General features: G+C 38.6%; 1 protein-coding gene, 1 non-coding gene and 1 pseudogene across 2 annotated transcripts; 2 read left to right on the top strand and 1 right to left on the bottom strand.

Moving 5' to 3' along the window:
• Positions 1-18,640: 18,640 nt before the first annotated feature.
• On the top strand, positions 18,641-20,896 carry LOC101440018 (heterogeneous nuclear ribonucleoprotein L pseudogene; annotated as a pseudogene).
• A 5,259-nt stretch (positions 20,897-26,155) lies between these two features.
• On the bottom strand, positions 26,156-69,180 carry COLEC10 (collectin subfamily member 10). Its single transcript, XM_004480727.5, has 6 exons — positions 68,913-69,180; positions 46,718-46,789; positions 45,247-45,318; positions 37,416-37,469; positions 35,895-35,990; positions 26,156-34,001 (listed from the first exon to the last, which is right to left on the bottom strand). Exons 1-6 carry the CDS (start codon positions 69,058-69,060, stop codon positions 33,610-33,612), a joined length of 834 nt encoding a protein of 277 aa, XP_004480784.2. The 5' UTR covers positions 69,061-69,180; the 3' UTR covers positions 26,156-33,609.
• Positions 31,751-31,854, top strand: LOC111761202 (U6 spliceosomal RNA). Its single transcript, XR_002794628.1, has one exon. It is a non-coding gene; the product is annotated as a U6 spliceosomal RNA (small nuclear RNA).
• Positions 69,181-72,089: the final 2,909 nt, after the last annotated feature.

The following is a 72,089-nucleotide window of genomic DNA, read 5'->3' as shown; positions in this document are numbered from 1 at the left end:
TCCCAGCTCTCCAAAGCCTGTGGTTCCTGCAAGTTCTCAGGCTCCATAAGAATCTGGCATCTGAAATGGATTGATGTGGTTCAACCCTGGCATTGCAACATTCTAGTGGTGTGATCGCAAGCAAATTACTTAACCTCTTTAAGCTTTGGTTTCCTCATTTGCAAATGATGCCATAAATAGTATCAGTGTTTCACTAAGGATTAAATGATGTAAGGCAAAAAGTGTTTAACCTTTATAAACAAAAAATTTACTAAGTATTTACTCTGTAACAGGCACTAATTTAATACTCCTTTTGCTATAGGCATTATATTAGGTGCTAGAAATAAAAGTGTGGACAAGGCATCAAGCCTCTGGCTTCATGGAAATTACATTATTGTTTTAGGAACAAACCGAAAACAGAGAAAATGGAGCAAAGGATTGCAAGTCCTAATAAATGCCAGAAGGAAAGTAACAGTCTCATTCTAGGTAGAATAGCCAAGGAAAACACCTCTAAGGAGGTGACAAAAAGAAGAGAGACCTGTGGTAGGAGAAGGAACATTTGTGTGAAGACAAGTCTGGGAAGAGCTTTGTTTTATTTGCAGGATCTCTGGAGATGAAGCCACCAGAATCCTTGGGGATAAATCCATGGAGATGAGCCAGAACTGGCAGGTAGAACCGGATCATGCAACTTATTAGAGACCGGGATAAGGAATTTGGATTTTATACCAAGTATAGTGAGAAACTGTTGCAGGGTTTTTGAAAGAGAAAATGTGATCCCAGTGTAGGTTTTAAGCATGCTTTCAATGCTGGGTAGACTTAGAGTGGGTAGGAGTGGAGGGTAAATGGTTAGAAGGCTATTGCCATGATCCAGGAAAGCTCTTCTGGTGGTCTGGTCCAATGTGGCATGAAGAGATGGAGAGAAGGACAGGGATTGCAGGTGTACCTGTGGCAGAATAAGGAGGGCTTGCGGGTAGATTGCGAGGGAATGGAGGGGAGTAGGACTCGAGGCTGCGCTGTAGGCTTCCAGCTCATTCACTGGGTGGGGTGGTCGTGACTTTTACAGAGATGTAGGAGGACAGGTGGAGGAAGGGGATCAGCTTTGGGGAAAAAGAAAATGAAATCAGCAGTTCTTTTCAGCACATGTTAAATTTGAGATCTCTGAGAGATAATCAGATATAGATACTTTATCTCAGTCTGAGAACTAATATTTTCATTTCTTTTTAATGAATAGGAAGCTTAATCTCATTAGTAAATGGACTTATTTCACTTGGATTGTTTCCTTAGCAATTTTTCACTGAGACCTTTTAATAACCGTAAGTGAGTGACTATTCAAGATTTGGGCATTATATGTTTGGCTAAATATCATCTTAATACAGATAAATTCAGCATACTAAATAAGGGCAAGATCTGTTGGCTTTTGTAAACCATGATTTTTAAAAAAAAAATAACAAATATGGAAATAGAAGAAATATGACTGTGAAATGCTGAGTGGCCAAACTGAAATGGAGACCTCACTTCATTCAGTCAATAAAATCATGCAATTTTGAAAGTCAAATGATAGCTTACCAGTTTTCATCTTAGTTACATAAAAGGAAAATATCTCAAACTTGGATGGAGGAAATGTGTATATTTTAGGTTTCAAATTACTTTAATAGCAGTATTTTTGTAAAAGGAAATGGTAAATACCTTTCTCTCATGTCCGTAAACATTTTGTCTAAATCAGTATAAAAATAGATATTAAGTCACACTGTAGCTTAAAAATATAGATATAAATTCCCAAAGTGAAATAATTCAAAGCTATTGTTCCCTCAGTTGGTTGTGTTCAGCTGGCATTTCTAGTGTGGTTAGGCTAGATGTTATACTACAAGAGATAAATGACTGCTAGAAAGATTACTAAGAACTAGATGATGTGAAGGCTTGCATTTTTTTTGTTATTAGAATAGCATAAGGCATTGAAATATCTTGATGTTTCTCCAATACAGAGATAAAATAAACTAAAGCATTTAACTGTATGTTTTACTTTATTGATAAAGATCAAACTCTTGGTTCATATACTTCTGTCTACTATTCCTAGTCGAGTGCTAGGCAAATGTGCAACACTTAGTATTTTTTATTAAATTTACCCAACTTTGGTAATTTATAAGTAAGTGACCAACCATCCCATTTTCCCCGGGATTGAGGGGGTTTCTGGGACACAGGATTTCAGTCTTAAAACTGCGACATACTTGAGTAAACCTGGATAAGTGTCCACCCTTTCAGTGAGTCTGGTTTAATTATGAGTGGGGGAAAGCTTTGTCTTGACATATGTGTATTTTCTAACTTTGTAAGTCAAAAGGAGTTATTAAAAATGGAATCTGTTGATTTTTAATTTCCTTAGCATAATTTTTTTCCATTTCTAAAGCAATTTTCTTTTTTTTTTAAAGATTTATTTATTTATTTAATTTCTCTCCCCTTTCCCTGCCCTGCCCCAGTTGTCTGTTCTCTGTGTCTATTTGCTGCGTGTTCTTCTTTGTCCGCTTCTGTTGTTGTCAGCAGCACAGGAATCTGCATTTCTTTTTGTTGCGTCGCCTTGTTGTGTCAGCTCTCCATGTGTGTGGCGCCATTCTTGGGCACACTGCACTTTCTTTCGCGCTGGGCGGCTCTCCTTACCGGGTGCACTCCTTGCACGTGGGTCTCCCCTACACGGGGACGCCACTGCGTGGTGCTGCACTCCTTGCGCGCATCAGCACTGCGCATGGGCCAGCTTCACACGGGTCAAGGAGGCCTGGGGTTTGAACCGCAGAGTTCCCATGTGGTAGACCATGGATGCCCTAACCACTGGGCCAGGTCCACTTCCCTAAAGCAATTTTCAAGTTGAGGCTGGGTCTTATCCTCTGTGTCTGCTTGGCATCTAGGAAAAATGCACATGGTGGGCCTTTTACACAAAGCAGTTTGATATGGATGATGAATTACATAGAAAGAGCGCGAGCAATAGCCACAGGATAAGAGCTGCCTGTCTTCCTCCAGTCCTGTGTCTCTCCCATGACATGACAATGGAAAATTACTATAATATGTTTTATAAAACTATCTTGGGGAAAAAGAGTGTGAGAAATTTCTAGTTCCAAAACTAACTGATGCAGGAAGTTATATGAACCAGAATGCAATAGTTTGGTAATAAAAGTATTTCCTCAGAGCTAGAGTTTGCAGTGTGTTGTTATAACAGAGTCCAATTTTAAACATACCTTTTTTCTTTTTTTCCCTTTAATGAAATAGCTGTTCTTTTCTATATTTTAAAATATTTAACCAAAGCATTAGGCATGTATGTTTTAATAAAACCAAAATTAAGAAAGCATTTGCTTTCTGTTCCTTTCCATTAATTTTTTGGAAAATAAATGAAACTTATCAAACCAGTTAGTCTACATTCTTGCTACAGCATTACTTATTTCTTGACACAAGGAAGTAAAAATCCATGGTATATATAAAGAAGTGTTGGCTCAAGGCCATGTGCTTTATTGCTTACATTGTCATTTGAGAACAAAGATCAGAAAACTCCTTCTTTTATTGTACAAATTTAAACCATGCTATTGATTCAAAGAGAGAGATTCTAATAACACCTATGACCAGGTAAATTTTTAACCTAAACTGGGTAAAGGGCAATTCAGAAATGCCAGTGGGCTGCCCTTCACATCATTAAAGGGTGGGAATAGATTATAGCTGTTACAAGAAAGAATTTGGTGTGGGATCCTGAGGTGTGGGATTTAGTGTCACCCCCCAAGATACATGCAAACAGAAGATTTTGCCCTTTGTCTTTAAGAATTATGTTTTTGGGAGAAATTTCTGAATTGTGATATCTTGTATCTTGGAATTATAGATAAATTAATATAAATTCTGTGGCATTTGGAGTGAATTTAGAGAGGTTCTAGTGTATTGCGTCCACCAATGTGTTATCAGTGTAAACTCATTCTTTCAATAATTTTTAAAAAATGTATTTAGTTCATGTTGCTGCTATAACAAATTACTTCAAATGCAGTGGCTGCAAATAACTCAAATTTGTTATCTGACAGTTCTGGGGTTCAGAAGTCTAAAATGGGTTTTACTAGGCGAAAGTCAAGGCATTCCTTTTGTTCTTTCTGGAGGCCATGGGGGATACCCATTCCCTTGCCTTTCCTGGCTTCTAGAGGACACTGGCCTCCCTTGGCTTGTGGCCCCTTTCTCCGTCTTCAAAGCCTGCTGTGCATAGTATCTTCATATTTCTGTCTCTGTTTCTGTAATCAACGTTGAGTTGTGACTCTGACCTCCTGTCTCCCCAGCTAATCCAGAATAATCTCCCATCTCAAGATCCTTAATTTAATCACACTTCAAATTCCCTTTTGCCATAAAGGGTAATATAGTCCAAGTCCTGGGGTTTAGAATGCGGATAGCTTTGAGGGGTCATTATTCTGCCTACTCCCAAAATATCCCAGTCATTAAGCAAAGTTAACATAACAAACACCAAAACCTGATGAATATAGAATAGAAAAGAAAACAAGGACACAATTTTACTTAATATAGGGTCAAAACTCTTAAATATAGCATTGATACTATAAAAATATTTAAATTTAAATTTTTTAAAAAATGGAAATATAGCAGCATATTTAAAAAACAATTTTAAGAATTATTCAATTATTTGCTATTAGAAAGTTTATTAAATAAGTAATCTTATTACTAGAACAAGGGCCCAAAATGCTATGATCATCTCAATAGATCTTAGAAATGTATCTGTTAATATTTATTGACTAGTTCTGATTTTAAGAAAAAGTCAGTAAAATGTAAATATAAGAATGGTTCCTTAATATGATAAAAATATATATTACAAAATAATAGACTCCTGCTGTTAAAATGCTAAAGACAGTCTTATTAAAATTCATAACAAAGAATACTAATTTTTTCTGCTATTATTTAATATTCCTAACAGACAATGTAATACACACATCGACCCCTTCTGGTATAAAAACCTTATTACCCTGCTGCTGGGGCTGCTGCAGGCACAGAGCCCTCAGTCGTCAGTCTACTTCTAAATCAGAACTGCCTGATTTAAAGAGTCGCCTTGCCCCAGATGACTGCCATCTTCCAAAACGGAAGCCTGTATCCAATTATTGTGAATAAATATCAAAGACCCTTTTTCTTAATATTTTAAAGGCAATTGACTGCTAAAAGCAAAATCACAGCATTGTGTCAGCAGATTTATGGCATGTGTAGACGTAAAATAGCAGAGAGTGCAGGAGAGCTAAAAGAACAAAAGAAGAGAAAGACTGGAATATTTAACAATACTGGATTAATACTAGATTAACTAAAGTAGGCAGAAAATAAGAATACAGAAAATTAATAGCAAGATAGTAGGCTTATACCCAATCTTATCAATAATCCATTGGGTTTTGCCAGTCTAGATTTTTAAAAATATAAATCACATTTTAAATATAAATCACAGACAATTAAAAGTAAAATGATGTAAAAATATCTATCATGTAAACACTAAACTTAAAAAGCTGATGTGCCTATGTTAATGTGAGACAAATTTAACCTCAAGACAAGGAGGTTACCAGTTTATTGTAAAGAAGACAGGATTAATTCAGGAAGATAAAACAATCTTAAATGTATACAAATCTAATAATAGAGCTTCAAAATACATGAGGCAAAATTTTCCATCAAGCAAAGGAGAAATCGACAAATTCATAATTAGAGATTCAAAACACTCCTCACCCAACAACGGATACAATGAATAAATAAAAGTCAGTAAAGATATAGAACTTTTGAAAAGCAAGGCTAAACAGTCTGACCTAAGTGACATTTATGGAGCACCACACCCAGCAGTGCACACAGGAAGTTCACCAAGACAGGGCAGAGGCTGGGACATGCAAGAAGTCTCATTAGATTTAGAGAACTGAAATGATACAAATTGTATACTAGCAGCCCAACAGAATGTACTTTATCAACACAATATAATTACATTAGAAGTCAATCAAAATATTTAGAAAATCCCCCATGTACTTGGAAATTAGGAAAGACAAAGTTTAAATAGCACATGGATTAAAGAAGAAAACTAGGGGGAAATAGAAAGCATGTTGAGGAATAATAATAAAATTTTGACATAACATTTTTTGTAAGCTGTGGCTAAAGTAGAGCTTGGAGGGAAATTTATAACTTTAAATGCTTAATATTAGAAAGGAAGAAAGAATGAAAATCAATGACTTACACTTCAAATTAAATAAACTAGAGAAACAAGATCATATTAAACCAAAATAATAAAAAGAAAGGAAATAAGAAATATCAGCACAGAAAGCAATGAATGAAAAAATAGACAAGAGAAAAAAATCACCAAAACCAAAAGGTGATTCTGCAGAAGGATTAATACAATTGATAAATCCCAAGCAAGAATAATCAAAAACAGAAACAAAGAAACAAACAAAAAACACACAACAAAAAAGAGAGAAAACGCAAAATACTAACATCAGGAAAGAACGAAGAAATACTACTACATATCTTCCAGATAATAAAATGTTACAGAGAATATTATAAAAAACATTTTGTCAATAAATTTTAAAACTTAGACCAAATAGATAAATTTCTTAAAAGCAGAACATCTAAAACTAATACAAGAAATGGATAACTCATCTATATATTTATTTTATATATGAAAGGACAAATTTGTAAATAAAAACCCATGTGGAGTTGTCCCATGGGCAGTGCTGACGCGCATAAGGAGTGCCCTACCACACAGGGGTGTCCCCTGCGTAGGGGAGCCCCACGCGCAAAGAGTGCGCCCTGTAAGGAGAGCTGCCCAGTGCGAAGGAAAGTGCATCTTGCCCAGGAATGGTGCCGCCCACACGGAGAGCTGACACAACAAGATGACGCAATAAGAACAAACACAGATTCCTGGTGCCTCTGATAAGGATAGAAGTGGTCACAGAAGAACACACAGTGAATGGACACAGAGAGCAGACAACTAAGGCAGGGGGGAAGGGAAGAGAAATCAATAAAAATAAATCTTTAAAAACAAAACAAAAAACAACATTCAACATTAATGATGAATGCTTTCTGTCTAAGATTAGGAACAAGTAAAAGATGTCTGCTCTCACCACTACTCTTCAATATTGTTTTGAAAATCCTAACTAGTTCAATAAAATAAGAAATAGAAATAAAAAACACACAGATTGGATAAAAAAGGTGTAAACGTTTTAATTCACAGATGGCATTTTGAACATAGAAAATCCTAAAATCTCTTTCTCTTTGTCTGCATATTTGTTCAAACTATCACTTACAAGAGAATTTAGCAAGGCCACAGGATGCAAGGTCAATATAAAAATCATTTTGTGGTTCTATACACTAGCAATGAATAGTTGGAAATTTAATTTATAAAAAAATACCATTTTGAATAAAATTAAAAACAAAATACTTAAGGATAAATTTAACAAATGTGTGTAAGATATCTACACTGTAAATCATGAAACATTACCAAAAAAATTTAAAGATCTACATAAATATTGTTGATTCTCCTCGAATTAATAGAGTCAAAACAGAAAAAATCCCAGCAGGATTTTTCTTTGTTGTAGAAATTAACAATCTAATTCTGAAGTCTATATGTAAATCCAAAGGATTTAAAAGAGTTAAAATAATCTTGAGAAAGAACAAAATTGGAAGACATATCCTAACTGATTTTAAGGTTTACCAGAAAGCTACAGTAGTCAAATGTGGGTTTGCCTTAAGGATGAACCAATAGATTAATGGAAAATTATAGAAAATCCAAAAATAGTTCCACACACTCATTGTATTTCAACAATGGTGCCAAGAAAGAGGAATACGAAATAGGGAAAGGAATGTTTAAAAAAAAACCAAAAAAACCACACAGGTAATGATAGAATACACTAGACATCCATGTGGGGTAAAATGAGTCTTGACTTCTACCTCATATCATTATTTTGATATGGATGATAGTTCAAAATGTAAAATCTAAAACTGTAAAGCTTCCAGAAGGAAACACAGGATAATATCTTTATTCTCCTGTGGTAGACAAATCTTTATTAGAACATTAGAAACACTAATCATAAAAGAAAAAAATGATTGATAAGTTGGATTTCATCAAAATTTAAAATTTCTGCTTTTCAAAAGACACTATTTAAAAAACTTGAGAGGGAAACGGACTTGGCCCAGTGATTAGGGCATCCGTCTACCACATGGGACGTCCGCGGTTCAAACCCTGGGCCTCCTTGACCCATGTGGAGCTGGCCCATGCGCCGTGCTGATGCGTGCAAGAAGTGCCGCGCCACGCAGGGGTGTCCCCCGCACAGGGGAGCCCCACGCGCAAGGAGTGTACCCGTAAGGAGAGCCGCCCAGCGTGAAGGAAAGTGCAGCCTGCCCAGGAATGGCGCCGCCCACACTTCCCGAGCAGCTGAGGACAACAGAAGCGAACAAAGAAACAAGACGCAGCAAATAGACACAGAGAACAGACAACTGGGAGGGGGTGGGGGGATTACAAATAAATAAATCTTTAAAAAGCTTGAGAGAGGGGAGAAGATATGGCTCAAACAGTTGGGCGCCCGCCTTCCACATGGGAGGTCCTGAGTTCGGATGTGATGTCTCCTAAAGAAGACAAACAAACAGCAAGCAGACAATAAGCAAAAACAAATGAGCATGGAGTGGATGTGACTAAAGTGGCTGAGCAATCACCTCCCACATAGGAGGTCCTGGTTGGGTTCGTGGTGGCTCCTAAAGGAAAAACAAACAACAAGCAAAAACAAAAAAGAAAAAACAACAAGCAGGCAACGAGTGCAAACAATGAGCAAAAACAACAAGCAAACAGACGGGGGAGCTATCTCAGGGGGCGAAAAAAAGAGAGAAGCAATGTGTTGGGAACAAATATTTGGAAAACATACATCTCATAAGTTATTTGTATCCAGATTATATAAAAACTCCTACAAATCAATAATAAATATACAACATGATTTTAAAACTGGACAAAATATTTAAACCAACATTTCACAAAATCGGTCAATGAAAGGATATTCAACATTACTCATTGTCAGAGAAACACAAACTAAAAGCACCAAGAGACACCATTCACACATGTTAGATGACTAAATTAAAATCATAGACGATAATGTCAGCAAGGATGAGCTGCAAACTGGACCTCACATACCTTGCTGGTGGGCGACAAAGACAAAGCAAACCACTTCAGATGATGATTAGGCTGTCTGTTATAGAGTTAAACATATTCCTACTTAATTTTGTTCTTAAGCCTTTACCCAAGGTAAATGAAAATAAATGTCCAAAAGACTGGTAAAAAAATGTTCAGAGAAGTTTTATTCATAATGGCCCCAAACATCTGTTAACAGGTGAACAGATATATAAATTATGATTTATTTAGCAATATAAACCACTGATACTACACACATGAATCTGAAAGACATTATGTTGAGCCAAGAAGTGTGACACAAAAGAGTACATTTTAAAAGTTTCCATTTATATAAGTTCTAGAACAGGCAAATCTAATCAATGGCCAGAAAAATCTTTTCCATGGTTGGAGACGGTGATTAGAAAGGAAACTGGGAACACAATGGAATGATGGAACTATTCTAGATCTTGATGAGGGTGCCGGGATACAATGTCAAAACTCATTGAACTATATGCCAAATGTTTGTATTTTAGTGGATATTAATTATACTTTAATTGACAAATAAGAAAATAATATGAACTGAATATATAGTATTATTCTATTTTAATAATATGTTTTTTTTATATTTCCAGCATGCAAATCATTTGATATAAATAAATTGATTTATAAACAAGGGTTTCTTCAGGTGGTAAACTCATTGATAATTTTGTTTCTTTATCTTTTCTATAATTAATATTTTATAATAATGTCACTATTAAAATAATGCAATAGCATAAAATAAATGTTATCTTCAGCTGAATGGCAGGTGCTTCAAACTCAACATTTCCCCACTGGAAATAATTAACTCACCACTTCCCTAAATTTTTATGTACTTCTTGGGGCATGCATATACACACATATGTTAAGTGTATATATATATATATACGCACACACACACATATACTATATATATGCATGTGTATACTAATACAGTGTATATATGTATATAAACACACATATATACTAGCATAGACTTTAACATCAAACATGAGACTGCCTCTGTACCCAGGACACAGTGAAAAACACAAAATGAATTAGAGCAAGAGAGAAAGGGAGAGGATGAGTCATAGAGAAATATTTTATTGGAATCTAAAATATTTGATGTGGTAGGTTTAATTATGTACCACAATTTAGACACCCTCCCTTTTTTTAAATTAAAGAAGTTGTAGGTTTACAGAAAAATCATGCAGAAAACACAGAATTTCTGTATACCCTCCCCCTATCATTAGCACTTTGCATTAGTGTGGTTGATTTGTTACAATTGATAAAAGAATATTATTATAATTGTACTATTAACTATAGTCCATGGTTTACAATAGGGTTTACTCTTTGTGTTGTATAATCTTATGCTATTGTTTTAAAATTTTATTCTAGAAACATATATACAACCTAAAATGTTCCCTTCTAACCACATTCAAATATGTAATTCTTGTAGTGTTAATTATGTTGTGCTACCATCACCACCATCCATTACCACGCAATCTCAATCCAAATCCCCGCTGTAAATAGTACTTCTTGGAGATGTTCATTTTAGTTAATGTGTGGCCCCATTTAAGTAGGGTAGGTCTAAATCCAGGTTACTGGAGTTCTTATAAAGATAGGACCACAAGGAGGAGCCAGAAGTCAGAGGGAAAACAGGACATTGCTATGCTATGGGAAAATCAAGGGACCCTGAGGATTGCCACAGCCAGTACCAAAAAGCCTTGCCTATATCTTGTTGTTGGACTTTTGGCATCTGAAACTGTGAGTCCATAAATGCTTATTGTTTAAGTCAACCCCTTGGTATTTGTGACAGCAGTGCAGGAAAACCGAGAGAGTTTGGCAAATAGTACAGTTTAGGGAGCCAGGAAACGATAAAGTAGCTTTCATTTTTCACTCACTGACTCCAACTTACACACAACCTCTTTCTTAGCAAATAGGGTCACCAAAATGTAATAACGAACAATTGAGATTCTAAAGGCATCCAAGCAATAACAGGAAGAGATAAGTGGCAACTCAATAGGAAGAAAGATTTTTTAAAATGTTAAAATTCAGTCACCAAAATTCTGAAAGCACAGACATCTGGAATCAGGAAAAGGCTCTAAACATATTATAAATCCCTAAAGCACCTTTATTTTATAATGCAATACAATAATTGCTATTCATAATAATCACTCAACTATTTAAAAATATTATCATATTGTATATAATCTTCTGAAAAAAGAGTACAATTATAAAAATTCAGTTTATAAAGTTTTCCTCTCAAATAGTTTACATTATTTAAGAGTTTGGTCACTGAACAGGGATTGTTACATCAATCTCGACATCTTTCTGTGAAATAATCTTTTCATGAATAATTTTGGGCAAATAAAGAAGTCATTGGTGTTTCCTGACATCTAATCCTATGTATTTCCTTCTTTCTGGATCTTCTCCATTTAATTTACCTCCTCTTAGTAATGAGATTTACTTCAACAAATGTAATGTTCTAAATATGAGTAAACAGGAAGATTTCCCTCCACTGTGTAGTGCGGTATCACTTTAAGTTTGCTCTGCTTTGTTGTTTTTAGTGACAAAGTTCTTAGAAGTACCACAAATATTTTATTGTCAGATATAGTCCATATTCAGGTATATGAGGCTATCATATGATTGTCCCTTTCCAGTGTACAACTCCATTTCCTTGCTTGAATTTGAATTTTTTTAATGTACCAAATTTCTCCAAATGACTCTCTATGACATTTTTAGATTGTTGATATAATCAATCCCTCTGGAACCCTGATTTTCATGCACACTGCTTTATAAATCTTAGAGAAGATAATATCTACTGTCTGTCTTTCATCTCTTTTAATTCTCTTTTTTAAAGATTTATTTATTTATTTATTTTCCTCCCATCCTGCTGTTTTTGCTGTCTGTGTTGTCTTCTCTTCTCATTTTCTCTCCTCTAGGATTCACCAGGATTTGGATCTGGAAACTTCTGATGGGGAGAGAGGTTCCCTGTCAATTGCACCACCTCAGTTCCTGGTTTTGGCTGTGCTTCTTCTTGACTCTCTCCTTGTCTCTCTTTTGATGTGTCATCATCTTACTGCATGACTCACTTGCACGGGGCACTGGCTTGCCATGTGGGCACACTTTCTCTTCTTCATTTTCACCAGAAGTCCTCAGGGATTGAACCCAGATCTTCCCATATGGTAGGTGGAAGCTCCATCAGTTGAGTCACAACCACTTCATCTCTTTTAATCCTTTAAGCAACTGTATTTGATTATAAATTGGTTTTCAATTTGGTGGCTTATTGCTCATGACTTTTAATTTTCTTCCTTTTTGTTTTTTCCTGTTATTCATATTCATTCCTCCTCCTCTGTGTTAACCACCTCAATTTTCCTACCCCACCAAATACAGTCTTCATGGAATGTCCATCAGCATTCTCTGTCCTTCCTAAGCTAACAGATGCCAAAAGCCTCAAAGATACAAGTCTAAATTAGCATAAATGAGACATATAGGAATGCAGGGAAATTTAAAATCTTATACTTTCCACCAGAAAAAGAATTGGTGGTAAAATACAAAAAAAAGTGTTTGTTTTTCCTCTGTGCTCTAAATTAGGTGATTAGCTTTATGAATTATTCCCAGGTTCTCCTATTGTAGATGCTTTCCTCCATGTAAGAAGGAAGGATGGCTGGGATAGCTCCAGTTTACATCACCTTAATTGTTTGCCATCCCAGAGGAAGAGAGATACAAAATCTTTCCCATCATCCATCTATTCAGCCTTGAAAAAAATGTCTTGGTCTCATCCTTGAGGTCCACACTGTTCTTGAACCAATCACAGTGGCTGGGGGAAGAAGTTTAAGAAGTTTCTCTGATAGACCAACCTAGTGCATGTGAAGAGGGGAGAGAGGCAGGGCAATTTATTTTCTAACCCCTCACAAGCAGAACAGAAGAAATGTTAAGCAAATAACCAATAGCCATTACAGGTAGTATTCCAGAGCACTATTTTAGTGTGGACCTGGGCTTATCTGTGTTATTAAGAACATAAATTCCACTTTACAAAAGTGCTACCTAGTGTTGAAGGCCCATTATTTAGACATGTAGCTTTGTACTAAGTGCCTTGTTTTCTAAATGGAACAAGCTAAATTGTCACCCTGAATGTAGACTGACTTAGGAAAAAAAGTCTATTAATAGTGCCTAACAATGACAAGTAACAACACATAAACAAGGAACGCAAAAATCGAGATCACATAAGAGCAGAAGCATGCTAACAATAGTGAAATCTATTTTAAATCCATTAGCAAAGCTTCAGTAGGTACCTGTAATGAGTTTTAAAGCACCTAGGTCAGAAACACCAAACAAGCTGCTAGTTCACCACACAGGCTCCATTAATCATTTATGTTGCCTGCAAAACTGGCCTGTTAAAAATGGTCCAAGCTGACAGTGGAGGAGATGCTGATCCGTGAAATTTTCAGACATCAGTACTGTACAGATGTTAAGCATCAATGACAGCTGTGATAAGAAACTGAAGGCTGTTGGTGCTATACGGAAGAAAAGATTCAGAAAAATGACCTAGAATATTTTAACTAGACTAATGTTTCTCCCATTAGGGTACCAAGCAAAACAGCCAGATTTTTGGAACCTCACTAGATGCTCTCTTTTCTATCCTTTAAATCCAATTTGATGGTTTGATTGGTGTGCTTTATCACTTCGTAAATCACAATGGCTGATTCCACTGGCCATTGAATTCTTGCATGGATAAGCAGCTGTGAAGAAAGTAGGCATCTCAGAGGTTGTGGTGTTACCTACTAAGCATCAAATGTGTGTGTTCCCACACCAGTTTGTGCCAGGTACACTTATTACTACAATAACATAATTAAATGTTAGTACATGGAGGTAATACTTATACTAAAAGAGAGTCTTTCCTGTGAAAACCAAGCTGAATCTATTGTAAATCTTGACTAATATAACTTCCAAAAAATGCTGTAGAATTAGATGACTACACTTTTATTAAAGTGGTTGGGCTAGTTAATTCTTTATTCACGTTGTGTGCCTTCAACTGCCCTTCCTCTATATGTACCACCCTGGTCTGTTCTCCAGGAGTTTGAACCATAAGGAGTTACTTCATCAAAGGGCTCCTTTGCTCTCTGGTTTCCACTTGTTGGGACCAACAAGAAGCAGTGGCAGGAGATAAAAGGGAGGGAAGTTTCTACTATTTTTTGCCCTGGCTCCCTCAATGTAGGGTCACACTGTGCCGGCTACATCCGTGGACTAATGTTCTCATTCTCTGACAGGCAGCCTTTCCATTTTGCCTTCTGCTAACCACTCACTCTCTTTTCCTTTCAGGCCTAGAGGCAGTAACTCTGCTCAGTTTTTACCAATCCTAAGGTATTTCCTTATCTCTTATGCTTCCTCATGCTTTGTTCACATTTTCATTTGCAATCCCTTTTTTGACTCTCCTTAACTTTTCCAATTTGAGGGTACCAGCTTTTTCCTACCAACACCATGATTGGTATGGTGGTAGAGTAGAAGCATGTGGACCCTGGCATGAGTAATTCTGGATACAAATCTTGACTCCATAATTTACTACACTAACTGAAATAAGTAGAGCATCCATCGGTCCTCTTCAAACTCCAATTTATTTATAAAATAAATTTATAAAAATGTGGATAATAATAAATTCTACTCCACAGGCAGACAGTATGTTCCCACTACCATAGGGAGATTTATTTATAACTCTGTGGTTTAGCTCATCATTTGGCACATGCTAAGTGATTATTAAGTTTTGGTAAGTGAACCAATAAATTTATGAATGAAACAATATTTTCTCATACAGACTCACTTCCTGGTAAATTTGACAGTCTTTAATTAAATGATGCTTCTATGTCATTTCATAAGGATATTTCTTGAGAACCATTTTAGTTGCAGCTGCAAAACTTTCACTTTGGTTTCTTCCTTTTGGTTAGCACACAATCTAAAATAAATCTAAAACTGACATGAGCTAAAATAAAATGGTATAAAATGAGTCATGAAGATACACATTTCTTTGGTCTAAGAGTCATGCTGGCTAAGATTTTAAAAAGAAATTAAATTCTGATTTACTAGTCAAATAGACTTACTTAAAAAATGGCACATTTGCAAATTACCATAGTATGCTGTACTGACATTTCAACAGTTTTCTATCTAACACTCATATAACATGATAGAGCACTATGTATTGGGCACATTCTAATTGCTTTGGTATATGAACCACATAGGTATGAAACTATGACCCTCTGATGTAGTTACTTTTTCATTATCCCCATTTTATAGAGAAGGAAACTGAAGTATACACAGGTTAAGAATTTGCTCGACTTTTAACTTGCTGAAAGTCCCATGGTCAATATACGGTAAAGCCAGAATATGTACACTTATCCACTAGCTCACAGTTGTCTGTAGCAGAGACAACAGTCTGTGTTCCCTTCACCATTTCCTCTTTCAGAAAAGACAGAAAAGCTGCATTTCCTATCTTACCCTGCAACTAGATAGGACCCTGTGCCTGAGTTCTGGCCAGAGGAATGTGCACAGTAATGATATAACCCTCTCCCATACTTGTCCCTTTAAATGATTGTGGGAAGCCCTCCAGCTCTCCCTTCCCCTTGATGGCAACCCAGGGAGCGCTGTGTTCCACTTGGGACTGCTGTAAGAAAGAGGAGGGGTGCCCAACCTCATCTTTACCATGATGCAAAGGAGAATTAGACGTCCATTGAGGGAAACAGTTATGATCTGAGGGTACATTTATTTAGACCTAGCTGACTAATAAAGAAATGGGTGTTTTGAATCAGACTGTTCTAAAGTACAGCTATAATATGTGACATTGCCTTAGTTGTCAGGCAACAGGGAAGCCAATACCAGGGACTAGGCTATATGGCAAATTAATTATTCATGTTATATTGCATCAGAGCAGCTGGAAAATCTGTAGCCTCAATTAACATAGGAGGTAGAATAGGTGCTGATTTGTCGCTTTAGGAAAAATGGTTGATGAGTATCTTATGCTAATTGATCAGGGCATTTGTATGTATTGGCTATTATTGGCTGCCTGTGGCAAGGTATCAAAAATAATATATAAGAAAAAAACTGGCTGGTAAACAAGTATTATAGAACTGAAAAGGAATAGAGTGTCCAGAAATTGGGATCTTGCTGTGTTATAATGCCCCAAATAATTCAAAATAAGATGTGTGAAGATATTGAATAAAAATTCAAATATAACATCTTATTTGAATAAAATGATCTTGCACAATTATTAGATGAAGAGTATAGTCTTCCCATATACTATTCCAGAGAATCAAAGCAATCATCATAAAGTTGGGAGAGAGAGCAAAAAAGAAATGCAACAAGGTTTGAGAGCTCTTCCTATCAAAGAACTTTGTGTGCAGTTGCTGACACATAAAACAGGAACATTGCTAAGGAAACCACATACTCTGGTCTAAATAATCAAAAAACAATTCTTAGGTCCCCAACATTCAAGCAAGAAGAGTCAGGCTTCAAAGGCTGTACAACCTCAAAGGAAGGCATGGTAAGACCCGCATGAAAAATAGCCAAAGAGAGTAAAGGACAAGGAGTTTCCCTGCAGACAGAACCAGGGGTCAAAGAGAACAAGAGCCTAACGGATTCCTCCCAAGGAGAAGAATCAGGCTGATATGTTTATTCTTACAGCCTGAACAACCTTACTACCTCAAATGGGCTGATGGAACTCACTGTCAAATTGCCAGGTGTAATGTGTCACTTTAATGGTAATGTGTTGGTTCAAATTTAAAGTCTTTTCATCTCAAAAATGGCAACTTGGATATAAAAGAAATAGATAATAAGATTACCGTGGATGTCACAACAATCTGAAATGCCCCAGGGCATTTGCTTCTTAGAAAACTATAATTGCTAATTTCCCATTTGGAAAATTTCTAGTAATTATCAAAACACTCAGGGAACCTGAAATTTCAGAGAATATGAAAGTGAGATTGGCACAGTAGGATTGGTTTCTAGCCTGTAGTTAGAACCCCATGGTCCTACCCATGTTTGGTTTCTATGTGAGATAATAAGCACCGACTTACTCATTAGACTGAGGTATTCAGAGCAGTATGCCAAGGAGGTATAAATGCAAAGGGTATATATAACCTGTATTTCTCTATTACTAACTTTACTTAAAGACCTGGGAGACACATTATTTTATGTTCAAATAAACACATTATTGTGGGATAAGTTGCAACATGTAGATTGGTTTTTTGAGATAAGATATGAAACTGCAAATACATTTAATGTTTGCAGCACTGGAATACTTCAGCTTCCTGTGCTGATTCACTTGATAGGAACAATCCTACATGCCAAAATTAAATGAGAAGCTGGGACTTGAGAAGGAGCAGAAGGAAAGAAGAGGTGTAGGAGGCACTTAAGAATTCAACAAAATGGGTTTTGGTGTCTTGTGATATTTATATCTAAAATCCCAATTGTCTTAAGCCAATGAGTAGAAGAAGAAACTTGAGGCCTAGGATTTAGATGAATGAATGCTAAGTAATTGTGGTGTATGATGACACTTGGTCACCATAAAGGTGGAGTAATGGTAGGCCTATGCCTTTTATCCCTTGTCATCTTTCCTTTCCTCCCATTCAGCCCTTCTTTTCAGTTCAAATCAACATAATTTAAAGCACTATTACTCCATACAATTATGTATCTAGAGAGAGAGAGAGAAGAAAAACAAGAATAAATAAAGAGAGAGACTCCATGAATGGAATCTTTGCTCACCCCCCTTCTCGCCCTTACTCCTGCAACAGTGATGGACACAAGACCAAGGCTAAGCTACTTGGAGACAGCCAAATGAAATTGTGTCATAGCCAGCATGGAACATTGTCTTTTCACTGAAGTTAGTAAACTGAAAAGATGAGCATCTGGGCTTGCAGGTAACCATTTTATCCCATCATGGGAAGAGTCTGTCTCCTTCAAAGAGAACCCAGAGAAGGAGAGGAAGACAGAGCCCTTTCAGTCTCTGGATCCAGACATGCCATAACCCAGCCGTGGCACTGGGTTTCCCTGTTTCATTTTCTGCTTTAACTAACTAGTTGGGTTTCTGTCTCTTGCCATTTTTTCATCAAAACTCTCCTGTTCAATCCTGAGTTGATATCACATTGCCTCATATCTGCTCTCTACCATTTTACCCAGCTCTTTGTTCTGATGCTTTATTAGGATCAGAATCCTGGTGGTCTACTGCTTGCTACCTTCCAACTTCCAAGCTCTCCCAAATATCTCATCCTGGGTCCCAGAATCTCTAATAAGCCACCATTACCTTCTGCTTGTCAAAGAAGAGAGTTTGGACTTACTCTCTGTGCTGAATATTTTTGTTTCCCCCTTAAATTCTACTATCTACCTGTCTCCACTGTGTTCAGAGCTTAAGGAGGCTGAACTTAATAGACTACAGCAAGTGGATCCTTTGCCTTCTGGCTTCCAGTGGGGATTGGCCAATGGGAGGCACTTGTAGGAACACAGATTGCAGTAAGAGAAGAGAGGTAACTAATGATCTCTTGGCTTCCCTCCTTGCCTGGCGACAGGTTGACAGTGTCTATTTTCCTACACCTGAGGCCACAGCTCCTGACAGGTAGGTCTCAAATGTAGCTCTCTCCACGTCTGTGAACCCCTCCCTCCCTTGGCCCTACAGACCCTGCCGTTGCTTTCCTACATGTTTCATTGCCCCTTGATGGTTTCCCTTTTTCTGCTTTCTGCAATTACCTCATTTGTATGTGTCATCTCTTTCCTTTCAGGATCCCAAGTACAGTAACTATAGTTCCCAGAATGTTGCTGTGCATATAGCAGGACCAGGACTACTGGGACAACTTGAGTTCTATTCCTGGATTTGACATTTTTAAGGTAGGTAGTGAGCAAATATGTAGTGATTCCTTATTATGACATGGGCAAAAAGGTGAATATGGTCAAGTCCCTGACCTCAACAGAACAATGAAACAAATGCTACGACAGACACATGCAGAGCCGGGCTGAAAGAGAGTCAAGGAAGAAACCACTGGGGGCCTTTGGGAAGCTGAAATCTATAAGTTGGGTTCCATGGAATGAGTATAAGGTAAACTAGCTGATAATGGGGAATAATACGGTTAGACAAAATAGACAAATCAGAAAGATGAACCTGTTGCAGAAACTGCTAATACATGGGTAGATTTGGAAATGTGTGCTTGGGAGTTTTTGGCAAATGACAGGGTTGGGAATGTAGGCAGAGGTCATGTTATAAAGGGTGCACATTGGCGCAACCTGACCAACCCTCGCAGGCTGGCTGACCCACAGGCCGGGCTGGGCGAGCATCTCTTCAGAAGGCTCAGCCTCAAGCACGACTTAGAGCCTCTGGAGCCCAGAGGCCATGGGGCATGGGGGAACCCTCTATTCCCCTGGCATCCAGGCTTCTGCCTGAGCCCCTCCAGGCAGGAGGCATCTTTTCAGTTTGCCATCTTGTAGCCCTCTAACAAGCCCTGAACCAAGTGTAAACAATAAAGTTTTGACAGCAAAAAATAAAAAATAATAAAATAAAATAAAAATTTTGACAAGCATTTAAATATCATAGCATACAATGAATTTGGGGCTTTATTCTGTAGTACTGTCGGACTGAGCGATAACTTTGGGGACACAACTTCTGTGACTGTACCATATTACATAGTGCTGACTGAGTCATGTAAAATTTTTTAAAATTAAAAAAATAAATTAACTCACAAAGACTCTCTAAAAGAGTGAAAACAGACATAAATAAAAAACTTAATTGCATATAAAGTTAAATTGGCATCGCCTCATAGAGAAAATAATTACTTCATGTATATTTTTTAAAAGTATTTGACTTTACATTCCTAGTGAAATGTATTATGAAAGGAGTCCTATTATGAAATGTTTATTGATGAAAGGTGTCTTTTTTTAATCAAAATATGATATAGAAAATAGCATCTGACTGAAAAGTATTAAAAATGTCATAAGATCTATGATTTATTGAAAGTTTACTATGTGCCAGGCAGTAGACCAGGTATTTTTACTCCTGCTGTATCATTCTATTATCACATCAAACCAATCAGACCAGAATTATCATCTCTTTTACAGATGAGAAAACTGAGATTCAGAGAGTTTAAGCAATAGCTATTAAGAGTAGGGAGTCACCATTCTCACAGCCCTGTGCTCATGGTCTTTGGCTTGGCTCAATCTAAGATGAGCTGTGACCGAGTCTTCAGTACCTTCTGCTTGAATGGCAATGTAAAGAAGGTGAAATTCATGAAGAGCAAGCCAGGGACCACCAGGGTGGAGGTGGTTGATGTCCATGCTGTAAACTGGGCCATCGCCCACCTCAACAACAACTTCATGTTCGGGCAGAAGCTGAATGTCTATGTCTGCAAGAAACCAGTCATCATGCCCAGTCAGTCACACAGGCTGGAGGGTGGGTCCTGCAGTTACAAAGACTTCTGCGGCTCAAAGAACAATTGGTTCTCCACCCCAGAGCATGCAGCCAAGAACTGCATCCAGCACCCCAGCAACATGCTACTCTTTTTCAATGCCCCTCTCGAGGTGACCGAGGAGAACTTCTTGGTGATCTACAACAAGCTGGGAGTGAAGTGGCCACCTTCTGTGAATGTGTTCTCAGGTCAGCTCCTCTTGGCTGCTGAAGTGGGATCCAAGAGTGACACCCTAGAGATGTTGGGCTTCCTGAACCATTACCAGATGAAAAACCCAAATGGTCCACACCGTGACACCCTGAAGTTATGTTTCTCCACTTCTCAGCATGCCTCCTAATTAGGTGCTGTATCATTTTGATATTATTGATGAATTCCAAAAAGAAATATTGGATTATGTTTGTAATCTGATTGTACCCAGCATGATGGAGTTATAATTAGGGCTTTGGTGGGTGGGGACTCACGGATAAAAGGCAGGGCAAGGAACAGATTTGAGGGTTTTTGATGTTGGAGTTTGATGCTGAAGTCTTAAGCTGGAGCCCCGGAAAGTAAGCTCACAGAGGAAACAGAAGTAAGCCCCAGGAAGAAAGGAACCTTGAATCAAGAGAAGCAAGACTCTGGAAGGGAGGAACCCAAGAAGCTTGAACCCTCACAGCCATCGGCAGCCATCTTTCTCCAACACGTGAAAATAGACTTTGGTGGGGGAAGTAACTTATGCTTTATGGCCTGGTATCTGTAAGCTCCTACCCCAAATAAATACCCCTTATAAAAACCAACCAATTTCTGGTATTTTGCATCAGCACCCCTTTGACTGACTAATGCAGTTGCCTAGGAAGAATTCCATCTGAGCAGATAAAAAATTTTCTTTCCTTCATGTTGTTTTTTGTTTTTCAAAAGTTCTTATATTCCTTTTTTTAATACTAGGTTAATAGGGGCTTAACCATAATGTAAATGCTGGAAGTTGGGAGGGGAGGGGAATTGATATCTTCCAAGATTAACCTTCGCTTTTTAAAGATTATTGTACATGTGATTCTTTTTCCTATTCATAAAATTGTGCTGCCCATGTACACTTGGCACATTTCAATAAAATTGTTAGGGGAAAAAAAGGAGTGGGGAGTCAAACTTATTTTTCTGCTCCCAGGCTCATTCAATGAGCTAAATCGCAAAAGTAGCACATCACTAGGTGTCATAAGTTGACACATAAAAGCCATGAACATGCTTCTATTGGCTCAACCAAGGTGCAAATGTATGTCTGTGTTTAAGCATGAGCCAGTGGGCTCAGAATTCTATTAGAACTTTTGCACTGATGAAATGCTTTGCAACTTCAAAAGTTAGAAATTTATTGCCATCATGGATTGAGCCACACTTCATTCTTAAAACTAAATAAACAGAGCACATCCTTTTATTTACATAAAAGTCATAAGTCAGGGGAATAGTTTTCCCAGGCTAGATAAATATTTCTACTACTGCTTTCAGAATCCTAAGCAAAGATCCTAAGAGGCTAACCGTTAGGGACCCATAGATCATGATTTTCTCCAGCAGTACTACTCATAAAGCTTCTAAGAATACTCTATACTCTCCATCTTCCCATCATGCCCCACCCAGGATCACATCACTCTAGAGCCCAGAGGACCCAAATTATGTCATTTTTCCCCTCCCTCTGTCAGAGAAGTTGCTTCTCAAGGTGCATTTTCAGGAACTTCATCAAATTTGACTTTAAGTGTTTTCAACTAGAGCCCCATGGTTCTTTCTATTATCATTAGAATTATTTGCTTTATGTGAAGTTTCATTTTTTTCCTTGCCTTCTGTGGGTCAGAGAAAGAGGAGTCATCCAGAAGTCTTGAAATATCTGTTTCCTTTGAGGAATGGATGAGATGTCCCTATGTTTCAAAGCTGTTTATGACTGATGATGGGCAACAGTAATGTTTTTGCACAGTTTTTCCTCTTCTTAATACACACAGACAACAAACTCAGAAAAGTTTATGTGAGTCAAGAGAACTATAAAGAAGATGAGTAGCAAAGCCAGAGCAGAAACTCTGGACTTTACAAATATGCCTGTTATCACATAATGAGACAGAAGAGTGTGAGATTTGGACCAGACTTCCAGCATTGACATGCTCACAGGATGACCTCAGGGATGTTACTTAATCTATGCGCCTCACTTTCCTTATCAGTGGAACGGAGGTAATAATAGTATATGATACCTAGGGTTCATCTGAGGATTAAATTAAAACCACATGTTAAATGCTTAGCATAATGCTCAAGTGATATCAGTTGTTACTATTATTCCGACTGACCATTCTTGCTCTTGTTGTTTCAACTCTCCTTTATAGGTAAACATCTTGAAACTATTTTTTCTATATATTCTCTGCTCCTTTGCAGCCCATTTCGCCCTCAACTCAACTCTATGTTGTCTTCTGCTTCCATCAAAGTACCAAGATTTCTTTTGCTAAATTTCTTTATGATTTCATGTTGACAAATCTAACAGATGCTTTTCAATCCTTGTTTTCATCTGAACTCTCAGAGATATGCAATAAAGTTGACTCTCCTCTTCTTCTTGAAGTTTTCCTGTAGTAATAGTAGGGACTATTCTCTGACTACTCCTTAATCTTCCTAAAAGAATGCTCTCCTTTCTCATCTCAAGTAATCTCATCCACGTCTGTATTGCACACAATTGCTATGGTATTCCATGGCCAGGACCGTCAAGGGAAAGTCCATAAAATAACATAAGGGGAAAAGTCCAGGCTCTATATCACAATTTTGGATAAAACCAAATTGCTGAGTTGCTGGAACTGAACAATTGTAGCCCCAAAACCTGGTTTTTAGGCCTAAATGGCCTAGATTTATGAGTAGCAGAATCACTGCCTTATACAGTAGCATAAATTGTTTCTGATAAGGCCCTTAGAGGAGGGCAAAACTTGATTGTTCAAGACTTCTCAGACATGGGAACTTCTCATCTCATGTGGAGTTGCTAAGTTATATCACTGTCTTGGGTGACTGTTAGAGAGGAAACTTGCTCAGGTATATTATTTAGTAGATGTAATTTTTGATGATTAGTGAAGTATCCATAAGTTTTATTTCTTCAGTGTTTGGATGTATCACTGATTTCTTTGATCTAGGCCTAAGATATGGAGCATCATAAGCTGGATGGCAAAAATGATCTAATAACATATGTGGGAAAAAAGGAGAGTGGGCTAATACTAAGCTTGAGACATGGTGGTAAAAATAATTAAAGCTGTAATAGGGATAACCCATTAGTGGGAAAAAGAGGAGATTTTTCCTGATGGATCAGAAAGGAGGTAGACTGACTCATTTTGATGGCCCTAGAATGGTTGGAGAAATCAAGTTCAGTGGAGAGGCATGGCATTGAGAAAGTGAAAGCAGAAGCAGAAAGGGAAAGCCCATATCTCCCAGGAGTTCATCAGTAAATGAAAGGTGCAGTAGCTGGAATTGCTGATGCCCCAGGTGATAGGGCCATAGACAGAAACCCCAATGCCCACAGGCATGAGCTGCCATTAATGAAGGTGTTGCTGATTAAACAGGAGATTTTTAAGAAAAGCACTGGAAGAGTAGGGATAGAGAAATTTATCAAATAAGACAACATCTCAAAGGATTAATCCCCTGAGACTTCTAAAGTCCTGTAGGTGCCCCTGGTTTTTCTGCTTCCTGCCACTGAATAGAGTCCTTCTCACATTATCCTTCACCACATGCTAGGTTTACCAGTAAGAATATGACATGAAGTGTTTGAAACTGTAGCTATAGAGTATTCCTGAAAAAAAGAAAATGGCTGTCTCCCAGAACAAATACTTCCAGAAGCTGGGGCACAAGTTAGGGCATCAGTTTGGTTTGGGTGAGTTGAGATAGACTTTATTCAGTTTGATGGGAGGGGGGTTTACTAATCAAAGACTTAACCAAAGATCCCTTAGTAGTGAGTGTTTTGTTGTTGTTTTTTCTTTTATTTCTCTCCCCATTCCCCCACCCCCCACCCCAGTTGTCTGTTCTCTGTGTTCATTTGCTGCGTGTTCTTTTGTCTGCTTCTATTGTGTCAGCAGCACGGGAATCTGTGCCTTTTTTTTTTGTTGTCTTATCTTGCTGTGTCAGCTCTCCGTGTGTGCTGTGTGATTCCTGGGCAGGCTGCACTTTCTTTCACGCTGGGAGGCTCTCCTTACGGGGCGCAGTCCTTGCGGGTGGGGCTCCCCGACGCGGGGACACTCCTGCATGGCAGGGCACTCTTTGCGCGCATCAGCACTGTGCATGGGCCAGCTGCACACGGGTCAAGGAGGCCCGGGGTTTGAACCAGGGACCTCCCATTTGGTAGACGGCCGCCCTATCCACTGGGCCAAGTCTGCTTCCCAGTAGTGAGTTTATATGCTGGATTTGGCTTAGAGAGAGGCCACATTTGGGCAACAAGGAGAATTCAGGAGGTAACTCTTAGGCGATATATAATACTAGGCTAAGTTTTAATTTCACAAGGAAGGGTCATAACTACAACCATCAATTTCAATAGCCTGTCATAATGGTCTGTCCTCCTTTACTAGGCACTACCCTTGTACTTGGGGGATTCTTGTCACTCTATTAGAGAATGTAGCAGGACTTCCTAAGATGGGAATTTGATATTTTTTCAGTTATTGTGTTTGTTCTATTTACCTAGACAACACCCCATGACCACTTGAACATATTCATATGCCACAGAGGCATGCCCCAGGTGTACCCCTCCCCACACATCCTCCCATCACCAACAGCCTGCACCAATGATCCTTCCTTGCCACAATTGTGACCCTTCTGTGATCCAAAGCCTCCCTAAAAACAAAGCTAAAAAAATAAACAAATAAAAATGACAAACTAAAATAATGAAAGTATGAATGAACAAGTCCATCAGAATCTACTAAGTTCTCTTTTCTGCTCAAAAGGTATAGCAGACGAAATTTAGGATGACTTAGTAAATGAGAGTATGGGCTTTGTGATCAGGCACCCAGATTTAATACTGACTGAGTCATTTACTAGCTAATACTTTGATAAAGTTCCTGAACAACAGTCTCCACATTTCAGAAATAGGAGCAGTAACCCATTCCTCTAATGGTGGTTGTAAGAGCTGAATGAGAAAATATCTATGAAGGGCTTAGTCCTGTGTCTGGCCCCTGTTCTTCTGAGAACATTGCTCACCCTCAACCCATGGTGGTCACTGCTGTTGTGGTTTTGTTACAGCTTTCATTGTTTGTTTGTCTTTAGGATGCTAGGGAGCAGTGGAAACAACATATGCTATCATATTTTGTATACCCTTTTTAAACCTTTGTTGATAAATCATCCTAGGCATTGTGCATACAAATCTAATACTGGTTTCAGGAAATCAGATGTGCATTAATGTAATAAGCGGGAGGGAAATGCCAAAACCATGTGCACACAAGAAGTTAGCATTAGAAGTGGGAGTGAGTCCATTGAAATTCCAACCAGGGATGCTTCAGAATGCCAAGCTTGCAAATTATTTAGGTGCAATTTCAGACAGTTTAATAGTAAGAATTTCCAGGGTAAGGCGTTTTGGGGGCCCAGGTATCAAGCAATCACTTTGCAAAAAGTGGAAAAAAGGACTCGCTTATGGAAATTAAAGGAATACGTAATTTTATTTCATGTATAATTTTACTCTGAAAATATTGTCTTGATAATTCCCAGGGCCATGAATGGGTGAGGTCAGAATATTGAATATTCAGAAAAGTAAGAATGGAGGACACTTGTAATGAAACCTGGTTTAAAAAGAAGCAGTTGTCAATGCTCTTTCCTCTTCCATCTTAAGATGGATTATCTGAAGAAGGAGTTTAGGTTTTCCCTCTTTTGTACTTTCAAGGATGGACAAATATAAATATTCACCCCCCTGCCTTACTCTTTTTTATAAAATCTCTGTACAAAAGGTGCTTAGTTTTAGGAAACCCAGAAGAAATATTTTCAAGCTTATTCAGAAATGGTCATATTTAATACTTCATTCCAGTGTCTCACAATGTATTTTCAGATACAACATTGTCTATGTTTTCTCAAATATAGGAACCACAATTGCAAATAGTGTCTCACTGTTCACTAGATCCCTTTAATCCAAAGGTCACTCAGAGTAAGGAGCATAGCCCTATTCTGTGGAAGAGAATTGCAGCACTTTTAAGTGTTAAAAAGGAGCATAGCCCTATTCTGTGGAAGAGAATTGCAGCACTTTTAAGTGTTAGTACAATAATCCTTTATCAGTCCCCACAGTTGCATCCCTGAAAAGTCTCAAGGTCAGCAAAACTGAACAAGACAAGATCATAGAAAACAGGGAATTGGAGGAAAATTATATTTCAAATATAAAAATGCCCAGGAAGCATCCACTTCTCAAAGATACCTGCCTCTTCTAGTAAGCTTTTTCCAGAATCACCTTCACCAAGGTGATTACTTAGGAAATATCCGTGTGAAGAGTCTCCTATAGTTTTATGTTCTATAGACTATACTTCTCAGGAAAAATATCCACCTACCTCTTATTGTGTTGAAATCAAATGTCTTTTGCAATTATATTTCCCTATATTCTATTTTCTCAAGATGTAGAAAGTGCTTCTGTGCCTGCCTGGCTTTTTTACACATCATGGCCGAGCTTGAGTCTACTTCCCTGCAACTGACATTCTATCAATCTGTTGGGGGATGGATTGTAAACATTTCTTTCCCTCTCCTATCCCAAAGGCCCACCAACCAGTTTCATGCAAAGAGCAAGGATTAACTTTAGATAAATTATTCTGTATAAGGGCACTAACATGAAAATACATATGCCAAGTGTTTACACAGTAAAATTGTATGGACACATATTAATCTGATCATCTCACAACTGCAATCGCCAACACAGTAATTAGTTAGGATCAGCTGAGCTCACATTTTAATAAATTGTAAAATGTCTGATTCATGTCTCCTCCCTTCCTCCCTACCCCTCCTTATTTCATTATGAATGTGTCAATCTACAGCAAATCTGGGTTTCACTAAATTTCGGGTGAAGGTCATCATGAAAAAATGAGGCAAAAGAATATTTGCCACTTGTCAGTGTTCATTCATGTAAAACCACAAGGATATATTCCATATTGTGTGAGATTGTTTGAGTGAGTATTCTCATTGACATGAGAATTTCTTGTTGACATCAAAATGAGCAAGCCAAAATGACAGCATTAATGTATTTGAACAGCTGTGTCAGTGTTACTGCTCATAAAAAGTGTGAGGCTGTACTTTTACAAAAATTCTCTTGTCCAATTTATCTAGATATATATTTGAAGGGCTGTTATACTAAAAAGGAAGTAGATGTAAAAGTGGAGTGTTTTTAGATATTCAATCACTGACAATGGATTTAACTTGGGACCGCAATGCTATGAGCTTGATATTCAAAGGAGCCTGAAGTAAGTCCTAAAATGAGGCTAGAAATCTATCTGTCTTCTTCTCCATTTTGTCTTCAGCCTTAACTACAGTGTCATCTATTAGGTACTTATAAATATTTGTGATGAATTAATGTATTATTTTTATAATAATGAACTCTACTTTTCACCCAGCCACAGTCTTCCCAATGGTCCACAATATTGGCCTATCTCATGCACCTGGGCTTCTGATTTTGACATCATTGTCCCACTGATACTGGATACCTGCCCTGAGCCTCTCAATGGGGCCTTACCAAACCATCTATATCTTACAAGTCTTCTCCCATGGGGATTGATCCCTGTCCACCATGTAGTCCCTCCTAATAAATAGATTATTTATGATTGATATGCCCTACATGACTTTGAATATCATTCATCTTCTATATATGTGCTTCCTATGCCTCATCAACAAAATATGAATTCATTGGATATGTTGCATATCACCTAAGTTTTGAGAAATGTGTAATATTGAATACCCACCTTGGTAACCAATGCCATGGGATGGACAGTTCTCCCTGTCCCAATTTATCATTTCCTTAAGAGGCTGCCATTGATGTCCCAGCATGTCTCAGGACCCAGACCTCTTAGAAGGTACAACAAGACAACAAGGACAACCTGGGGTGGGGATGTGATTAGAAGCATATTTTAGTTCACTGTAAGGAAATATTTTCTAATAGGGTTATCAAATTACCAAATTATTGAATCATCAAAACCCAATCTAAAAAGTTCAAACACAGACTGCATGATCATCAGTTAGTCCTACAGTAAAAGAATGTCCTATATTCATAAAAAGAATCATTTCTACAATATCTGTGGAATACAATATTGTGGAATCAATAAATGTTTCTTGCCCTTCAATCCACATTTGGATCTATTCCCTCAAATTTTAAGGAACTGAGATAGCATATGGATGCCTTACAACCTCAAGGTAACACAAGTCAATGATTTCATTTTTAAGTTTCATTTTTAAAAAAGTATCCTTTGTGTGCTAAACATAGGTTAAGATGAACTGCCTCCTAGAAAAAGTGTAGATAGCTTTAGAATCAATCAAACTCTGCTTGATTCTAACTAGCAGCTTCAATTCTAACTAGTAGCGTGGCTTTGGTAAATTTATTTACCTCTCCAAAACTAGAAATTTTATCTATAAATGAGGATAAAAGAGTTACCTTTCTTTGTATACATACACACAGAGTATAGACATACATGTGTGTATAAATATAGGATACCTTTTGTATATACACTTTATGTGCTGTATATATTGTATATGTATAAATTATGTGTCTATATATATATTTTGTACATTATATATATATAATTGAATGGCTAGTAGGCATCAATAAAGATTTGTTACCATTATATTATTTCACTTACGTCACTTTTTTACATATTTGAAAACATGGTTTGTTTCTTTTCAACATGGAGCTGGTGGTAATGGCTCAGTTTTATTACAGCCATGTAATGTGTCTGGTTGGCACTCTGCCATACACCTCATTATACATTATCTCCCTTAATTGTCACAACACGCTGTGAAGAGGTACTATACATTTCCTCATATGACTATTAAAGTAATACAGTCAGCACTGGAATTCAGGCACTCTTGAACCAAGATCTAGACTTTTAATTTCCAAGTGATACCATCAGACCTGCAGTTCCCCGCGTGGAATTCTGCCATCATTTTCTTATCAGTGATAATACCTGCAAATATTCATTCTCAATCTGTTGATGATGCTGTTCAGTTAACCTCTCCTGTTCCTCCAGTGACCTGTTTCCTCAAAGAATGCAATCCAGAGATCTGAAAATTAGTTGGATAATAACAAACAGAGCTGTCCAAACAGGACAAAATGCAGATTTCTTAAATGCCAGCAGTTTTTATGGGTGAGTTGCCCAAAGTATAATTGATGTTTTGTATAAATTTTTTTTCAATCCAGGTAGTTACGTTTCTACTGTGTTTGGGCAATGACTCTGGACATAATATATTTCTTCCTACCAGGTTCTTTAGAATGTGCCACTTTGAAAGGCACTGTTGTCAGTTTGTGGATATACATTTATTTTATTTTCTTGGAACCCCTATGTGGCCATTGGGAGGTGCCCAGATGGGTTCTTGAAAAGTCATATATGAATTCAATTTTTTTTTTCAATGAAGCTGATTTTAAATGAATCTTGGGAGCTAATAATTAAGGGAATATTCTAGCTAATTCTCTATGGATTAAATAATTACATATTTATACATATGTACCTATGTATAAATTGTGCATATTTATTTGATGCAAATCTTGATTTTTGTATATCTGATTTGCTTTCTTTATATCTGTAACTATCTGCCAAATTAGTATTAAAATGTTACTATATTAATTCTACAATGCTAATAGTATATGTAGACATTTGTGAATTTAAAAATGAACCAGTGAGGGAAGTGGATGTGGCTCAAGTGATAGGGCCTCCGCTTACCATGGGAGGGCCCAGGTTCGATCCCTAGGGCCTCCTGATGAAAAAGAAGAAGAAAAACCATGCCTGCGTGGCAAACCAGTGCCCACATGGTGAGCTGAGTGTCCATGCAAGTGCCCTCAGGATGAGCCAGTTCCCGTGCAAGTGAGCCATGCAGCAAGATGATGATGCAACAAAGAGACACAAAGGGGAGAGTCAAGGTGAAGTACAGCAGAGACCAGGAACTGAGGTGGTATAATTGACAGGGAACCTCTCTCCACTTCAGAGGTTCCCAGGATCTAATCCCAGTGAATTCTAGAGGAGAAAGATGAGAAGACAAAAAGAGAAATAGATACAGAAGATCACACAGTGAACAAACAGCAGCGTGGGGGAGGGGGTGGGAAAAAAATGAACCAGTGAACACCAAATTTGTATAGTAAGTTTCTGCGTTCCCATCATTGCTGTTTTTTGTTTGTTTGTTTGTTTGTTTGTTTTAGGAGGTACCAGGGATTGAACCCAGGACCTCATGCATGGAAAGCAGGTGCTCAACCATCTGAGCTACATCTGTTTCCCTTCACTCTAATCTTTAACTTTGAAGTATAATTGAGGCAGCTTATTTCATTCCCTGCTTTCATGAGGGTATCATGAATGAACTTCCTTTCAGTACAAGAGCAACAGAGACTTAAGAGAACACTGGATTGGCTGTTTTGAACAGGAGGCTGGAGTCCTGCTTTGCTCACAAATGAGTTGATTTTGGTAAATTGCTTAGCTTCCTTGAGTCTCAGTATTTTGACTTGGAAATGGCAGTAACTAATGCACAAAGAGTTTATCAGGATCAAATGAGAAATGATAGGTGAAGGCATATCAGAGTAAATCTAATTAAGTGTGTGGTCTTTGAAATGTTTTCCAGGTGAAGTTGCTTGATGAAGCCTATTCTTTGAAGCTCTGCCATCTTCTCTTGGAAGCATCCCTGGCAAATATGAGTCACTGAGAAAGCTGTTGTTGTTATAATTATAATCATAATAGAAATAATAATAGCATTTATTGTACAAACAATAAATATTCTTACTTTGGGGGACTTAGAACAAATCAGAACATAGTTTCCAAGGCAAGCTGACCTTAAGCAGTGTTGCTGCAGTTCCCTCTTGCCTCTCCCCTTATCCCTTTCTTTTCCTCCAAGTGTGTCTACATTCTTAGCCCTGATGCTCTTGGCTGGCCTTCCACCCAAGGACACTGGCTTTGATCCAGTGTCCTGCTCTGTAATTTCCCCCCAAGGTGACAAATGTAAAACTGACACTTTGGGCTTGCAGACTGTTTGGAGTGACTTAAAATCTGTGTATTTGTGTTAAAAATTGAATAGGTGTTTGTTCAGCAGCACATAAATATTAAACTTGGAACGATACAGAAAAGATTAGCGTGGTCCCTGGTCAAGGAAGACATGCAAATTCGTGAAGTAGCCTATAGTCTTTTGAAACTGGTAATAGTTGCACAACGTTGTGATTGTACTGAGTGTCACTGAATTGTACACTTTAAAATGGTTTACTTTATGTTATATGAATTTCGCCTCAATAAAAAACAAGATTAGATGTCAACATTTAAACATGTGAAAAATATCCTATTAAGTCCCAGCTTCCTGGCTTCTCTTGAAACATCAGAACATGTAGCAACACTGGGCCCGCCATGGCAATTTGGGAGCACTTGGCTCCTTTAGAAGCATGAGCTAGATCCAGTGTACCAGAGTCCCTTCCTGCTATACATCATTTATTTATGTCCCTTGTCTGTCCCCTGTAGGATCCATTTGTGACACTTGTTGAACGCACAGAAGTAACCTGATTAATTCTTATCTCATATGCAGTTAGTCGCGGATGAAATCATGGACAGATGGTTTAAGGTGAACATATGTTGTTGATCTGTTTCTCCTATTTCATTAACCATTTTGCAAGCATTTTAAACAGTTTAATCATGCCACAAACCACAGCCAGAGAAGCAGTGTATGAGGGGATAATCGTGAGTTTTGTTGAACAGTTTTTTTTAAATTCCAAGCACAAGCTGCTTTGAGGTTTGATCTACTGTTCAAGGTAGAATTTCCCCAGCTCAGTAAATGTCAGTTCCAGGCGTGCTCCAAACCCCAGGCCTGCCACATTCTCGTGATTTCAAAGTCCTAGAAAGTGCCTCTTTGGTGTGGGGTTCTTCCAGCATAAATCTATGCAGGGTAAAGGGCTTCACCATGACTGTTATATTAAAGGCAAAGAGGAGAAGACTTGGAAACTTAATGTCAGAGCACCTTGTAGCTTCTAGAGTTTTCTGAGTAATTCACAACCCCTCTCCTCATTCCCTTTCCCTAAAGGGAGGAAAGTTGATGTAAGTACAGCCTAAGATGAGGACAAAATGGAGGCACGTTAATAACGGGGCAATTTAGCAGGGCAATTACAATTATATTGTTTGCGAACAAACACTCTCATTGCTGCTCTTCAATTTTTAGAGTTCTGTTGTTCACAAATCAGAGTATTAATATCTAAGGGACTGAGTTTAAGCTGTGGGCCTACAGAAAAGGGGCCGAGGCAACAGCTTGGTAAACTTTTAGTGAAGGCTGTAGATCAGAAGCACAAAAGGAGTCTCTGGGGCTTTATATGGTCTGGAATAGTCCAATAAGCTAGAAATTCCGCATAGAGAGATGTGGAGTTAAAGCATTGCATTCCTGTGCAGTCAAGGGAAACTTGCATTGTGGCTATGGCAATGGTGGGTGACTGGTCAAGGAATTGGGGATCTCGAGTTCAAAGATACAGACTATCTTGCCATTACTAACAAAAGACACTTCTATATGCCTGGCTTTGGGCAATGGCACGTTAGCCTGATGGTGACCAACCAACTGTCCTGTGGTCTGTCTAGTCTGGGGACCAGATTAAGAGTGATTCAGGGCTCTAGGCAGAGATGGCAAAGCGAATGCAAAGAGAATATTTCACTGAGCTGTAAACAGCTGGGAATTCAAACTCTTTCTCAAGGCCCATGTAACTTGCTGAGCTTTTGGCTCAAAAGCATACCATATATTTAAAAATCAAAATTGGCACAGGAGAGCATGGTGACAGAGATTCCAAACCTCAGTTTAGCATTTCCTACTTGCCATGAGTCAGAACGAATTTAGCATAATTAGGAAGAAATGAATGGACAAAAACAAATGCAACGGTAGTCACAGGGAAATAACAAATGTGTAGCCTGAGGGAAGCTACTTTTTCTTCTTGACAAACTCACAGACAAAGTACATGGTGAGATGGCACTCTGTGTCGTTCCACCTGCCTGAGCTCAGCATTTCCACACAGTCCTCATGACCGTAGGGGTCGCTGGGCTCCCCCTCCTTCCAGTTGCTATAGTTCTGCAGGGGGGTGTTGTCCGTGAACACATACTGCCCCTCTCTCTCAAGGTCATTCACCCCTATGAACACCCGGAAGAAACCACTCTTGGCGACGTAGTCAGCGATGAGCGAGTTGGCGGCTTCATCCTTGGGCATGGCGAGCATTCCACCCCGGATCCGGCAGTGGGTCAGCGATTCCCTGTAGTTCTTCTCCTCCTGCACAATGTAGTAGAACTTCTCTTCGGTTTCCCTAATCCCTGCTATGACTTTGTAGGGAGAAAAAGAAAATTATGAATATGTATCTTAAGGACGAAAAAGGTAAGTATATCATTTTGCTGGATTTGAAATTCACTTAATTCTTTGCCTGTCCTTTTTGTGGTTTGTTTTTTTTCCTCTCTACCTTTTTAACTGTCAATCAGAGAATATATTTTTACCATTTTCCCCCTTCCTTCCTCCTTAACTTCCCACACAGCTGTCCACAAACAGCTAAGTTGACTGAGACCTGTTACATGAACAGCCACTCAGCTTGTCTCATACTATTTTTCCTATCCTAGGTTATACCTGAGCCAGATTTGTAGTCCCATGACATGCCCTTCTTTCTCCCACCTCCATGCTGCTTTCATGCCTGAAAAGTCTTCTCACTGCTTCTGTACTCAGCAAATTCCTTTGTATCTTTTAGCTCTCAGCAGAAGTTGTACCTGCTATAAGAAGCCTGTCCAACACCTCTGGACAGATGTGGAGACTCTTGTGTGCCTTTCCCCTATGCTTGCATTGCCCTCTCATTTCCACTTTTATAGCACTCATCACATTGTAGCTTAATTATTTGCTTACATGTCTATCCTAATAAGCTTTGAGCATCTTGAGGATAATGCCCATGTCTTTTCCCCTCTGAAGCCTCAGTGCCTGTAAAATTGCAGGGGGGTGGTAATTGTTTATTGAACTGATAAAGGAATGATTCAGAGGTTTGTCTACTCTGTGCCTTATTCCTGGGCTGTAAACATGTACATTGATTGAGATTGTCTACACTTCATCTCAGGTACATAAGGGGGGCTAAGACATTAAGTATACTCTTCAGGACAGAATTGGGGACTGTGAATCATCCTAGAGCTCCTCATATTGGATCTAAATTTTGGAATTCAGGGCATACAAATATACTTTTTTTTCCAGGAGGTACCAGGGAAGGAACTCAAGACCTCATACATGGAAAGGAGGCACTCAAACCACTGAACTACACCCTCTCCCCTCTAAATATGCTTTTTAGGGTACATAAATTTAATTAAATTCACAAAGAAATCTGTGGCCACTAAAATTTTAAGAACTGGTGTTCTATGTTAAACCTTTGGACTCTGTGGTTTATTCATGATAGTCCAAGTCATTTCAGAGAAGGGATCTTTAGTTTGGGCCAGAACTAGAGCTTTATTGTGGTGGTTAGTTAGCATCAATTATTTCCTATGCTTTTGTATTATGAGATAAGCATGAATAACAAATATAGTTGAATTACAAGAAATAAACTCACAATAAAATGAAAACAATTGTAACAATATCTCCTTCCTTTTACTATCCCTGAAAAGAAAACATAGCCATTTCCACTATTATGGGGAAATGAACAAAGAATAACATGCATGACTAACATGGGGAAGTTGCAAAACTTAGGGAAATCCTTAAAATTCCTAAGTCAGAGTAACCTGCATGCAAATCCCTCTTTCACTGTTCTTTAGCTCCCTATCAATGGGAAGTTAATCTAAGATTCCGTTTTATCATGGTATCTACATCATAAGAATTATTATGAAGATTCATTATTATGAATGATTCCTAAGACTTATGAAGATTCACTATTCTAAGTGTTATTATTTCTCTTTCCAGAGATGCTAGCTCTATTCTATTCTTGCTGCCTCTTATTTTTAAGGCACAGCTCACCACACTTTGTCCTTTTCTCCATTCCTCTCTTTCCTATCTGTAGGCAGTGCACATATATGTAGAGGCCCTGAAATGTCCTGGAGTCTCAGGGGGATAATTAGCATTTTGAGAGCCTTTTCTACTGGCTCTGCAAACTCAGTCAGCCTTTGCCCAACCCAAGGTATTTCCTGCTAGAGATTTGTTCCGTGTAGAAAGACCAAAGTGAGTGATACGTAGCACAAAGGAAAAGCAAATTGACTCACCATTCTTAACAAACTTCATAGATGTCTTGAGTCGAGCAACACTAATATCCAATTGTCCAACAACTTTCCGGTATCTTCCACAATCACAGACAGTACCTTGTAAATGACAAAAACTGTGAATTCATGCCCAAGTACATACAGACCTGTTAGGAAAAGCATTTGTTCTCTTCTGAATATTTCCTATCTTTTTCTAGTCTGGCTATATATCTCTATGAATGGCTATAACTTTTATAAGTTATTTAAATCAAGGTTTCCAATTACTCTTTTCTTTAGGAATGCAGAAGATATCTTTTTGCATATTTTATGAGTTAAAAGATACTTCTAAACCAGAGTTTTAAAAAGAAGTGTAACTATGACAAGCCACTGCGCAGACATGGAGCACTTGGCAATTTCGTTGAATACAGAACTTGCCTGTCTATATTCAGAATAAAACCTTTACAGTTTCCTTGAAACATATTTCTAGCCAGTCCTCTCTTCCGTTACTCCATTGCTCACTGACTCGTACAACTCTCCAAAGTCAGGAGAAACCATTCATGATTAAATCAAATGCTAACTGTGATTATCCAATTGAAGTATAATTTATGTGGTTCAAGGACCAAGTTTAAATCCTATAAGTAGATTCAATTTACGATTTCAAAACCCAGTTGTCCAACAGGAATTTCATTTCTTTCTAATCCCCTTTGTTTGCCTAACTTTTGAACTACCTACTGGTATTTGATTAAGAAATACTGAGAAAGAAAGAAAATGATGTGAAATTTAAATGATACCTCTCTTTATTTAATGGCTGCTTTATGCAAACATTTCTATTTACTTTTTTCTTTGGTAGTGAAAAGTGAAAAGAATTTTAATATCCAAAATATACATTCTGTGGCTTGATTTACCCATATCCACAGTTAAATATAAGGAACTTAAGACAGCCCTTGGAATTAGTGTTCACCACACCCCTGTGGATAGAAACAATTTAAACTACCTTAGAACAATCCACCTTTCCTTCCTAGGCCACTGGAACTAAAACTCTCTTTCTGTACTCAGGGAGAATCTCGCCGACCATTAAAAGCGTGTCTGGTCACCCCAGGGGCCTTTCTGGAGTAGGCCAGTTTGCGGTTGGGGAAACTACTGGCTAGCGTTCAGTTGAGCTGCCTGGGGAATGTGAGGCATGCTGACGCCCGCCTGGACGTTAGGCATTCTGGGTCCAGAAGAGTGGAGGCTGCTCCCCGTGGTGGTTGGATTTGCTTCCTCCCAGTTAAGCATGAGGGGAATGGACTATGTCATCATCCCCACTGCCCAAGGCTTGGAAAGTCACCAGTGGTAGGAGAGGAAATTCCCTTCTTTCCTTTGGGTTGGTAAACTAGCCTGAGGAAAATAAGGTTAAGCACACGGAGAGGACTCTGTTTTCATAAAAAACAAAACAAAACAAAACAAAAAAACACCACCAAAAATCATGTATAGCACTTTTGACTTTTGAGATGAATACATTTGGAGCATTGCCAGAAGTCAAAGAGAAAAATGAGCATCTCATACCTGTTTTGCCCTTTCCTCCGGGTGCCCCGGGCAAACCCTTTTCCCCTTTGTCACCTGAATACAGCAATAGCAACAGAAAGGATGAAATGAAATGATGAATTATTTCAGAAAGATAATATCTTACAGACTTTAATCAGAGAAAACAGTTTTTAAATTTCATTTGAGATTTCTCCAACTAAAATCCCTTGGTTTTACAGAAATAATTTGATTTTGAGTTGGCTGCACAGGCATAGCTATTCAAACAAGTCACAATTCCTTTAGATTGAATGTGACATTTCAGCAGAATGTGTGTAACCTATCCTACTTACATGTTTTCATGGGGCCTTCTGAACAAAGCTAATTCAGTTCTCAGCAGGTTTTTAATTTTAAAAGTTTTTTCTGAATCTGGATCAAATGATTAGCACATTACAGTATCTATATATTTATTATACCTCAAGTTATTCTCTGTGGTTTTACCCCTGGAGTATCAAAAATGTGTATTGTGATTTTTTTTCAGTTTTATTCAATAAACATTTACTATTCATTTACTTTAAGCAAGACAAAGGTTTAGGTACTTTGGGAGGATGTAAAGAGAGATAAAATTAAGCTTCAGATTTGAAAGAGTTTAGAAGTTTTAGATGCACTGTGATGTATGCAAATATCTTTAGTATAAAATAATGTCAAATATATTATACTGAAATATCAACCTTCGTAATTTTCCCTTCTGCTCTTCCTTGTATCTGGGCATTTTCTTACTTTCAGAAGTATCCACAAAATAATTGAAGGAGACTTAGGATTGTTAAGGCAGAGAGAAAGAAAATAAAATGTTGATTTTTTTCAATTTCAAAATAAGCTCCCGAAGCCTACACCAGCTAATAATTGAAAGCAAAAGCTTTTGATTTGTAAGAGGAAATGTTTGGGTATGGTTCTTGAGACTCAAAAGGGAAGACCTTGATAGAAGTAATGTAAGAGTTTATGCTTCAATGGTGATATGGAAAAGAAAAGAAAAGATCCTCATGTGGGATGAATACAGAGTGAAGGTCACTCAAGCTAGGAAAGAGCATAGTGCTTCCTCTCCAAGAGGTTCACGCGGCCAAGGAGTTGTGGCTAAGATCCCAGGGGACCATGCAAAGGGGAATAGGGTCCACTTAGGTCCTGCCTGGCCCCAGCAACAGGAAACACGGGAGCCCCTCAGAAGACTTTAGTGTCCTGTGTAATCTGTCTGGAAGAGGCCCATTAGCCATTGTTTTCATTACTCTCTGCTCAGAAGTGCCCCCTACATGTCAACTGCTGTTCATCCAAAGGAAACCTGCCTGGGTCCTACAGGATTTGCTAAGCCTTTCTAAACTGAAGCATGGGGACACTTTTTTTTTTTTCACGGTAACACCTGAATTTCAAGAGCTCTCCAAACTGAAGAAGGGCATTCTTGAAACCCAGATGCAGATTAAGTGTACAGGGGAAGTCCCCAGAACTTGTGTTTGGAGAGAGTTAGACAATGGTGAAATCTGTGACAATGGAATGGAATAAATGTTGCTAGAGAAACATTGAACAGAGATAACATACTCTTGGAGGGAGCTAGAAATGACAGTGTTTCAGATGGGTAAGACAAAGGAAGGCTTTCCTGAGGAGATTGCATTTGACTTTGGCTATGAGAAATCTCAGCAGATGAAGATGGGAGAAAGTAGGGGAGGACATGTAGGCAGAGGCTGTTGAGCACACAGCTAAGGGAGATTGATCTGTTCACACTTTAATTATATCCTTCAATTCTACATTTACCTTATGTGTAAATTGGAAAAGATAGAACAAGTTTTGGAAGTATACTGAAGGAAGAAGGGAAAGATATATTTGTTGTGTGTCAGTTATGTGCTACTTGAAGAAACAGGATCAGAGAGGCAAAATAACTTGCTCAGGAACATCCATGAATTAAAAGGCAGGGTTAGTATTCAAACCCAAATCTTTCCAACTTGACTCAGGATGCTTGCCAGATGACTTAACCAATTATTTAATTAAGAAAGCAAATGTTTTAGTTTCCTTGGCTGCTCAAGCTAACACCATGCAGTGGGACAGCTTAAACAGTGGGAATTTAATGGCTTATGGTCTGGAAGTTAGGAAAAAAGTCCAAATCAAGGTATCATCAAAGCGATACTTTCTCCTAGAAGACTGGCATTCTGGGGCTGGTTGCTGGCAACTCTTGGTCCTTAGCTTGCCATGTGGCACAGAATACAGTGACCTCTTCTAGCCTTTCTCTTCTCTAATGGGTTCCATTGATTCAGCTTGTGGCTATTCTGTCTGTGGCTTTCTCTCTCTCTTCCATCTGAATTTCAGTTCACTTACAAAAGACTCCAGTAAGAGGATTTAAGACCCATCTGATTGAGGTGGGCCACACCTTAACTCAAGTAACCTCATCAAAAAGTCTTATTTACAATGAGTTTAGAAGTGGATTGAGTTTAAAAACATGTTTTTCTGGAGTATATGCAGCTCTAAACCACTACAGTAAAGTATTTAGAAAATGTTATAAAAAATCTGAAAGAATACCAGTCCTTACCAGCACTAAAAGTAATAAGGAATTTAAAGATCACTTGAGTATGGGATATTTAAAGCAGAAAAATAGTTTATTTTCTTTATGTGTAAATCCCTTTCAGTACAACATGGGCTGAAAGTTGATTATAGTTCTGGGGTAAGCTCAGTGATGGACATAAATAGAGTATTTGCTTTAGAGAAATGATAGACTTTTCAGGAAAACAAAGTATGTGTAAGACACCAACAAGATGGAACACAATCACATACTAAAAGAGGGAAATAAAGAAAAAGTCCAGTAGGCATTCAGAGAAGAAAACAATGGCTGTGAATTCAAGAAGAAATCATTGAAGAGATGACCCTTGAGCAGGGCCTCAACATTTTGGGAAACAATTTCTTGAACTGATATGGGGCTCTTTTTCTTTGACTACTGTCTAGTGTTTTATGATGAATTCCTTTCCTTTTTGGTTAATGGGAAAGCCAAAGCAGTGTGGTGGGATTGAAAAAAACCATGGAAGCACAAAAAACCAGGGTATGAATCTTGGCTCTGCCACTGCAGAGCAAAATTTGGCCATTTTACTTAATTCCTTCAAGCTTCATTTTTCCCCCCATTTATATAGAGGAAATAACAGTATCTAAAATCAGAAGAACATTAAGGAGCTAAATTAAATAATTTTATCTTATCATGAGATAAGCGCAGTGCTTGACTCACAGCCGAGGCTCAGCCAATCTCCACTTCTGTTCCCTAAATCAGAGTCATGGTAAAGGAATTCATACAAAGTACTTAGCCAGTTCAGGGAAGATTTGAGTTTAGACTGCCTATTTCCTGAAAACCAATTCTGACTTAAAGCCATCCACAGAAACTTATTTTGGCACAAGAGTGGGAACATGTCTGTAATAAATGTCCTAAGGTTGAAGACTTAGAGATTGCAGTCAAACAAACAAACAAAAAATTATAATGCTTTCAGTGTAAAAGATTAGTGACCTTAAGTAAAAACATTTATTTTGCTATGAGATTGAATTTACCTATACTAAATCATTCTTCTTTCTTATTTCTAAAATGATGTATTGACAACCAGAAAGCTACCTTATCCATGCAAGTGACAACATTAAGGTCAGCCCAGAAAGTTGAGATTAATCTGCACCAATGAAAAATTTAGGAGGGCCATCAACAAAATGAGGGCAATAAATTTCAAAGTACAGATTAATACTGAAATTAATCCAGGTGAGCCAAAATACTGTGCCTCCATTTTTTTTTTTTTTTTTTGAATTCCAGGACATGCTCCTAAATTTTTATAGCACATCTCTGGAAGAGAAAGAAATCTTAGTAGCTAGTGGGGGAAACTGACGTTAAGGCAAAATGGTATTTTAAGAAAAAAGAGTTTAAAAAGAGTGCCACAGTGTAGGAAATAATGTGTAATTATTCATTCATTCATTTGTCCTCTATTCAATATACATTTAGATAGGTTCTACTACATAATAGATATCTGGAATAAAATGATTAAATGTAGGATCCCCACATAGAGATTATATTTATTTAAGCAGACAGATCCAGTAAATATTTCATTCATATGTTCCCTCCAGAAGGTCACAGTATAGAGGGGAAAGTAGACAGGACAATCGACCATGACAATGCCTACAGTGATAGAGGTAGGTGGGAACCTTGCAGAAGGAATTGGCCTGAGGGAGATAAATTTAGTTAACTCTACTATTTCCAGACTGTTACTTTTACAACATTTCTAGAAGTTCACCCACTTTGATCCTCAGGCAATAATATTAAAAATGCCTGTCCCCTCTGTGCTCTCTCATCTACCATTCTCCCAGAAAATTATTCTTATTATGAAAGGATTTAACTTGGCTCATGATAATTAACTCTACCTCTTCTAATCGGAGTCTCACTTAAACTTGGCATACCTAAATCTGGGAAAGTGCATCATCTTGAATGACTCTAAAAAATATAGTTTTTGTTCATGGCAGTAACTTAAACACACACACATCTGCTCCTTCTGCTCATATCCAGAGCAATACCTGTAATTTTAACCTCACCAACATGGATGTGTCCTAACATCTCATAATCTGGCTATACCTTTACATTCCTTTAGCTGATACAGTCAGGGACAGACCCATGATAACATTTTATCTGAAGCTTATGCAATGTGAGTGACTCTCTTTAAGTAAAATAATACAAAATTTCAGATAGAAAACATGATTTTAAAATTAATATTTATTTTTAATTACAGATAGAAAACATGGTTTTAAAATGAATATTTATTTTTAGGAGAAAAGAAATAAAGTGAATCACTAAATATTAAAAGTAGATGAATACTACATAAAAATTCATTAAAAATAAAAACATTTTAATTAATGAATGAATTGTGACACCTGTATAATTCTTTTCCATTCACATGGTGGTATATGTTTAACAGCATTCATTGCTTCTTCATTTGACCACAAATTTATACCATTTTAAAAAAGGATAGAGAAATAATATAGAAAGATAACCCAGTCTTTCCTCTAATATGGTTAATCAAAAATTCTTTTATTAAACTTATTTGTTGAAGTAAAATACAAATAAAGAAAGTTTCAGCAACCATAAAGTTCAGCTTGACGACATTTCACAAAGTGAAATACCTGGTAACCACCACCAAAATGAAATCCCAAGAAGCCCCACTTGTGCCATCTCCAAATCGTTACCTCCCTCTTGCCTAAAGGTTGCAATCCTGATTACTAATACCATGATTTAGTTTTTTTATAATTTTGAACTCTTTGTAAATGAAATCATTTGGCATACATATTATGTCCATGGTAATCATCCATTTTGTTGCATACAGAAATGGTGTCTTGTCTTCCATTGCTGTATGGGAGTAGTGTGTAAGAGTTCCAGTTGCTCCATATCCTCACCAATCCTATTTTTAGCCAGTTTGATTTAGTCACTTTGGCGAGTATGTGGTAGTATCACATTTTACATCAAGTCTGCTTTATCCTGATGAGATTTGCCATCTGAATTTATTGGCCATCTGAATGTCTTCTTTTGTGAGGCACCTAGGGTTTTTTGACCCTTTTTTTTTACTTTTGGATTATCTATCATTTTTCTTATTGATTTGCTAGATCTCTTTATATTTTAGATATGTCATTTACAGGATATAACAGCAAACTTTTTCTTCAATTCCGGGATTTCTTTTTTCATTCTCTGAGAAGTGTCTTTTAAAAAATAGAAGTTCTTAATTCTTATATACTCTAAATTGTTAGTTTTTTCTTCACAGTTAATTTTTTTTTGATATCCTGTTTGAGAAATTATCTCTCAAGGATCAAAAATATAGAATTCTGTATTATCTCCTAGAAGTGTTACTGCTTTACCTTTAAAATTTGGATCTACCAAATCTGGTTTACTACTTGGAGCAGGTTGATATAATTGATGAATTCCGAAAAGAAATATTGGATTATGTTTGTAATCTGATCTGTACCTGGGCATGATTGAGTTATGATTATCTAAATGTATGTTAATAAAAGGCATGGTGAAGAACAGAGCTGAGGGTTTCTGATATTGGAGTTTTGATGTTGGAGTTTGATGCTGAAGTCTTAAGCTGGAGTCCCAGGGAAAGAGACAGAGCCATCTGCCTGATAGTCTACAACTGACCTTATAGAAGGAACAGAAGAGCTGAGCCCAGAGGAACCCAGAAAGCCTGAACCCTCACAGACGTCAGCAGCCATCTTGCTCCAATATGTGGAAATAGACTTTGGTGAGGGAAGTAAATTATGCTTTATGGCCTGGCATCTGTAGGCTCCTATCCCAGATAAATACCCTTATAGAAACCAACAAATTTCTGGTATTTTGCATCGGCACCCCTTTGGCTGACTAATACACTACCAAATTTAGATCTACAGTCAATTGATTTTAGGTAGAGTGTTAAGTTAAGGGTAGGGGTCAAGACTTTATTTAACATGAATAGCCAATTGACCCAGCATGGAAAGGGCTTAAACAAGTGAGAGAATCTGAGGAGGAAGCCTCATTAACTTCAGCAGAAAACAGTCACAGACCCATACTGAAACCGGATTCATGAACTATGAGGATTTCACCCACAGGTGAGTGTATAATAGAAGTCACCAGATCAACAACCTCTTTAATAATTTTTCATCCATGGCAGTGCCCTCCATCCTTTCCCTCAAATACAGGCTAAAGGGAATTTTTTAAAGGGATGAGTTTAAAAAGCATGGGAAGAAAATGAGTACTGAGACACAGGATAAGAGAGAAAGCCCACTGCCTCAGCTCAGCCTGCTGTTTATCAATAAGAAGCCACTTTAAGCATTCATGACAGGCTCTAGGGTACATCTGTGGCCGCAGATATTATTTGCTCAGGGCACTGAGTTTTCCCCGTCTGGACTATTGCACAAATATCTCTTGCATCTCCTTCTAAAATGGCTTTTACCATTGTCAGAAAGTTCTTATATTCAAGACCTCTGTTCTTCCTTGGATCAATCCTGTCTTCCTCTCCCAGCCAGAAGCATCCTCTCCTTCTCCCTTGGCCTTCATAGTACTTTTATATTGTTAGTTATTTATTTCTCATATGATTCCTACAGTAGTGATGCTATTCAATATTATAATTCTTTCTGAGGAATTTCTATCTTCCTGAACAGTCTAGGTGTTCCTTGCAATAAAATTTATATCTTCATTCAGCTTTGTATCTCCAAACCAAGGGAGACAATGACTGTATAAATTACTGAATACCGGAAGCAATTAGAATCTCCTGCCATTGTGGGTAGGGAAGGAATGTTTGGATAATGAAGAAGAGGTTACCTATATTTCATAATATTGAGGTTGTAATTATGCACAATGTCTGGACATGACTGAAAAGGAAATGCACACATAAACCTTAAGTTCCCTATCTTGTTAATAGACCTTTATATAGAATTATTAGTTGTTCCACTCAAATTAAGAAAGAAAATTATACTGTCTTCTACTTTCTTGTGCTCTATGAATAATTGTTTTCTACTACTGAACATGTTTCATGGTTGGTGATATTTGTTTTAATGGTATCTGAGATTGGTAGGCCACCTGTGGACCCCAGGAGAGTGCTTAATGTAGAGATTAACAGAACTTTATGCTTGATTCTATCCCTGAATTCCTGTTTAATTTGCTCAAGGCCTTTATATTTTTGACCCATGAGACACATTGTTTATGCATGGAAGAAACAGCTAAGATATAAAGAAAGAGAGAAATTATATTTTAAAAGAAAGAAAAGAGATAGTTCTTGTGATCCAAAAACCTTTAGAAATATGTTAATGGTATGCTCAATTTGCTTTAAATTGTTCTTGGAGAATGGTAAATGCAGCTTACCCTTCTTGCCAATCGGTCCAGTCTTGCCAATATTGCCCTGGTCTCCTATATCACCCAATTCTCCTTTAAGTCCTGGAAAGCAAAGCATATCACCTTTTTATCCTAAGGTTTATTCCTTCTCTTTAAAGCTGTGGCTATTAATGATATTCACTTGAAGGAAATACCAAAAAGGGTATTTTTCTTTTGAGATATAATATATATCCCATGCTATGTTATTTATTTTAATGGGGCTATAATGCATGTTCTAGAATTAAAATGAGGGCACGTATGACAATCATGAACATGATGCTATTAAAATGCTTACTGATGTGGTATTTCTAGAATGACTTCAGCAGAGGATGTTTCATCTAAAGGTCAGGCAAGGGGTTGGGGAGAAAGATTCTTAGGCACTATCTGGATCTATTTTTCTCAGGTCCCTTTTGACTTCACTTTGGGATCCTATTTCACCTTTATTTGATGATGTTAGCCACTTCAAAACAGGGGAGGGCATGTGCAATCATAAAACATAGTGATCAAAGGGACATCAAAGATCATCTGCCCAGTTTTCTCTAAAGAAATATGATTGGAGATCACTGAGTTCCTCCAAAATTGTTATTAATTTTGTTTTCTCCTATGATAATTTAAAGAAATTTGTCAGTTTTTTTGTAAAGCTATATTTTTTTAGAATAATTTTGTGATGTTTATATACATGTAAATATACATGTATATGTTATATACATTAGCATAATACATGTTTGTAGAATAAGATGAATTTAAGTCAGCATTTCTCAAATTGATGTCTCAAGGGACTCTGAGTATTTTCTTCCCTATAAATTTCACAATTTAAAGTTAATGGTCCAGGGCAACCACCTTGTAGGATGCATGCTGACACACCACAGTCCAGGAGCCATGTTTGGTGCAGTTAACTCTTGGCTCTGTGAGTGAAAACATTCCCCAACAGTCTTTGTTTGTTCTTATCTTCTTATCTCCCTCACCATTTGCCTCACCATGCTATTCTTCTGTTTAAGGAAAGGGGAGTTAAATAAAGAAACCTTGGAGAAAGGTGAGGAAATAATGGATCCGGGAATTATTTCTGTTCCTTTTTATCTTCCTCCTTAGCTGTTAGTCAGCCAAAAAGAGTTGCTTAGCAGTGGTTTTTGAGGAGAGACACAGCTATAAACACAGCTGTGTTTCTAAAATTCATAGTTCCTTAGCTAGTCCCAGATACTGCTATTCCTTGGGGCTCCCAGAGTATCCCACCCCAGCAGCATTAAGGATGCAGCTTGAGAAATGTGTTTGAGTCTTGTTGACAGAAGAGCTCCTAGGAGCTCCCGGAGCGAGTTAATTTGTGTCTGTAACACATTTCATGCATCTGTGGGGCAGAAGGATTTAAAAAAAAAAGCAGACAGCAGCTAATTTCCTGTGCAAGGATCAGACGAGACAGATGAGCAATTCTAATATTATACTGTTCATTTCATATCATTTTACCTACCTTTCGGCCCCAAACGTCCCACCTTGCCATGCTTTCCCTCTTCTCCTAGATCTCCTTTGTCACCATCATCTCCTTTGGAAACAGAAAATGAGCGAGAATGAAGGAGCTCAAGTAGTAACATAAGCACATACTCCAAGGATGAGGTGAACATGGTTAGAATACACCCTCCAGCTCAGTGTTCGCCTTTCAAATCAGATGTGAATATGTATATAGACCCACATGGACTGGACACAGATAAGAAGACATTTCCAGTATCTTTTCTCTTTCACTTTTTTTCCTCACTCAACTCTACGTTTAAAGAAGTATAGTTGGTGGTGAATTGCTAAGAAGTTGGTTTAACCAGACATGTCTTTATTCTTGCTGGATAACATGGAAGTTTTGGAAGCACAGCATGCATTGATGTACATAAAATTTACACACATGTATTTATTCCTCCCTGGATGCATGATTGGGAAACCTAAAACTTTAGGTGTGTATCAGGCAGCTGTTAACAAAAGACTAAGAACGGGGAAGAGCTGCAAAGCACTTCTGTGTGCAGAGCAACTATCTTAGACATACGGTGGCACTAGTGATGAAAACTGAATGGAAGGTGCCCTAGGCTGTGAATTATGATCCTGGATTTTAATGTCATGGTAGCCACTCATGGGTAGGTCAAGTCTATAGTTCACAAATGAAGGAGTCCTGTCCATCATCAGAGGATTAAAGAGGAGGCAAAAATTTCTAAAGTGAACACAGAAGCTGCTGGGATTAAACAATTTGAAGAGAAAGTTGAGGTGTTTATTGATTTACCCAGAAAAAAAGCATGACCAGCCATTTTCTTTCTTCCTTCCTTCTTCTCTCTCTCCCCACTCCCCCTCCCTTCCTCCCTCCCTCTCTCTCTTTCTGAAAGCACAATGTTAAAATTTTAAATGAAAGCATGAGCAATGCTCTGAAGTGTTGGATTTCCAGACTGTGAGGTTCTCCAAGTATTGGAATGACTTACAAGTACAACTTTGGAATGGCTCACAAGTAGAACTATAGGAGCTGCTTCTGGCAGGCTTTCAAAAAAGAATGCATAGATGATTTGGGTGGTCAGGCCAGAAGGGTGAAGTGGGTGGACTAGGCGGCATTTCTTGGTTCTTTCCAGCTAAAGTCAACATTTAATGTTTGTTGAGCACTTATAATGTGTGGCAAGACCACACTAAGGACTTGGCATGGAATCGTCACAGCAATTCTAGGAGGTGGAAATTTATTTTGCTCCATTTTATGAATGGAAAAAGTATGACTCAAAGAGGATAAGTTGTTTGCCTATTGTCATAGAGTCTGGGAGTTGTAGAAATAGGATTAAAGACCACATATGTCTCTTCCACTCCAGATATCTAACATTGTACAGTTGTCCCATCCAGTCTAAGCTTCTGTGACTCTTAACAGGTGGCAAAGTTTAGAGAACTTGGCACTTCTCAAATTTTTCAGAGCAGAAAGGGGAGATGTAGAAAGAACTATAGATTTTGTTTATTTTTAAACAAGGAAGACAGAGGGAAGATGGGGGGACAGCTTATTCTTTCAATGACCTAATTCCCAGGGAATATATCCTTGAGGGAGTTTAGTGCTTGACGCCTGACTTTGCTGCTCACTGGTTTATGGAGTTTGGGAAGTTCTTTAATATTTCTGGCCTTGTTTCACTCATTTGTAAAATGGACAGAATAATACCTTTTTCACAGTGTTATAGTAAAGGTAAAGTTAGAAAAGTGCTTTACCTTTAGGAAGCCTTCTCTAACACTCCCAGGATGGGCTAAACACTCCCTCTAATTATCTTCTTTGTTTAAAATATCACTTTATTACTATACCTCAATTTATCTGTGCCAACCCTTATACTCCTCTGTGACCCTCAGAATGGCAGGGACCTTAATTTTCTCATTCTAGTACCCCCAGAATTTAGCATAGTTCCTAGCTCTGGTTCTTAATAAATACTGCTGAACTGCCTATTTTTTGAACCACGAAACATTTTACAAAGAAAACAAAAGTATTTATTGAGTACCATGTGCCAGAACTGTTCTTAGTACTTGAATGTATTCTATCATTGGATCCCCACAACAGCCTTTGAGATAGGTGCTATGCTTAGCTCCATTTTACAGAAGAGAAAATGGGGGCAAAGAGTGGTTCAGTAACTTGCTCAGGTCACCCATATTATAACCTGAGCATTTGTCTTCAAATCCTGTGTTCTGAACTAGTTGGGCGATTTGGAACAATTCCTGTTTTAACATTTCTGGGTCTTGGATTGCTATGCTGTTCAATGGGACTAAAAAAGGTATGTCTGCTCACAATAAGGCAAAATCAAAGGCAAGTACATTTGAAGCATTTGGTAAATCATAAAGCCACATGAATGTGAATTATCAGTGCTATTATTATTTCTCCTCCCTTCTTCCTCTTCTTAAGAGCTTTTCTACTCATTTCCAAGTAAGTGTCTAACCTGAGAGAGCCAGGTAAGTGGCTTAGCCATCTGCTACTTCCTGGTGGCTTCTGATGGAAAATAGTGTGCCTGCATTGTAGCCTGCTGGTGAGCAGGAAGCTGGCAGAGAGGAAGGAAACAACCTGCACCCTTACCTTCAGCTTGTATCCTCAGTTCATTTGATCTTTAGGATTGCTTTATTGAGAACAGAAGGGAGGTATAAAAGAAAGCTTTGGAAAGAATCTCCCACATGGCTCACAGTTGCCTGCTTTTATCTTCTTGGCAATATTTCATTGGATTAGTAGGGCAATTTAGACTTCCTTTCCATCAGTTAAAAATAGCCATTTACACTTGAAAAGTAAATGAAAAGCTATAAACTGAAATGAACTAACTTCTGTTTTACGAAAAAGATTTGTTTCAGCACACCAGGCCAGCAGCTTTCTGTGATCTTCTCCAGCAGAATCCAGCGGAGATCACAGCTGACCAATCTTTTTTGGGTAGGATGCTGCTGCTGCTGCTGCTGTTTTCTTCCCCAAGAAGCAAAACCTCTTAAAATTAAATTCTAGTTTTAAATCAAACAACTGGATCCAAGTCAGTGCTCCATGCTCAGAGGATGTTGTTATTAAAAATTGGTGATTTGGTTTGGGGATTGCTCAAGAAAAATCCCTGGAAGTGGTACTGTAGCCACTGCCAAAGTAATCTTACAGATTAGGGAGAAGTGGTTAGCAATCTTTCTCATAATCAGCCTGAGAATTGAGTGAGATACATGGCATGGTATGGTTTATAATGAGGTAAGGACTCGTGCCTAAAATAGCCTTCCCTCCCTTTCTTCCATATGAATCCATGGCATCCTTGTTTTTGGATAATCTAATAGCCATCTTGATTACACCCAGACTGCTCACATACTTCATATGCAGTCAGGTGCCCATAGAACAGATTAACCCACACCATTTGTTCCTTCCCCAGTCACAATCTTCATCATTTTGCTCAAGCAAATCAACCAGGTTTTGGGGCCTCCTGATGTTGTTTGCCTTCTCCCCATTTACCCAGTTTATCGCTCTTCTATGTCTCTGCCTACCTCCCCACCTGTCCTGAATTTCTTTCAACTAAGTCACTTCCACACAGCTCTCCCTAAGGCCAAGGCAGTGTGCTGTATTGGTTAGGAGCATTCTTGAGCAAGTCATTTCATTTCTCTGAGCCTCAGTTTCCTCATCCATAAAAATGAAGGAAATAATCCCTACTTAATAGGATTGTTGTGGACTCAAGAAGAGGATACAGGAAAAGTGCTTAGCACAGTGCCTAACACATGGGAAACTCATGTGTTCTTGCTTTAGAAGAACAAGAGGTAAAAAGCAAATCCAATTATCTTCATCATCATCATGATTTTGAAACTTCCATTGTATTTACTACCTCAATTCTTATCTTACAGTTATTATTTCCTTTTTTATTTTACTGTGCTCTTTGCTTTTTGCTATGACAATTTAAACATTTAAAGATATAGATATATACCATCAATGAAATTTAACAACTAACACTTTTGTCATTGCTTTATCTATTTTTTGCTAAATTTTAAAAAATTAAATTATAGATATCATTACATACCTTGTTTAAATACTTCAGCAAGTGTCTTTAAAAAGATAATGGCATTTTCTTATTTAAGCATGATATCATTGCCAAAATCTTACTTTTTAAAAATATATTTTTATTAGAGAAGTTGTGAAATTAAAAAGCAATCATGCGCATGTGTGGAATTCCTATACAACACCCCTCCACCAACACACTACATTGCTGTGGAATGTTTATTACAGATTATGAGATAATGTCATCAAACCATTACCACTAACTATGGTCTATATCGTGCACTTGGTATATTTTTTCCATACCCTCCTATTATTAACACATACATCTTTGGCATTGATGCAAGAATATTACAGTGTTGCTGTTAATTATAATCTGTAAGTTACATTATTTGTAATTTTCCCATGCTTCTCCACATTTCCAATACCCTGCATTAGTGACATACATCCATTCTAGTTCACAGAAGGACATTCTTACATTTTTTTAATCAATTACAATTCTTATCCACTTCTGGGTTCACTGTATTATTCAATCCCTAGATTATTCTCTAGCTTTCTTTCAATTGACATTTACATTCCTAGACTTTTTCAGCCACATCCCAATTATAAACCAGCTGCTAAGCACTATAATGTGTTGTGGTTAACTCTATCCATTTCTACACATTTATAGTCAAGTTAATTAAAACTTCTACATACATTAAGTATCAGTACTCCTTCACAGCCTTCCTCTTATCTCCTGATAACCTATACTCTAGGTTTTAACTCCATGTGTTTATTCTTTGTATTTAGTTCATATTAGTGAGACCATGCAATATTTGTCCTTTTGTGTTTGGCTTATTTTACTTAGCATAATGTCTTCAAGATTCATCCATGTTATCATATGTGTCCCAATTTCATTTCTTCCTACTGCAGCATAGTATGCTATCATATGTTTATACCACATTTTGATTATCCATTCATTGGTTGATGGACAGCTAGATTGTTTCCATCTTTTAGCAATTGCGAATAATGTTACTATGAATGATGATGATGTGCAAATGTCTGTTCACATCACAGTTTTCAATTCTTATGAAAATATTCCTAATAGAGGAATTGCTGGATCATATGGTAGTTCTATATATAGCTTCCTGAGGAACTGCTAACTGGAAGACAGTCACTTACTGGAACTGCTAACTGGAAGACAGACAGTTAGCAGTTCCTCAGGTTGCACCATTCTACATTCCCACCAACAGTGAAGGAGTACTTCTATTTCTTTGTATTCTTTCCAGCACCTACTGTTTTCCGTTTTATTAATAATGTCCTTTCTATGTGGAGTGAGATGATATCTCATTGTCATTTTTATTGCATTTCCCTAATAGTTAGTGATATAGCATATCTTTTCATGTGCTTTTTGGCCATTTGTATTTCCTCTTTGAAGAAATGTCTATTTAAATCTTTTGCTCATTTTAAAATTGGAGTTCTTCCTCTTTCATTGTTGACTTGAATGATCTCTTTATATATAGAATGGAAATAAAACCCTTGTCAGATATGTGGTTTCCAAATATTTTCTCCCATCGAGTGAGCTACATTTTCACCTTCTTAACAAAATCCTTTGAATCAAAAAAGTGTTTAAGTTTGAGGAGGTCCCATTATACCATGTTTTCTTTTGTTGTTCGCGCTTTTGGTGTAAGTTTTAAGAATCCACCACCTACCACCTACATTTTCTTCTAGGAGCTTTATGGTTCTGTTTTATATTTAGGCCTTTAATCTATTTTGAGTGAATTTTTGTATATGGTGTGAGCTAAGAGTCTTCTTTCATTCTTTTGGATATGGATATCCAATTCTCCCAGCACCATTTGTTGAATAGACTGTTCTACCCCAACTGGGTGTGTTTAACAGCCTTGTCAAAAATCACTTGACCATAGATGTGAGCGTTTGTTTCTAAACCATCCATTCAGTTTCATTGGTCTATGTGTCTATCGTTATGCCAATACCATGCTGTTTTTACTACTGTGGCTAGAAGTGATTAAAAAACTTTTAGGTAATGTGATCTAAAGTCTGAAAGTCAAAGCCCTCCAACTTTGCTCTTCCTTTTAAAGATGTTTTTGGCTATTCATGGCCTCTTACCTTCCAAATAAACTTGATAATTATGTTTTCTTTTAAAAATGCTGTGGAATTTTTACCAAGATTGCATTGATTCTGTTTATCAGTATGGGTAGAATTGACATCTTAACAATATTTAGTGTTCCAATCCATGAGCATGGAATGTTCTTCCATTTATTTAGGTATTTTTAAATATTTTAGCAATCCATTTTAGTTTTCTGAATAAAATTGCTTTATGGGACAATCAGCAAGATGGCAGCAGAGTAAGGAGCTCATAGAATCAGCTCCTGCTACAGAGCAGTTAGTAAACACCCAGAGCTATGGACCTAGCTGAAGCACTTGTTTGGGAGCTCCAGGAGACCAGAAGAGCACCCTGCAATATACTTGAAGGAATGCAAGGAGGAGCTTGCCCATCTGCAGAGAAGATTCATAAGTAGAGCACTCCACACATGGTGGCAGGTGCCCATCTTCCACTGAAGGCACAAGCTGCTTTGGGAACTATTCCACAGCTGGGATTGGAAACTCCATTTCCCAAAAACCCAGGAGGAAGAGATGGTTGGGCACCAGCTTCAGCTACTGATGAGTAAATTCAGCAGGCTAAAATGTAATCCTAAGAAAAGCTAAAGTTTGAACCTGTCCAAGTCAAAAAGGGGCGGGTAGCTGCCATCTTAACTCTGTGCCTGGCATGAGGGAAAGCAGGGACTGAAAATCACAGTACTGGTGGGGACCAGCTTCTTTCCATCCAGGCCAGATTGCAGCTCTAGCATAAGCCCCAGCCCCACCTCTAGCAGGGAGGAAGCTGGGGGAACCTGCACCCCTCTCCAGGAAATTACTGGACAAGCTGCAGAGGCCAGTGATTATCCTACTTTGTCAGCACAAGCCACCCCAGGAGCTACTCTGTGGCTGGAATTTGAAGCTCCATTTCCCAAAAAGAGGGGAGGAAAAGATGGTTGGCCATTGATTTCAGCTACTGATTAGTAAATTCAGATGGTGAAAGTATAACCCTAAGAACAGCTAAAGTTTGAGCCTGTCCAGGTTGGAAAGAAGCCAGTGGCCATAATTTTTACTCCATCCTCAGCATGAAGGGAAGCCCAGCTGGCCAAAAATCACAGTGATGGCAGGAACTGGTTTCTTTCACCCAAATCAGACTGCAGTCCTAGCCTAGGCTTCAGCCCAACCACTGGCAGGGAGGAAATGGGCAAGCCCTGCTCCAGCCTATCCAGGTAACTGCAGGTACATTTGACTGGCACAGACTGAATAATTGAAAGTCTACCAGGCAACTGCAGTCATCTTGGACCTGCAGTACATAGATTGCTGCCTACACCTGCAGCTCCATCCCCACCCCAGGCAGGGGAAGAAGGGGCATGAAGCTTCATTAGTCTCTCTGGGCAACTACAGTCTAGGCCTCACAACTTGGATTATTCCACACAGCTGTGACTCTGTCCCTCCCCCCTGGCAAAGGAGAAAGTTGGGAGAAGCTTCATGGGTCCCTGAGGCAACGAGGGCTGCTTGAGCCTCCATAGCTTACAACACCAACTACATGCTTGGCTCCTACTGCACAACCAGCAAAGGAGAAAGGGCAGGAAGCCCTAAACTAAAGAGAAAAACTGCACCCAGAATAAATACATCTAGTAAGCCAGATGGCAAGACACGAACAAAAAATTACAGTCCACACCAAGAACAGGAAGATATGGCCCAGTTAAAGGAATAAGATAAGCCTCCAGAGGACATAAAGAAGTTGAGACAACTAATCATAGATATTCAAACAAATCTCCTTAATAAATTCAATGAGATGGCTAAAGAGATTAAGGATATTAGGAAGACATTGAATGAGCACAAAGAAGAATTTGAAAGCATACATAGAAAAATAGCAGATCTTATGGGAATGAAATGCACAATAAATGAAAATTTTAAAACATTGGTATCATATAATAGCAAATTTGAAGAGGCAGAAGACAGGACTGGTGAGCTTGAAGAAATGGCCACTGAAAGCAAACATACGAAAGAACAGAAGAAAAGAAGGGGAAAAAATGAACACGGTCTCAGGGAACTAAACGACAGCAAAAGACATGCAAATGTACATGCAATAGGTGTTCCAGAAGGAGAAGAGAAGTAAAAAGGGGCAGAAGGAATATTTGAAGACATAATGGTAGAAAATTTCCCATCCTTATTGAAGGCCATAGATATCCATGTCCAAGAAGCACAACATACTCTCATCCAAAAAAATCCTAATAGACCAACTCCGAGACACATACTAATAAGAATGTCAAATGCCAAAGACAAAGAGAGAATTCTGAAAACAGCAAGTGAAAAGCAATGCATAACATAGAAGGGATACCCAATAAGATTAAGTGCTGATTCTCACCAGAATCCAAGCCGTGCAGGCCAAGACAATTTGTAGTTCCCTGGGGTGACTGATGAAGCTTCATACCCCTTCCTCCCTTGGGGGTGGAGCTGTAGGTGTGGGCTGAGATAGTACTGTCCATTCTTCCCTTTTTAGGGATGATGATGAAACTACAAGTACCCAACAAACTAGTCCATGCAGGCCCAAAGCACCTATCATTGCCCAGAGAGGCTGAGGAGACACAACTCTCCTCCTATCCTATAAGGTGGCAGGCATGGAGCTACAGATGTCTGAGTATCCAGTCTGTGTGGGCTAAAATTGCCTGCAGTTGACCAGAGAGGCTGAGGAAACACCGCCCCCCCCCCCATCCTATGGGAGGGGTGGGACAGAATCAAACACACACAACAAAAAAGTCCATGTAGGTCAAAAACACCTGAAGTTGCCCAGAGAGGCTGGGGAAACACCAGTGCCTTCCTATCCTATTGGGGCAATCAGTGGTAGATCCCAGGTGCTCAACAAACAAGTCAATGTTGGCTGAAAGCACCTGCAGTTGTCCAGAGAGGCTGGGGAAATACTGACCCCATCTTGTCCTATTGGACGTGAAGGTGGAGCCATGGATGCCCAGCAGTCCAGTTTGTGCAGGCCAAAAGCACCTGCAGGTGCCCAGAGAGGCTGAGGAAACACCAAAACCCTCCTATCCCATGGGGGGCATGGAATAAAAGACTCTTAACAAACCAGTCCATGTGGGGCAAATGCACTTGCAGTTGCCCAGAGAGGCCAAGGAAACACAGGTCCCCTCATATCCTATTGGGGGATGGGGATGGAGTCCCAGGTGTCCAACTATCCAGTCTTTGCTGGCTGAAATTTCCCAGAGAGCTGGTGAATGTCCCCCCCAGCTTCCTCCCCGCTGGAGGAAGGGCTGGAGCCTAGGCTAGGACTACAAACCAATTTGAGGAGAAAGAAGCCAGTCCCTACCATCACTGTGATTTTCAATCAGTCCTGCTTCCCCTCAAGTCAGGGACAGAGTTAAAACAGCAGCTACTGGCCACTTTCTGACTTGGACAGGTTCAAACTTTAGCTGTTCTTAGGATTGTACTTTAGCCAGCCACATTTACTGATCAGTGGCTAAAATTGGTGCCCGACCATCTCTTCCTCCCCCATTTTTGGGAAATGGAGCTTCCAACCCCAACCACAGAATAGCTCCCAAGGTGGCTTGCACTACCAGTGAAGGATGGGCACCAGCCTCTGTAGTATGGAGTGCTCTACTCAGAAATCTTCACTGCAGATGGGCAGTCACCTCCTTCCATTCTTTCAAGGATGTTGCAGAATGCTCTTTTGTCTCCTGGACCCCCCAAACAGGTGCTTTATATAGCTTTGGGTGATTACTAACTGCCCTGTAGGATGAGCTGACCCTTGGAGCGCCATACTCTGCCACCATCTTGCCTGTCCCAATTCCCAAAATCTTACTTTTTAATGGTCTGCATTAATCTAGTTTACCTTGAACTCATATTGCTATGTTACAATTTCTTTAATAAAAAAATGGGTGAGCACTTAGAAAGAGAAGCAGCAATCCAGAGGAGCATGTCTGAACACAAATAAAAAATATTTTCATTTCTGAAAAGACTTCTGATAGATCAACAGATCCTATGAACAGAGTGACTGGAAGAAGACAAACTTCCACTGGCCATTCACAGAAGACACCAGCCACTGGGAAGGTGGAAGGCTATATTGATGAAATTCATGGGCTCTGATCTAACATACCCTGAGTTCAAGTCCTCAAATTGCTCACCAGCTTTGTGAACTTAGGTGTGGCATTTAACCTTCTGAAGTTTTCTTATCTAAAATTGGAAATCACTAGAGTAACCTGCCCTTTTCTAGAATCTCTCAAAATGAGGACTATTTCCCTACTCTGAAATACATGGTATGTTGAATCTTTCTTTTTTTAAAATTTCTCTTCCCTTTTCCTCCCACCCCTCTCCCCCAGTTGTCTGTCTTCTGTGTCCATTCACTGTGTCTTCTTCTGTGACTGCTTCTATCCTTATCAGTGGCACTGGGAATCTGTGTTTCTTTTTGTTGCATTATCTTGTTGTGTCAGGTCTTTGTGTGTGTGGTGCCATTCTCGGGCAGGCTACACTTCCTTTCGCACTGGGTGGCTCTCTTATGGAGCACACTCCTTGCACGTGGGGCTCCCCTATGCGGGGAACACCCCTGCATGGCAGGCACTCCTTGCATGCATCAGCACTGCGCATGGGCCAGCTCCACATGGGTCAAGGAGGCCCAGGGTTTGAACCGTGGATCTCCCATGTGGTAGGTGGATGCCCTATCCATTGGGCCAAGTTCGCTTCTTCATTGAATCATTTTAATAGTTTTGCAATGAAAATTCCAGGTATAGAAGGAAACCAATCATATGGAACCCAATCATATAGATTTTCATGCCCTTTATTCCCTGTTAAATACAATGCCAAGCAATTTCCAATATTATCTATATTGCTCCTGCCCACTGCCTGCAGGAGGGATTCCTCAACTGTTCAAGTGATCCTGGTCCCTAGAACTGGCACCAGTCACCTGGCTAAGGGGAGCCACAGGAGAAAGTGATGTGTAACTTAGAACCAGGCCTTTCAAACATGGTTCGCCAACCCCTAAAGGGGGCACTGGATAGACTTGTAGAGAAATTATGGGGCCATGGTGACATTTCATCAAAGCAATAATTTCTCACTTCAGACAGTAAGAGTCAGTTTTATTTATATATCTTTTAATAAAAGTATAAAAAGCACGTAAGCATAATTTATAAAGAATGATTTGTAGATATTACAAGTTTGCTTCATCACTGCAGTGATGCAGATTATCTGTGGAAAAGGAAAGTTCAGAGCCTGATCAACCTTGCTGTATTAGTGTTCTAGGGCTGCTGTAACAAATGACCATAAACAGGGAGGCTTCACACAATGATTTTCTCACAGTTCTGGAGGCTAGAAGTCTGAAATCAAGGTGTTTGGCAGGGCCATGCACTCTCTAAAGGCTCTAAGAAGAATGCTTCCCTGCCTCTTCCTAGCTCCTGCTGTCTCCCAGCAATCCTTGGCATAGAGCCACATCATTCCAATCTCTGCCTCTTGTCTTTACAGAGCCCTTTCCTCCATGTATATCTATGCATATCTCTCCTCTTTGTTTAAAGACAGCAGTTGGGAAGCAGACTTGGCTCAGTGGTTAGGGCGTCCACCTACCACATGGGAGGTCTGCTTCAAACCCTGGGGCTCCTTGACCTGTGTGGAGCTGGCCCACGCGCAGTGCTGATGCACACAGGAGTGCCCTGCCACGCAGGGGTGTCCCCTGTGTAGGGGAGCCCCACGTGCAAGGAGTGTGCCCCGTAAGGAGAGCCGCCCAGCGTGAAAGTCATTGCAGCCTGCCCAGGAATGGCACTGCACACGCGGAGAGCTGACACAACAAGATGGTGCAAAAAAAATAAAAAATAAAAAAATAAATAAAGACAGCAGTCATTGGATTTAGGACCCACCCTAATCCAGTATGATCTCATCTTAACTAATTACATCTACAAAGAGTCCATTTCCAAATAAGGTCACATTCCGATTATCCAGGTGGACATGAGTTTGGGGGAGGACACTATTCAATCCACTACAGTCGCATAAGAATAATAAATAACAGTGAATATATGTTAATCTCATAATTCTCCATAATTCATAGAAAAAATATTTACATGACAGTGGGGTGGGGTGTATCATCTAGAAGATTATTCTGAGATTTTTCTCTAAAATAGCCTTGCATGATTATGATGAATGAGCATGAAATAAGATCATTCATGTAGAATAATTAGCACTTTCCTAATGTATTTTAAGTGTTCAAAAATATTGTTTATTCTGGCCCTACAACAGGTATTTGGTTACAAAAGAACCAAGTGCATCTTAGTCCATAGGACACTATACCTTTAAGTAGGAAAGCTGTCCAAGGGAGACTCTTATATGGAAGACAGAAGTTCTTAACAAAATTGCATTTTGTCAAGCAACTCAGTCTTCAGGAGCCACACACAGGTCTTTTAGCAGAAAAGATATTCACTCAAGTTTCTCTTTGGAAGTTTGTTCAATGGAGAGAAAAGGAGTTTTGTACTTATAAAGAAATAGGCTCAAATCCCAAATCTTAAGAGCTCCTTAATCTTATGCTAGATAATTAACCTCTCTGCTTTAGTTCTTATCTTGGGTAAATGAGGATAACAACACTTTTCTCATAGGGTTACTTGAAGATTAAATGAGATTATAGATGTCAAGTTCATAGAAAAGCCTCTTGCATTGAATATACTCTCACTGTTCCAATATATATTGAGTGTATAGTGGACATAATTTGTTTTCATACACCTGAGTATCCACTCACTGTGCTTCTTTTGGTAACATCCCCACAACTTTTGCAAAGGAAACCACACTCATCCACTTTCAATCCATGTGGTTCAGACCTTATCTACAGTATTGGTTCAGCAGTGGATATGTGACCTAATAAGAGTCCATAAGTCTCAATTTGAAGACTCCAGTTATAACTCTCAAAAGCAGCATGCAAATTGAATTATGTACCCCAATTTAGACATGTTCTTCATCTTAATCCATATTTCCGTGGGTGTGAACCCAATGTGAATAGGACCTCTCAAAAGTGTTATTTTTAATTAAAGTACGGGCCAACTGACTGAGGGAGGGTCTTAATCTGGATTACTGGAAGTTTTATAGAGAGTCAGAAGCCAAAAGAGAAAGAAAAGAACATTGCCATTGCCATGAGGCAGGGATTCAAGCAAAGGAACCCTAAAGATTGCAGCAAACTAGTACTAGAATGTTACCAACCCTGGAAGGAAGCAAGCCTTATAGCCTCTGAAACCATGAAACAATAACCTCCCATTGTTTAAGCCAACTCAATTTGTGGTGTTTGTCATAGCATCCTGGAAAATGAAGACACTGCTAGTGTTTGCTCTTTCTGCAGGTGTTGAAAAGAGAACAGGCTACGATTGAAGTAACATAAATCCACCTTATCATCATGAAGGGAGTGCCTGATCTAAAATGGAGTCCTTATAGAAGAAAGCAGAATGAGAGGGTGATAACTGAGTCCTGAATACATCACAAAAACACCCAAAGCCAGCTGAGCCTAAATCCATCCCTGTTAAAGTCCTCTTTTCTCTTCCATTTGCTTGCTTGTTTATTTAACCAGTTTAAGTTTGGTTTGAGTTGTTTTCTTTTAATTACAAACACAAATTCCATTACTAATACAACTTACTGACCAGGAGAATATGAGGAACATAAAGCCTTTGGAGAAGATGGTCCTGGAAGCATGTAATTCCTGTGATAAATTCTAGAAGAATGTTCTGGGAGCACAAAGGAGAAAACACCTAATTCTACCTGCACACACATCAAAACTCTCCCCTATTCTTGTTCAGAAAGGAAATGAATGGGTCCCTGGAACTAGGATCCACCTCAAAAACTTAAATCTGAAAGTAAACGGAAAGAAAATAAGCTAAAAATGCAAAATTTCCTTTGTACACTCTATGTGAACTTTATTTGTGTAGTTGGTTCATGACCGTGGTATATTACTGTCTTTGCTCCAAGATGATGATTTGCACTTGTCCAGCCTTGCTCTTTAGTGCTTAGAGTGACAGTGATAATTCTGCCCTAGGGACTCTCGTTTGTATTTTATCAGTCTCCTAGTGTCTTTGGGGACTTTCACTTTAGACTGGAACATAATGTTACACTTGCTGCCCTGCTCCATCCCCAATGTCCCATCGGATGTATGGGTCTTCTTATTTTGATTGTCCTGTCATTTGGCCATTCAGTATGTGATCTGATGAGAAAAGAGTTTACTTTGTGGCAGATTGGCCTTTGAATGTCACAACATTGGGGAGATGTTAGTTCATCTCAGGCCAGACAGAACAAAACCATTTAGACTAGTTTTGACTGCAGACAATATTATAATATCTTGTTCACACACTCATCTCTGGGTGATGTCAAATCCATGACTCTCAGAATCTAGAAGTTCTTGTAGTGCAGGAAACAATGGGTTACTTCTTCAAAGATTTAGTATCACCAGTGTGTCTAATCTACCTTTTTCAAATATAGCTGATTTTGCCTGAGATATTGTCTCCTTTAATGGATCTTATCTCAACTCATCAGCTGAGTTGATTCAGGTTACTTCACAGTTAGGGATGTAGAATGTGCAAAGGATTTCTCTTTGGAAGATTTGGTCATAACTGTACATTCAAATCACATGCATAAGCAGTGCATCTTTGTTTCCTTTTCTTTATAATATGCTAACAATCCCAACATAGTCAGTTGAGCTAAAGCAAAATGATGAATAAACCCTTTGTAATTCTAAAGACTCGTATTCATATAATTTGCTTAGCAGAAATAAGTATCATAAAGTGGCCACAAGAGACTTGAAATGATGCTTCCAGGGTTTTTCAAGTCAAGAATAATCCTGATAAATAACTTGAAAAAATTAAATTATTTAAACATTGTTTTATGAGTTGCTGAGTGTCAGAGTTTTGCTATGCATATTTACAATTCTTTTAGAAAGGAGCAGAGCATGCTACATAAAATATCATTCAAAGAACTTTTGTAAAATGATAAAATATTACAGATCAAATATGTGGTGCAAAATCAAGACAGGCTGGTTATAGGTTGGAATATACTCAAAAGATGTGGGGAGGCCATAAAAATTTTTCAAAAGTGGAATTTCATAAACACACGTAATAAGGATAAGGAAAAGATAAGTTGTTCCTACCCTATACATATTGTCAATGACCCAAGGCCAAAGGAACTGCTTCCTGAGGGCGCAGACAGTAGCTAAAGAAAAATATTACTTCTAGAGTAAAAAAAAGACAGAAAATAGGAGAAACATTTTCAGTCTCCCTTGAGTTTTGTTAATTTATAGTTTATTGATATTTAATGAGGCCTTGACACTATGCCACATACAATATAAGTGCCTCACATGACTGAAATAATTTTTCCTCACCATAGCCCTATGATGTGGTGTTATGATTGAGTTCTGTCCCCTGAAAAGATATGTTGAGGTCCTAGTCCCAAGTACTTCAGAATGTGACCCTATTTGGAAACAGGATCTTTGCAGATGGGAATAGGCAAGTAAAAATGAACTCATAGTGGAGTAAGGTGGGCTCTTTACCCAGTATGACTGGTGTCCTCATAAAAAGAGGAAATTTGGACACAGACAGTGAGTGAGAGATTGGAGAATGCCATGAGACAACTGAGGCAGGGAACACCATGGATTGCTAGCCAGCCACTACCAGAAGCTAGGAAAGAGGCAAGGAATAGATTCTTCCCTATAGACATCCACAAACTGGAATATAAATGTTAAAAAAGTCAGGCCACTGGGAATCTTGAATGAGTTCTAGTTCTAACACTGCCATTAATTAGCAGCTGTGTGACCCAGAACAAGGTATTTTTTACCTCTCTCTGCCCCAGTTTTCACAAATGTAAAATAACTGTGATTCAACCAAATGACCTCTGAAATAAGTGAGGCTTCCAATCTCAGCGTGAAAGAGACCCAGATATTCCTGGACATATCTGGTCCTCTGGGGCAATCACAAGAAGGAGGAGTCTACTGGGAAAGAGCTTAGAGTCCAGATCCAGGTCCAGTAAAACAGTGGGTGGCCACATACAAGTCCATTTCCTAGAAGTTACAGGGTTTGCTGAGAAAAGACAGTATTCCAGAGGAAAGAGAGGAGCAAAGCCTCTGTCATCGGAGAGGAGAGGCAATTGTACCTTCTATGGCCTGGTACTCAGATGGGCAGGGACAAGTGGAAGATTTAATCAAAACTTTGAAGTAACTATTTCATCTGGCCCTATAAAATACTGCAGGGAAGTCAACACTGTTTTGGGGTCCCTCTAACCCTAGAAGCAGGCCAAATGGAGCACAGGCTTTGGAGTACCATGAGAAATGGATTGAGTTTTAACATGACTCCTACCTGTGTGGCTTTGGGCTAGGAACTTAATAGGTCTGAACTTCAGTTTCTTCATCTGTCAAATGAAAATTATAATTTTTCTTTCTTAAAGTTTATTGAGATCATTAAATTTAATAATGCCTGTAGAACATTCACATGGCGCCTGGTGAACAGCAACGATTCAATGCATATTAGCCTTACCGTTTCCACAACTGATTGAGGTTGTCATTGGAGTCGCACTCCAGGGGAGAAAGCCATAACATGCCTCGTGATTTCATCACAGGCCACTTGGTGGAAGAGTAATAGGAGTTGCAGGGACTTTAGAAGCAGTCAGAAAGCCATCCTTACGAAGTGAGATAACCAAGTTAATGGTCAGGCTAGGCTGAAACAGGCACATCCTGGGAAATTGTGTCACTGTTGTTCTTGTCAGAAAAGTGGCAGCCCCTGGCAGGAAGATCTTTGATCCTTGGGGAAGTGGCATAACGGCAGTTTCCCTCATGAGTAGCCCCACTCTTGAGCACATGCACAGTACTTTCTGGGAACTGGAGGGCATATTTGGAGGATATTTTCAAAGAGCCAGATTAGTAAATCAAGGCTACAAGCTCAAAATTTGGGGGATCTTGGAAAACCTGAGTTCATTTAATGAATCAAAATGTATCAGGAACTCTTCCAGGCAGTAAAAAAACACTCTTGGAAAGATGGACAGAGTCTCTGCTTTCACAAAGCTTGCATTCTAGGACTGACAAAAGTACTCAAGAGATTTTCATTTAGTGATGTCTGTGAAAATATAAAATGTCTTGGCAAATATGAAGGGGAGTAAAGGGGTAGTTGAGAAGGGCCTTGCTGAGCAGATGACATTAAGAGTTAAGATTTGAATGTGGAGATGGAACTACTCTTATGAAGATCTGGGGTGAGGCTGGGCCAGACCAAGAGAGCATGAAGTATGGAGCCTCTGGGAGACAAGGTCAGCATGGCTGAAGCAAACGGCTAGTAGAAAAATTTGAAATGAGGTGGGGAAAGTAGGGAGATACCAGTCACAAAGTGCCTTGCAGACCACACATGCAAAACTGTCACTGAAAGAAAAAATCCCTAAAATAAAAAGCAGAAACCAAAATATACTACGGTGATGTAGTGTTAACAGAGTAATGGAGTTAATTATCAAAGAGGAGCTATATCAACACTTTCAGCATATTTTAATATCCAATGCAACTTTGGGTTGTGAAGTTGCGTGAACTCTGACCTTTGACTGGCGGGCTGTGGAGGAGGAAAAAAGAGGTAGCAGACTCTCATTAGATTATGTTCTTGGGTATTGTCTTACCCACTTCTTATTACCACAAAGGTGTTTTTTTCAAACCTGATTCTAACAGAAACTAGTGCATGTCATGGAATGACTCTGGACCTGGAGCCAGAAGACCTGGGGCCAAGTTCAAGTTCATAATTGTACTGTGCCTAGTGAAAGACTTGGGCGATCCAATCTTCTCATTGAGATCACAGACTTGTCTTTAAATTTAAAGAAATTGTTGGGAAGTAGATTTGGCTCAGCTGATAGAGCGTCCACCTATTATGTGGGAGGTCCAGCATTCAAACCCAGGGCTTCTGACCTGTGTGGTGAGCTGGCCCACAGGCAGTGCTGATGCACACAAGGAGTACTGTGCCACGCAGGGGTGCCCCCCATGTAGGGAAGCCCCACACGCAAGGAGTGCACCCCACAAGGAAAGCCGCCCCACACAAAAAAAGCACAGCCTTCCCAGGAGTGGCGCCGCACACATGGAGAGCTGACGCAGCAAGATGACGCAACAAAAAGAGACACAGATTCCCGGTGCTGCTGACAGAGATTGCAAGTGGACACAGAAGAATACACAGTGAAGGGACACAGAGAGCAGACAGTGGGGGGTGGGGGGGGTGGGGGGGTGGTAGGGGTAGGGGAGGTGGGGCAAAGGGGAGAGAAATTTAAAAAAAATAAAAATAAAGAAATTGTTTACACATAGAGCAATTGTGAGAATTAGATAAGAGAATATTTTGGAAAGTACTTTGAACATTGTACAGCATCACCCAAATATTTCTTATCAGTGTTAAGATTATTCGGCATTTCTTGTTAAATTTCTTGTCATTGTCATTTTCAAGTAAAACCACGAGAGGGCAGAGTTTCACATAGATTGTTTAACACAACCAAAAGGTGGAAAAAAAACCCCACATTTTTCCTACTAAGCAGCATGGAAGGCATAGAACAAAAAATAAAGATGGCTTTCAACAAAGAAAATTTGATAATTAGAACAGTGCTTGTTCCCCTAATTGTCATTCAACAGACTTAAATAGATAGGGAGAGGGAAGAAAGATAAATAGAATTTATTAAATATCTATTTATGATGTCTGTACAGCTTAATGATTATCCTATATTAATCCCAAAACAGGCCTAGGAAGAAGGCCCATTTTTCTAATGAAGAAACTGAGACATAAATAGATATAATAACATTATGTCAAAATCACACAGATTGAATGCAATGTCTGTTTCTTTCCACTCTATTATGCTATGGAAATAATACAGTAAAAAATGGTGTCTATATATTGAATCATATATTACAGAACTGGTTACAATTACTAGTGCTCCACATACACTTTAAATAATATATTTAGTTTTCTGAGTCTCCCAAATGAATTTAAGGAAAACTCAATTTATTTTCTCTTTCTTAGAATATCTAGATGTTTCTGAGCAATGTTGGTAAGTGTAGTATTGAGATGATCAGCCATGGAGGAATAAAAAGTCCAGCTTGATTTAGGGAAAAAGAATGTCTTGAACAGAGGCAATAACCTAGACCTTTAAAAAGTTATTGAGCCACCAAGCATTCTTTTTTCATTTTGTAGACCTAAATATACAAATCTGCTTTGCTTGGGAAGGGCAGAAGGGCTATCAAGATATTCAAAAAGGAAAGAGGGAAGGCAAATGGCAGTTACTGTCTTTAGGGGAGGTGCCATGCTTTGTTTTTTGGTGTAGTACGGTATCTAGCACAGTGCCTGGAGTAGAGGAAGAACAGTGATGAATACGCTTGTGTTGCACCCTGTCCACTGGTAGACACTTTGCAAAGAAAAAAAAGAGTTAGCTGAGCCCTGACCCTCAAGAATTTGCAATCCAATGCCAAGCTTGAAATGTAGATATGCCTTCTAGGACAGGGGCCTTAACCTCCTTAGCCTCATAGCCTTCATTTCTAACACGATGGCCAAGACTTAAATGTTTGGTATATTCTATCATGATGAATGTCAGAACTAAGGAAATAAATTGGAAACCAGGCTCAGGGTGAGAAGTGGAAAACATACCAAGTTCACGAGAGTCTTCAGTGCCCAGTGTTCCAGAGCACCCCTTTCCAATCCCTCTTCCCCAGAAGAGCCCACTTCTTCATTCTCTCACACTTCTGCCTTGTAATCATCTCCTAATTTTGACACAGGTTTAGGAAGAGGATTAAGGAGGTTTGCACTGTTAGAAATCTTAACAGCGTTTCCAACCAGAAAGGCAGAAGTTTTGTGTTGGGAAAAGAAGGGAGGGCAGGAAGACTCATACCCTCAGCAATTACTTAATGCATCTGGATTGCATCTACTTATTGTATCTGGATTGAAGTGATAAAATGAGATAAAGTGTTTTTTTTTTTAAAGTGCTTAAATGTGTATTCCTTGCCTTATTCCTGGAAGAAGACTTTACTTGTACTTTGTAAAGTCTCAAGAGCTTGTATTTTTTTTCCCCAAGTGCCTTTAGTTCATTTTCTCTTGTTGTTTCTGCCAAGCTCTATCCACCCCAAGGAATGCCTTGCCCACCCCATCTACCTAAAAGAATCATACTAAGTCCCACTGAAACACCTTCTCCTCAGAAAATTTCCTCTGCCCTCCTTTCTCCTTCCTAAATTGATTTATGTTTCCATTGCTTATGACACTAATTTATATTATTTAATACATTATTAAACTATGGTATATTGCATATGCGTCTCACACTGTCCTTATGTTTTGAGATCTTTGAAGAAAAGACCATATGTCCTTTGTAGCTTTGTAACTCTAGTACTTAAAATATTGCTTAGCACTTAAGAGGTGTTCGATATATGTTGCCTGAATTAGAATAAATGGAATTGTTGAATTGAAGTACATTATATTTTAGATGTTATTTTAACAACGTTTGGTCTTCTCTTCTTCCAGTTTGAAAATACAGTTTCTCTAAAAGGAAAATTGTTAAACACGGCTATTTTCGTGGAGTCTTCCATTTGCAGGGACAAGGAAAACTTTGATTTTCAGCATGCCCCTCCTCCTCAATATCCCCAGAGGAATAAAAAGTTTCCTATATTCTATGGAAAGTCCAATAACAGTTTTCAGTAAATACTTTATTTCTAATCAAAACTTTCTTTTCTGAACATTTGCCCTCACATTATTCATCTACTCACCCAAGAAATTATTTGGGAACCCCAAGGTCTCTTTGTTCCTCCCTGCATTTATTTTATGGTATCAAAGGTTAAAACCTAGATTGCAATCTTAGGAGGAAATTAATTCACTGATTAAAAAATGCACTTTAAGCAATACACATTTAAATAAGTGACAAGCACAGGGCCATGTATTTGATTTTTTTTTAAGACCCTTTCTTCTACTTAAAATTGTAAGCAGCTGCAATTCTTCTACCCTCTAGCCTGGAGAAACATAGCATGAATTACTAATAAGGTAGCACCAATCTGCACTGCAGTGACCACTTTCAGAACAAAAGGGTAAGAACTGAAACTGAAGTTTTGAGTTAGGTAAAGCAGTATTTTTTACCAGTTGCTTGAAGCATTTTTGGACCTTGACTCTACTTGAAAAAAAATATGCAATATTCTATTATCCTTCAGCTGAAGGCATTTGGACCCAAAGATTCCACTTTCAAACAAAGAAATGCTCATTTCTAGACTACCTCCAACCCTCAACAAAAATTTCCTCAGGGAAGCGGACTTGGCCCAGTGGTTAGGGCATCTGTCTACCACATGGGAGGTCCACAGTTCAAACTCCGGGTCTCCTTGACCTGTGTGGAGCTGGCCCAAGCGCAGTGCTGATGTGCGCAAGGAGTGCCATGCCATGCAGGGGTGTCCCCCACGTAGGGGAGCCTCACAGACAAGCAGTGCGCCCCGTAAGGAGAGCTGCCCAGGGCAAAAGAAAGTTCAGACTGTCCAAGAATGGCACTGCACACATGGAGAGCTGACACAAGATGACGCAACAAAAAGAAACAGATTCCCGTGCCGCTGACAACAACAGAAGTGGACAAAGAAGAATACGCAGCAAATGGACACAGAGAACAGACAACTGGGGGGTGGGGAGGGAAGAGGAGAGAAATAAAGAAAAACAAAGACCTTATATTTAAAAAAAAAATTTCCTCAGCCTCTTCATTGGAACCCAGGAGCACATTAATTTATGAAATCTAAGAAAGGTTTAATTTCTCTATTATTGACCCTTCACCTAATAGTTTTACTAAAATCTGTATGAGAAAGAAGCTAGAATAAAAACGGTCCAAGAATAGAGAAGCTCTTTTTTTAAAAAAGGATTTCTAAAGACTAACGTCTTGATTGTGTGTCACCCTTTGGAACAGCAAGGCTGAGGGAAATCCCCCTGCCCTGGGTGCATTCCCTCCCATCCTTGCCCCAGTGTTCTACTCCCTTTCCAGGGAAAGCTTTAAATAAGCAGCAATCAGTTGATTTTCCAAAATAGAAGGAAAGTGAGAAGAAGCTAGGGCGGGCAGAAGAGGAAGTTATTAAGAAGTCAAAGGGGGGTCTAAATGATGAGAGGAGAGTGCAAATTTACTATATATGAAAATTTTGTTTTTCTTTCCTCACCTTTGGGTCCTGGTGAAATTGTGTGTGTGGCACAGACTTCAGAGGTAGGACGACTATCGATGTCCAGGCCCAGACTCTGAAATTGCAGAAGAAATAGCACCAGAAGGATGAACTGGTTTCTTCTAAGTAGGGCTCCAAAGCCATCCATTGCTGTGGTTCCTCAAAAGGGGCCACTTAGAAGTGCCAAATAAACAGCTTTATTTTAAATAAAACTTTCTGCTTTGGGGGAAAGAAAGTGAAGTGCCTGGATCACAAATTCCAGAGACGGTTGCAAAGACAAGAAGGAAGCATATCCTTGGTTGTTTATTTTCTCAGTGTTCCAAATGGACTGTACATTGTCCAGACTGTTTATTTTCAAGTGACAACAGTTTATTGTAAATTATCTTAGCACTAAACACTCAAGTGCGCAGGTCAGTGGAACCATCCCCAAGAGCAGAGGATAGCGCTGCTTTATGCTCAGTGCCTGAACTAACAATTTAATACTTTATATTGCATTTGAATGTGGGGTTCCAGAAAGATTGTGAACCAAAGATTTCACACATTACCTACCTATTATGTAAACTTATGTATGACTTTGAGCTTTTTCACAAGGACATATTAATTCCCTATTTGTGGCAACAAAACACTCTAAAGCTCCCTTTACTCTCCATAACCTCATTTCCTTCTCTTGTTATGAAGAATCGCTTGGGATTAAATGCAAAAGAAAAGAACACCAGTTTTTCTGCAAAGGAATTTGACAGTATATATATCAAGAATATTAAAAATGTTTATAGTCTTTGACCTAGTAATTATCCTTCTGGCACATTATCTTCAGGAAACGTTATGAAATGTGGACACAGCTTTATTTGAAAAAACATGGCAAAAGGGGTGGGGGGAATCAACTGCATAAGGATATGCTAATGGTTGGGAAATTATGGTTAATACAACCATAAAAGAGAGTATGGGGAAGCAGATGTGGCTCAAGCAATTGGGCTCCCATCTACCATATAGGGGGTCCAGGGTTTGATGCCCAGGGCTCCTGGTGAAGTCAAGCTGGCCTGTGTGGCAAGCTGGCCCATGTGGAGTGCTGGCCTGTACAGAGTACTGCCCCATGCAGGAGTGCTACCCTGTGCATGCGTGCTGGCCCATGTGGAAAGCTGGTGCAGCAAGATGATGCAACAAAAAGAGACACAGGGGAGAGATAATAAGAGATGCAATAGATCAGGGAGCTGAGGTGGCGCAGGAGAATGATTGCCTCTTTCCCACTCCGGAAGGTCCCAAGATCCGTTTCCAGTTCCTGGAGCTGCCTAATGAAAATACAAGCAGACACAGAAGAACACAGAGTGGATGGATGCAGAAAGCAGACAATGGGGGGAATAAACAAAAATAAACAAATCTTTAAAAAAAGAGAGAAAGTATGATATGACAATTTTCTTTAAGGTGGTGTTTGCAGCAAGTTTGTGTTTTTTTAAAAGGGGACAAGAAAAAGCTTGTGGTGTTGTTTCTTAAAAAGTATTAAATGTATACAGGGAAATCCACTAGTAACAGTTTAAAGGAAATAATAGTCCTTAGAATTTTTCCTTGGGACATACTTTCCTGCTCTTCCCAACCTCTTCTTTTCTTACTCAACAATGCACATAAATATCTTTCTTTATCAATGAATAGACTATTACACCAACATTTAAATTGCTGCATAGTATTCTTTATGATATATATATAAACATGATTTACTCAATCAATGTTGTATTGTTAGGAATTTGTAAATTTCTAGCATTTGTTAATATAAATAATACTATGGTGAACATCTCTAAAGCTTGGTCTGTGTGCCCATTTTTTTTAACCTTTGAAGAAGACAAACATGTATGGTTTGGCTACTCACTGAATGTTGAGAGCAACAGATAAAGAGATAACTTTAAAAATCACTCATATATTGGAAGGATATTGTGCTCGTACCTCTCAAATCCTTAGTCTTCAGCTTGATTTGTCTGATTTGGTTTAGAAATTCTTGTTCCCTTTCTTCTTCTTGGAGAAATATGGGGAACTTATAAGTAGGTGCGTATTCAAAGAAGTGGACTTTCACAGACCAGAAAGAGTTGGTCTACTTAAATCCAGGATTTACCAAGTAACATGATCATAATAATTACTCTACAGCTTCAGTCTGGATGATTGGAAAAAACACTATTGCCATTAAGAAAAACTAGTTAAGGAAATAACTAGTTAAAGGGGAAAATAATGAGCTTGAGTTGTTAGGAATATAACAAGATGCATATTACAAGTAGGCAGTTTGGAATGCAGGCCTGATTTTAGGGGGAAAAACAGAATATGAGATATCAATATATGAGTCATTGGCATGGAGATTATGGTTGAAAGTAGAATGCTGAGTGAGAAGAGAAGTTCAAGAATATAAATGTCAGGAGAGCTGGTATTCAGCGCCCAGAAGGAGAATGAATGACCAGCAAACAAACCAGAGAAGTATCAAAATGCAATGGAAAACAAAGGACATGAAAGTTTAAATATATCATTAGTGCCAACTAATACATGGAAGAATAAGCTGAAAGCTGAGAACAAGCCATGGGATGTAGGAGCCAATAACTTATAAATGGAAGATGAAATCTTATTATAGAAGAGATCATTCAGTGGAGAGAATACAAAAAAAAAAGAGGAAAGGAGTGGAAAAAGCCACAGACAGGACCCTAAAATAAATTATGACCATTGGGAGGTCATTATTAAATAATAATAATAAAATCAATAATGATAACATCTATTTTATTAAGTGCTTGCTATTCGGTTGCACTGTGCTAAAGATTTAACAGCTTACAACAAATATTTAAGAGAAAGGTAAGTAAGCATCTCACACCCTATTGATAAGGAAACTGAGGTTAAGAAATATGTTTAAGACCCTAAACTAATAAAGGGGGAGGAGGCTACTCAGAATTGGACCCAAGTCTCTTACTCTCTAAAAGCTCAGCACTCAGGAACTGTGCTATATTTCTTCTTGATGGTTCTAACGAGTGTTTAAAAAGGAATAAAGTTGAAATGAATGGTGTGGCATATAAGGCAGTGGAATTTAGACTAATTTTTTTGAAAAACTTGGTGAAGAAAAGAAAAAGAATGTGAAGACAGTATCAATCGGGTCTTAATTGTGAATCATTGAATGGAATGGCATTTATGGATGGAAATTGTGAAATTGGTGCTACT

This window comes from Dasypus novemcinctus, chromosome 14, assembly GCF_030445035.2.
Source record: "Dasypus novemcinctus isolate mDasNov1 chromosome 14, mDasNov1.1.hap2, whole genome shotgun sequence".
Classification (NCBI taxonomy): Eukaryota; Metazoa; Chordata; class Mammalia; order Cingulata; family Dasypodidae; genus Dasypus; species Dasypus novemcinctus.
This window is presented reverse-complemented; position numbering and strand designations above follow the sequence as displayed.

Coding starts and splice junctions, on each gene's coding strand:
- COLEC10 (XM_004480727.5), bottom strand. CDS start 69,060: ATGGATGGCTTTGGAGCCCTACTTAGAAGAAACCAGTTCATCCTTCTG. Junction 46,790..68,912: donor AATTTCACCAGGACCCAAAG/GTGAGGAAAGAA, acceptor CTGTTTCCAAAG/GAGATGATGGTGACAAAGGA. Junction 34,002..35,894: donor TATGAAGTTTGTTAAGAATG/GTGAGTCAATTT, acceptor CTCCCTACAAAG/TCATAGCAGGGATTAGGGAA.